The 70,848-nt window shown below is 44.0% G+C and overlaps 3 protein-coding genes and 1 pseudogene across 3 annotated transcripts in view; 2 read left to right on the top strand and 2 right to left on the bottom strand.

The window, feature by feature from the left end:
* Aldh7a1 (aldehyde dehydrogenase 7 family member A1) overlaps positions 1-24,126 on the bottom strand; it is a 34,495-nt gene extending 10,369 nt beyond the window's left edge. The window contains exons 1-11 of the mRNA XM_021658804.2: positions 23,859-24,126; positions 22,529-22,582; positions 20,757-20,822; positions 16,048-16,128; positions 14,875-14,998; positions 13,277-13,409; positions 12,041-12,085; positions 8,464-8,541; positions 5,917-6,014; positions 1,820-1,861; positions 47-141 (exon numbers count right to left, since the gene is read on the bottom strand). Coding sequence (XP_021514479.1) covers positions 47-141; positions 1,820-1,861; positions 5,917-6,014; positions 8,464-8,541; positions 12,041-12,085; positions 13,277-13,409; positions 14,875-14,998; positions 16,048-16,128; positions 20,757-20,822; positions 22,529-22,582; positions 23,859-24,050 — 1,008 coding nt within the window. The 5' untranslated portion in view covers positions 24,051-24,126. The remainder of the gene's footprint in view (positions 1-46; positions 142-1,819; positions 1,862-5,916; positions 6,015-8,463; positions 8,542-12,040; positions 12,086-13,276; positions 13,410-14,874; positions 14,999-16,047; positions 16,129-20,756; positions 20,823-22,528; positions 22,583-23,858) is intronic.
* Positions 24,127-29,657: 5,531 nt separating this feature from the next.
* On the top strand, positions 29,658-48,233 carry Phax (phosphorylated adaptor for RNA export). The gene is made up of 5 exons (XM_021658802.2): positions 29,658-29,947; positions 32,092-32,675; positions 35,975-36,095; positions 41,150-41,233; positions 47,592-48,233. Exons 1-5 carry the CDS (start codon positions 29,852-29,854, stop codon positions 47,859-47,861), a joined length of 1,155 nt encoding a protein of 384 aa, XP_021514477.1. The 5' UTR covers positions 29,658-29,851; the 3' UTR covers positions 47,862-48,233.
* A 144-nt stretch (positions 48,234-48,377) lies between these two features.
* Positions 48,378-56,712, top strand: Spmip10 (sperm microtubule inner protein 10). Its single transcript, XM_021658803.2, has 3 exons — positions 48,378-49,152; positions 53,645-53,753; positions 56,503-56,712. The coding sequence occupies exons 1-3, from the start codon at positions 49,067-49,069 to the stop codon at positions 56,710-56,712; spliced, it is 405 nt and encodes a 134-aa protein (XP_021514478.1). The 5' UTR covers positions 48,378-49,066.
* A 12,222-nt stretch (positions 56,713-68,934) lies between these two features.
* On the bottom strand, positions 68,935-69,302 carry LOC110562128 (small ribosomal subunit protein eS26-like; annotated as a pseudogene).
* Positions 69,303-70,848: the final 1,546 nt, after the last annotated feature.

Raw genomic sequence — 70,848 nt, 5'->3', positions numbered from 1 at the left:
AAGAAGGAAGGAAAACAATCTTAGGCATGTTTGTGGACACACTCACCAGCCGCCTCACGCTCGTACACCTTTGGCCAGCTGTTCCCACAGCAGCAAACAGAGCTGACGGAAGAACCAAGCTGAGGTCTGCATCCTCAAAAGCTTAAAGAAGCACAAATGGGTGTCGTCAGTGTGTGTTAGGCAGACAAAGCATTTCTAAGCAGTATAAAACAATGCCTTTAGAAAATCATCACAAAACTGAAGATTTGTGGAGCAGAGATACAGGTCTGAGGGGAAAGGCATGCTTTTCTTCTAGAGAAGAGTACGTGATGACAGAGCACAGGGGTCTATGACCTTTGCCCAGATACAAGGTAAACTGAGGCTCAACTGGACCTTTCATCTGTTTTGGAGACCCCTCACTACTGCCTCCATGGAAGCCCATGAGCTCTGCCACCATCTGGGAGCTTGCTTGTTCCAGTCCATTCCCCACTGCCACAGAACTTCCTGCTCCTATGTGAGACAGCTTGCCCTCTGCTACAGGAGGCAATCAAAGCCTGTTCCAACTTCCTCTGAAGGCATTCAGGTCCTGTCACCACTTTTTTTCTCCATTCCTCTTCCTCTGCCCTCAGAAGAAAAGGGCAATCTTCACATGGTTAACCTTTACCAGGTTAATTCATTACTTATAATCCCTGCTTCTGTGTGCCCTCCAGAATCTTACAGCTACTGTTCCCTCCTATGCTGTCACTGTCAACCTTCTAACCTAAGCATTCTCTGATCAGGATGATGGAAAGAAGACATTTCACACACTGAGTAGACTAGACTTCCTATCCATTTTCATGACTTTTTTTTTTTCCTTGAGTCAGGGTTTCTGTGTAGCCTTGGCTGTCTTGGACTCACTTTGTTGACCAGGCTGTCCTCAAACTCAGAGATCCGCCTGCCACTACCTCACTGAGTGCTGGGATTACAGGCGTGTGGCACCACATTTGGCTCACTATTTCACTTTTTCCCCTCTCAGTTCTGGGGACCGAATCAGGGTCTTGTACTTGTGAGGCTCTATATTCGCTGTGTCCTCGCCGTTAGATCTCAAACCTCAGTGTTTTCTTCAAGTCCTTCCTTCCACCCACTCAGACTGAAGGCATCATTATCCCATATTACAAACAAGAAAACTGTGGCTTTAAAAGCTACACAGCAGTTACAGAATTAGCTCATCAGTGTAAGAGCACGTACTGCTCTTGAAGAGGACCCAAATTTGCTTCCCAGCACCCATGTCAAGCAGCATACACAACCCACTAACTATCTCCAGGGAACCTGATGCCTTCTTCTGGCTACTCAGGTACCTGCACTCAGCCCAACCCCCCTACACATAGTACATACACACTTAAAAGTAAAACAAAATCTTAAAAAGCAAAAGAAGAAAGTATCCCTTCCTAACATGAAAGCCCCCCCATACTCTACTAAAGGTCAACTTTGTGTGTCTACAACCTAAAGAAATCTGCAAAGTCACTTAGGAAACAATCGAATATTCTAGAAATGCATGCAGTCAGTTTTTAGAAAACTAGAGAAAAAGCACGAAGAAATGATGTCGTGTTAGAGACAGAATCCTCATGCCCACATTCAAGAGCCCAGGCAACATTTTCCCAGCATGAGTCTGTTTCTTCTTAGCTCCATCTTCCTTTAAGCCAAGTTCATGTCCTGACTCCTAGGGAAAATTCCTAAAGATGTGAACCGGGTCCCAAGCAAAGAACATGGAAGGGATGAGTTTCTATGTAAGTTTCATATATTCTAGAAGACTGCAGGCAGCAAACTGAAAATGATGCAAAGTGAAACGGGGCAGCCTTACCAATAATGGCATTGTTGCCTCCAAGCTCCAACAGGCTTCTCCCTTTAAAAACAAACAAAAAACACAATTCCTACTTCACAACTATGAACTCCGAACTCCACAATTATTCTTACTCAATTACTCTTCAATTATTCCTGCCTGACAGCAGAGCCATCCATCTTTTCATTTGCTTTCTGATTAATAAAGCAGCTTAACGATGATATTTATGGCAATTATGACATTGTGCCATGAAAGCAGACATGAATTATACGCATACTGTGTGTGTGTGAGCCCACGCACACATGCTCGTTTCTAGAGAAAGTGAATGACAAAGCATTAGGCAAACAGCTGCTGCTGCTGTCGCCTGTGGTCCGAGAAGCTTCCCTCCATGATGGTCAGCAGTGACCGCAGAGATGCATAACTGGTCAAAGTGCTAAGAATCAGCCACTGAACGCCACCACGAATGGGATGGCACATCTCTATCAGGACCCCCAAGCACCGGAGAAATCACAGAAGGAGACAGAAGTGGAAACAGTGACTTCAGGGCAGGATATAGCTAGGGCAACTCAAAGTAGCTGTGACACCTGCGTAAGATGGGGCCTGTCAACACCCTGTCATGGAAAAGGCGGCCCTCATGGGGTTCCACCACTCCCTGAAGACTCAGATATAGCTAATGGTTGATGGAGGAGAGAGATTTTCTTCAGCCATATAGCAACTGGTAAGGGGCTGTACACAAACCCTCACCCTCAATCCTTTAAGCAATCCTAGTGAAACTCACTGCAGGCCGACAAGATGGCTCAGCAAATAAAGGTGCCTATAGCCAATTCCCAACACCCACATGGTTGGAAAGAACTGACTCCTGCAAATTGTCCTTTTGTCTCCACATGTGCATTATACAGGCATGTATGTACACACACACACACAAACACAATAAAATCTAATAAAAAAATTTAAAGGCCCCCCACTGGATCTCACACACAAAAGACATACATGAAAGTAGGAGTTAGAAAGTTAGGAGAGGAAAAAAGCAGATGTGGGAGGGCAAGAAGAGAAGATAACGGGGTGGATAACCACAGCTGTGGGAAGAATGAAATCACTGCATGTTATCCCATCATGACGACACCCCAAATTTCATTTATTTAATCACTCTGTGTTGAATATATTAGTTGTCAGTTTTTTCGTCATCTATTTGGGTCACTGTCAAAGTGTGTGACGAGGAGGACTCTTGACATGTAATGCCAACTCACTCACGTTCCAGGGATGCTCCACAGAACTCTCTAAATGTCAGGCTCGTCTCGCTCTCCCTGGCATAAAGAGCTGTGTCAATTTTATGGATATGTGTTTTGTTCTACTCTTTTGAATATGCTTCCTCTAAAATCACTCATCTGAAGTGGCGGGAGCCCGACACACAAGATTAAGTTCTCACCGCTTGGCTCTGAAGCAGGTGAGCCATCCAGGGGACAGGAAGCATGGAGGCTTTGGCTGCAAAGCCTGAGAATATACCAGCTCCAGCTTCGGGGCAAGAGCTGACCTAACGAGGCTCACTGCTGACTGCACGGCACTATGCTGGGTGCCAAGAAAGAAACAGAAGATCCTGCTGTGCAGACGACAACAGTTTCCCCTTCCGGGGCACAGGTGATATCTGGCAAAAGGGAACCTCCTGTTGCCTTCTGCTCACTCCCACTAACCGCTCTGTAACTTTCCTTCTAACTGCCCAGCGCCAATTCCCTCCCAAACAAAAGTGCCTATCACTTAAGACAGCCACTTGCATTCACAAGTTTGCAATCCTACTACGCTACTTCAGCAGGGAAAACAAACTGCTGCTTTGTGTAAGGCGGCGGTGAGAAGGTGGCGCTCTCCTCCCACAAAGATACGAATGAAGCTGAATGTCTTTTGCCGTTTATTGCACACATGAGGTGTTTGTTCAAATCTATTGCCCATTTTTCAGTTATTGTATTTATTTTGTGCATGCATGTATGTGTGTGTGCACAAGTATCACAGCCTCCATATGGATGTTTGATTAAATAAATAAATTTGGTGTGTCATCATCATGGAGCAACGTGCAGTGATTTCATTCTTCCCACTGCTGGGGTTATGCACCCCATTATCTTCTCTCCTTCCCTTCCCACATCTGCTCTTTTCCTCTCCTAACTTTGGCAGAATTGGCTCTTCCCTTCCCCCTCATTCTGAGACAGTGTCTCCGGTTATTTCAGTTACTAGGCTAAGTACTGCGCACTTCCAGATGACTCCTGCCTCCCTCTCCCCCATGGGAGTGCTGAGATGATAGATGCAAGCATCGGCTTTTTCACATGGGTTCCAGGGATTAAACTCAACACCACTGAACCATCTTGCAGCTCAGTGGTAGAGCACTCACCTCATACAGATAAGGCGCTGGGTCTAAACCTGGCACTACATTGCTGAGCCTTAACAGTTTCTTTTTTTAAGATTCATTTATTTATTATTTATATAATGTTTTGTCTGCATGTAAATCTGCACACCAGAAGAGGGCACCAGATCTCATTCTAGATGGTTCTGAGGCACCATCTCATTCTAGATGGTTGCTGGGAATTAAACTCAGGACCTCTGCAAGAGCAGACAGTGCTCTTAACCTCTGAGCCATCTCTCCAGCCCAAGGTTAAAGAGTTTCTATATTTAGGCACATCCTAGTATTCAGGAAGCAGAGACAGGCGCATCACTATGCATTCAAGGCCAGCCTGGTCTACAAAGCAAGTTCCATGCCAGCCCAGACATGTAGTGATATTCCCATCTAAAAACATATTTTCTATGTTCTAGACACATGTTCCTTATCAGAGAAATGACTTGAAAATATTCTGTGTCCTTCTGTGGGCTGTTCTTTTGATTTTATTGCTCTAGTATTCCGTAAAGCACAGGAAGTTCTTTCGCAAAGTCTAACTTAACTATTGTTACTACTACTATTCATTTCTTGGGTGTCATTTAAGAGACCAGTGCTCAACCCAAGGTCACAAAGACCTACTTCCTAGGTTTCTAAAAATTTAGTCTTGGCTGTTACATTTAGGTCTTTGATATATTTTTAATTAAGTTTGGGGTTTTGAGTAAGACAATGACAAATTTCATACAAATTCATATAGGTATCTAGTTGTCCAAGCACTACCTGTCAAAAGAGACAGCTCTTACCCACTGAAAATGCCAAGGAATTTCACTACGAGGAAAAAAACAAACCAACAAACAAAAACACTGGCAATAAATGTACAGACTCGATCGATCTATAACCTCATGCGATAATTCTGTAGTAAGTTATATGTGAGCTCTTCATCATTGATCTTTTTCAAAATTGTTTCAGATATCTGGGGTCCTTTGCACCATAGGACTTGTAGCATCAATCTGTCGCTTGCCACAAAACAGGCAGCTAATGTTGATAGCAATTACACTGAGCCCATAGATCACCTGGAAAGAATTGGTATATTAACAAGCCTAAACAGTATGAAGGACGGGAGGGATGGCTCAGAGGTTAAGAGCGCTGGCTGTTCTTCCAGAGGTCCTGAGTTCAATTCCCAACAACTACATGGTGGCTCACACCCATCTATAATGTGATCTGATGTTCTCTTCTGGCATGCAGCTGTACATGTAGATAGAGCACTCATAAAAATAAATAAATCTCTTAGGAAAGTGAAAATGGGATGTCTTTCCATTTAAATCTTAATGTCTTCCAATGGTACTTTGCACAAAAGAGTAACATTCATGTGTCCATGTTTTATTCTTTCGTTATCACCATAGGTGAAATTTTTTTCAAGTCATTTGGAATTCATTTTCAAGTCATTCACTGTAATTACACAGAAATACAATTTTTAAAAGTTAACCTTACATCCTACAACCTTATTGACCTTATTGTTTATTTTGTTGAGTTTTTTTGTTGTTGCTGTTTGGTTTGTGGTTTGTTAGGGTTTTTTTGGGGGGGGGCGAGGGGAAACACAGGGTCACAATGTAGTCTTGGCTGGCCTGGAACTCACTACATAGACCAGGCTGGCCTTGAATTCAGAGGTCCACCTGCCTCTGCCTCTCGAGAACTGGAACTAAAGGAGCGTACCTGTCAGATATCACATACTGCTTCAAATACTCGGCACAGAGCCAGCACTTACCGAACCTCTCCTGCACCATCAGGGCCACCTGCTTTCCCACCTGCGTGCTCCCCGTGAAGGACAGCAGGTTCACACGCTCATCTTTGGCCATTGCTGTACTGCAGGGAAAAAAAGGGTCACTCAGGCAAAAGCACCTAGAAATCATGGCAGTACCAGCAAGAAGCATGCGACAGGCCCTCAGCAAGACAGTCAAGGTTAAAAGAAAGTCTGTCCCAAGAACATGAGGTAATGAAACACAATTTTCCCCAGCAGAACCATTGGGAAAGCAGGCTGGCCTGTTCTGGGAGCTCTGTGACAGCCCTTTAGTTCCCTCCTTAGTTCATAAAGAAAGTTCTTCCTGTACTAAGAAGGAACAAGACAGTACGTTCCTAGTGAGTGCTTAATGAATACCAGGTGCTTTCAGGCTCATAATCTACAATACAATTCTGTTAAGAACAGCCAGACCTGAGGCTAGAGAGCTGGCTCAGCAGTTCCAAGACCAGCTGCTTTTCCAGAGGACCCAGGTTCAATTCCCAGAACCCACATGGTAGCTCACAACCATCTGGAACTGTACTTCCAGAGGATCCAACACTCTTCCGGCTTCTACAAGCACCAGGCACACATGTGGTATATACAGATGCACGCAAAACACTGATACACATAAAAATAGATGAAGATTTTACTTAGAGGAAAAGAACAACCAGACCTGACGGCACAAGCCTGTAACACCAGCTGGAAGATCACACATTCAAGATCTGCCTGGGCTTCAGAGTGAGTTCAAAGCCATCCTGGGCAACTTAGTAAACACTGCCTCAAAATAAAAATCCTCCCAATCACAGTTCAGATCTCTCCAGGAACCCAGATAAAATGCATTGCTCTCGAGAGAAAGGACGTAGCTTGCTTCACAGCATCCAGGAGGCACCACACAGAACTGGATGTGGTGGTCTAGACCTATCTATAATCTCAGGACCTGAGAGGTGAAGGCAGGAGGATCAAAAGTCCAAATCATTAGCAGCGATCCTGAATTTTCCAGAATCGGTCTTGCCCTTGAGCCATCTTTTCTTCCCCAGAGAAAACTCCCCTGGCCAAAACATACACTTAAAAATAAATAAATAAATAAATAGATAAATAAATAAAAGCCGTGTAGGGTTTCCAGTTGGTTCTAAGAAACACAGCTCAAAACCTGCTGAAGTGAATGTCTGTATTCACAGTTGTTTGGGCTTCCATTCAGTGTGAGCAATGCAGGGCAGCCACTGCATCGGGCAGCAGACTGGACAGCTTGGTCTAATTACTCAGGTAAAACTCCCCAGGTTCAAGCCGCAAGCACGAGGGTCTGCATGCCAGGCAGCTGTGCTCAGCAAGGTCCTGTGTATGCCACTGAGCCGTGCCAAGGCAGACAGAAGGATGCCCAGAGTGCAAGAACAGAGGAGGCCCAAGAATACAACACTCGTGCTTCTGAGACATTTCAAAACACTTCCCTAGGTACACTACGGGGTTGGGGGTCAGGGAGATGGGAAGACAGGTTTTCTCATATTCTCATCTATATGAACACAGAAGTTAGACCAGCGTGGTGACAGACTGGACAACGAGGGAACCTCCCTGGTCAAAGTCTAAGCTGGTAACAAAAAGCGACCCCAGCTTTCATGATGATTCCATACAATGTTAGCCAGACCCAAGAGGCTGTGACCTCATAAAAGAAGAGAGTCACAGAAGGGCTCATCTTATAAGATTTCATACAAAATGACACCAAAAGAAAATCATAGAAACAAAAAGTACGTTAGTGACTTGAGGAAGACAATGGGAAGTGCGTATGGGCGGTGTAAAGGTTTGGTTTTTGGTTTTGCCCAAGGGCTGCACAACACTTAATGCTGTAAAAGCCACCTGCAGCAGCGAAGGGTACAACTCAGTGGGAGAGCCTTTGCCTAGGCTGTACACACAGTGCCAGGGCTCCCATCCCAACACCAAAACAAAACTAACAAAAACCCGAGGAAGTGGTACAGTTTCAATGGGAGGGTTTTACCCTATACGAATCCTGTAGCAATTAAAACAAACAAAACCCAAAAAGTCCTTTTTCTAGATAGGGTCTCAAACTTGCTCCATAGCTGCAGATGACCTTGAACTCTTGATCTTCCTGCCTCCACCTCCAGAGTCCTGACATTATAGGCATGTGACATCACAGCTGGTATATGCAACGCTAGGAACTGAACCCATAATGTCATGTATGCTGGACAAACACTGCAGCCCGGGCCACATCCCCACCCCCTATTATGTTCAGCTAAGGAACTGACTCTAGGCCAAGTCTTCAGGCACAGAGTTCAATGTCCCAGCCTTGCTTTATAGGTCCCTGGACAAATCAAATATCAGGAAATTATAATCTGCCCAAAATATAAACACTGAAATTCAGTAGGTCAGTAACTAAAAAAACAAGCATTCCTCCAGGAAGGCTGCGCACTAACTAACAAGAGCACAGCAGGTCTCTAGTACTGACGGCCTCCTTCACCGCATTGGGTTGTTATTGTAGAAATTCCCACCAGTCAACCCAGGATTGATCTTCATCCAATCACCTACCCGATATCTGCTCCACCACAAGTCAGGGAACAAATGGCACCAGGCAGCAGGCTGTCCTCCAAAACCTTGGCTATGATCCTAGGAAGGAAATGGTAGACATTACTCAGCCGATCACTCCACTCAGCATTTCTATAAACAAGAGAGAAATCCCTAGCCCATGACCCCCCTTTTCAGCTGAGTCTTCAAACACTCAGTCCTGTGTTTTTCCTCACAGATTACAAATAAGGTTGCAAACACAAGTCAAAGTTTGGGTTTAAAGTAGAGTGTTAAAGGAAAAAATAGAGAGAGCATGAATAGGAGATCAAAAGCATTGCTTGGGTGGTTACAAAAGCATTTTCATGAAATCTTCCCTGCTCGACTCTGAAGACACAGATGAGCTGATACGGCAGACTGGAGGCTGGGTGTGTTCAGCAGTCAAGTGTATGGATGAAACCTTGCTTTTTCTTTTGTCCCTAATCACACATCCACCAAAACAACAGGAAATTAAAAAGGAATAAGGTGTGGTAAGATGAAGGAATTTAGAGACTCCATAAGCAAATAAGATGTTTGACTATAACCCACATCTGCTCACATACAGAAGCAGCAAGGGGAAGCAGGGATGCTTAGCTCAGTTGAGAGTATTTGCCTAGCTTGCATGAAGCCCTGGGCTCAGGCTCCGTCTCCATCATTGCATAAACCAAACATAGTGGTGCATGCCTGAAATCCTAGCACTCTGGAGGTAGAAGCGGGAGGAGCAGATCCTCAAGGGAGTTCAAGGCTAGCCTGGGCTACAAGGAGCCCCGTTTTCCCACCTTTCCTCCCCCAGAAAGCAAAGCAATAAAGGATGAAAGGAGAGCCAGACATGGCGGTTCATGTTGGTGCTCCCAGCACTTGGGAGGTGGAGGCAGGAAGATGCAAAGTTCAAGGTCATATTCAGCTGCGTAAGAAATATAAGGCCAGCCTGACTACATGAGAAGGTCTAAACAAAAAAGCACGGAATGAGGAGGGGAAGTCTCTCAAGCCTAGGAAGTTACCGTGAAGATACACTGGAGGAGTGGCCTGACTCTGTAACCTGAAGTAGCACAGGGTTTGTGTCTGCTGGCTTCAGTCAGAAAACAGCAGTAGCCTACACGCCCAAAATGGCCTGTGAACACAAAAATATGTTCTCCTTCAATTTAACGGCTGCAGTTAAATGAGGCCATGGTGACACGCTGCCTAACTCTGGCTGCGAGTTGTGAAAAAATGACTGCTTGAATCCAAGCACTTGAGAAGAAAAGGCAGCCAGATCTCTGAGTTCGAGGACAGCCTGCTCTTCAGAGACTGTTCCAGGAAAGCCAGGGCTACACAGAGAAACTCTGTTTCAAAAGAAGGAAAGAAGGAAAAGAAGGAAGGAAGGGAGGGAGGGAGGGAGGGAGGGAGGGAGGGAGGGAGGGAGGGAGGGAGGGAGATGGCTGAACTCATTCTTCGTTTTCTGAAGCATGATTCTTCCTTTCATGTTGCATTTCCAGTGGAGTGTGATGGCTTATCCAATATTCAAAAAGCTGAGGCAGGAGGCTCACCATGAGTTAGAAACCAGCCCAGGCTACAGAATGAGATGCTATTTCAAAACAAATAATTCTGAGTTTTTAGAAGACAACCCAAACAAAGTTCCTTTACCATCAATCCTAACTTGCAGCTCCTTTCCAAGTGGAGAAACTTAAATCTGGGCCAGGATGGCTATCTGTGGGCTCTACGTGAGAGAATGGCATGCTGCTGGCCTTCCCCAAGCTTAGTGGCTCCTGAGCCCCATGCCACCTGAACACTGTGCTTCCAGATTTGCTACAGGAGGCTCCTGTGGGCATCGGGCTAACCTTGATGCCAACTTGATTGCATTAAGAAGTGCCTGAGAGATCAGAAGTGGGACCCCTCCCTTTGTGTGTGCGGAGGAGCTTCAGCCAAATCATGGCGTAATATCCTGGGAGATTTGTGTGGTAAGTTACCGGGAGGCAGGGAAAAGCAAGAAATGGGGCTAAACTGGAGGAAGGGGTCCAGAATACACCATACTCCCACGGAAGCACCCAAACTCTGCAAAACTGTCTGAAGAAACGGACATGGCTGGAACCAAAACTAGTACCTTAACCAAGCTTATTTCAAGGAGGAACTCGTTAAAAACCAGCAAGCTTGTTTAAAACAGCTTACATTTTAAAAACTGCCCGAATCTCATCATTTTTATATTTCCATTTAACACTTTATTTGAGCAACCCTTAGGAGACAACAATATCACATTATTCCTCTTAATCAAGAGTATCATCCATATTCCTTTTAATTAAGGCATAATAATCTACCTCTTTGTTTTCTTTAATGTTTTGCAGTTTAGAGTGTTTCTTTTTCTTTTTTTTTTTTTAATTACTTTTTTGTTGATGTTTTTATTTTTGAGACAGGGTCTTACTATATAGTCCTGATTGGCCCAGAACTTGCTACATACACCAGGCTGGCTGCAAAGTTAGAGATCCAGCTATCTCGGCCTCCCAAGTACTGTCATTAAAGGCGTGAGCCAGCTTTTGTGTGTGTGTGTGTGTGTGTGTGTGTGTGTGTGTATGTTCAACACGTGTATGGAGGCCAGAGTGTGTGCAATATGCACATGTGAGTGTGGGCGCACACATACCACGGTGCATGCGAGGCGGCTGACGACAACCTGGTGCAACAAGTTCTCTATCAAAAATTCTCCAGTCAGAAAGACCACGCAACCACTGGAAATAAGCATCAAGACTGAATAGACCAGGAAAAGCCAATGAACCTAAATTCCAGATAGTATCAATTTTATGACCTCAGAGCTGTAAAGGTCTCAAATATAAGTAAATAAGGTACTTATAATTTTTAATAAAAAATGCAATTCCTTTTTAATTCCTTTTAAATAGTAATCAGTTCTCTGTTTCGTTAATGGCCTAGTCACTGACTGATAATATATCTCATAGGTATATTGCATACACTAGGGCACTTGCCTAGCATATGTAAGGTCCCAAATTCAATTCCCAGCACAAAGGGCAAAGGGCTTCTCAGCCATGAACCTGTTAGATAGTTGTCAAATAAATACAGTCCCTAAAGTGCAGAGTATTTTTTTTATTTTTTATTTTTTATTTTTTGCTGCTGCAAATGTTTTTATTTTTCAAGTGATAGAATGTCTAGAAAAGTTCAACATGCATGTCAGTAACTGGCCTCCTTCCAAAGGGGTAAATTAAGTGACCTAGTTCAGAAAGAGCCCCATGAACTGCAAAGTGATATGGAAGTGTTACTACCAAAGGACAAAGTTATTTGATGTCTATGCTAAAACAAACTTGACACTTCCCCACTATTAAAGACCCAGTGCCTGCTGGGCAGTGGTGGTGTGCACCTTTAATCCCAGCACTCAGGAGGCAGAGGCAGGTGGATCTCTGTGAGTTCAAAGCCAGGCTGGTCTACAAAGAGTGCCAGGACAGCCAGGGCTATACAGACAAACCCTGCTTTGAAAAAATTTTTTAATTAATTAATTAATTAAAAAGTAAAAAAGTATTTGCCAATCATCCTTGCAAATACATCATGCCCAGGAAAAAGAAAGCCACACATACATACACATACTTACTTTGTGACAGCTACACTAACAAGGGAAGTTGTTGGTGCTCCTTTCCTAGAGACATGGGAGGGAAAGAGAGAAAATTAACTTGAGAACGAGAAATAAATACCTTTCTTTTCAAAGAAAAAAAAGTCACAGCAACTCTGTAACTGAAATGGAAGCCTATCCTTCAGGTGGCTGTCAGGGACACAATGGAAGAGGAAATTGCTGAGGCCACCTGCTGCAGGACCACAGGAACTGTTACAGCACTGTCAGCTGCTAACTAACTGGATTTCAACACTGTTTGACCCTTAATTAGGATTGTCAATTTGACCGGACTAAGCACTGCCTAGACCTGTACTGAGATGCAAAGGACCGAACCTTCAGAGGTAACTGACGGGGAAAACCCACCCTGAACACAGGTAGCACCATGGCATGACTGGGCTACTGGACTGAATAAAGTGGGGAAGGAAAAAGCCAGAGGAACGCTGGCATTCTCCTTTCTGTTTCCTGACTGAGCAGACATAAGCAAGCTGGTCCCACCATCATGCCGCCTCTGCCGTGATGAACTGTGCACCTCCATCAGTGACCCCAAATAAACCCTCCTCAATTAAGTTGCTTCGTACCAGGCAGCTGATCACAGCAATGAGAATGCTTAAACTTTGTATTATAGCGACTGAGGCATTATTTAACACTGACAAATTTGGCTGCGCACACTGCTGCGCACCTGTGATCCCTGCACTCGAGGGGCTGAGGCGGAAAAGCTTCTGGGCTAGAGTGAGATCCTGTCTCAAAAACAAATATACAAGTAAGTAAAATAAATCCTGGAGATGGTAGCCCATGCCTTAATCCCAGCACCTAAAACATAGAGGCAAGATTTCAGAGTCTTCCTCTCATGAAAAAAAAAAAACAGAACAAACAAAAAAGGCATTAATCAGTCAATACATCTCAACTGGGATGAGTTCTCTGAAGAACTGAGCCAATAGCCTATGAGTCTAACTCTGGGTATTTAGTATCAGAACCGAGGTATGATCTCCACTTGTAGTGGAAACAGCTTGGATGGCACATGTTTGGTGACATCCAAACGTGTCACCATGGTAAAACGCATATTCAATCAAGCACTATTAGCACGCGTGGCTTAATGTACTAGCCGAGAAAGCTTAGAAAGCACTTTAATACATCTGAAGCCATTTGGCAGCGCACAGCAACAGCTACTGCTACTCATCTCTCGCCTTCCCGCTGTGAGGCAGGAAAATGGCAGCTTACCAAAGACACACGTTCCCAGTGATCAGCGCTATGGCATTGTTCCAGCCAAACACGGCCACGGGGAAGTTGAAGGCAGTGATGATTCCCACCAGGCCCAACGGATTCCACTGTTCAATGAGAGCGTGGCCAGGCCCTGAGGTATGTAGACATTCACTTAGTGAACATGGATGTATTAAGAATAAAACCCTAAACTATTCCTCTTTGGATCAAAAGTACACGCACCAGACCAGAGAGGATTCCTGATGCTTCCACGCATTGTCTCACAGAGCCAATGGGTAAGAACAAACCACTGAACGTAAAACACAACCATTTATTACTATATTACTTTATCACTACACCTCACACCTCAGGAGCTGCAGGGGGACGGGCATTATGGATGCCATTTGGAAGACAGAGACATGGTAGTGAGGTCATAGGAGGTTCCCCCAAAGGAGGTGGACACGAAGGGTAACACAGAGCTCAGAACAAGTGGTTCTCAGGTCTGTGTTTTTTATGTTGTCTCCTGACCTCTCCAACTTCAGGACAAGAAAGCTCATGTCACAGGCTCATGTTAGATGGATTGCAAAAACTTTCCCTTCACTGTAAGAAAATTAAAAGTATAAACAGATATGGCAGATGTGGTTCATTTGGTAGACTGCTTGCCTAGCATGTATAAAGTCCTGATTTGGATCCATAGCACAGCAAAAACTGGGGGGGAGGGGGAGCTCATGAAGGGGAGACAGAACGATCAATTCAAGGTTTTTATCAGCTACATGGTAAGTGTCATCCCGGCTTGGAATACATGAGACACTATATTTAAAAAACAACAATGCTCACACTTCAAGTGCAAACTCTAAAGCTAATCCCACAAAAGCTTACTTTAGTCAAGAGCTGGTGGGTTTGTGACACAGCGGCAAACGTTCCCAGACCTGTGAACTCAGACACCACTACACGGCAGGGAAGTGGCGCTTCTTGCCATCACTCACATGGAGGCCGGCCCAGGACCTCCTAGCATTCCTCCTCAGATCCAGGTCCTCCTGTGGGCCAGCGTCCTAACACCTGCTGGGCAGGACCGGCCTGCTCTCATACTCTACCTTCTTTGCCTCTAGTCCCATCAGTCCCTTGCTTAGCACCTCTAGGTATAGAGATGCTGAAGCTACTCAGGATAAAGTCCACACTTCTGATGCCAGGGAGAAGCTGAAGCAAGGCAGTCTGCATGGACCATATTCCTCCATCCACAACTTTAGACAGCCTCTTCCGTACCCTAACACCAGTTCTACCTCCTTCGAGGCCCTGGGGTACCCTCCCTGGACATTTTGGATAGCATGCCCAGGCTGGGGTGGGAGGTCCCCTGTGTGCTTATGGTCCTGTCCTCTACCTAGCGTGCTCTATTATAGCTACCAACTCCCTGACCAGCCTTAACTCGACAACAAAGATTTGGTGTGTGCACACATAGGGAGGCCAGAGGACAATAAAAATCAGTTCTCCTACTACGAGGGTCCTGGGAATGAAACCTAAGTTTCCGGGGTCCTGCTAAGCCATGTCACCAGGCCCACAGAAGAGTTTTTGAAGCTCTGTATCTCGGCACCAAGCACTTCGCTTAACTGACTCCAGCTTACTTTCAGAAGGCAGGATGGGTCCCCCGATCATCCTGGACAAGCCAGCAGCGTAATCACAAATGTCCACGTACTCCTGAACTTCTCCTACTCCTTCCACTAAGATTTTGCCCATCTCCAAAGACACCTACAAATACAAAAATCCAAACAGAATTTCTCTGGCAGAAATTGCATTGTGAACAGTAAGCTAAGGACAAAATAAGACAGTATTTTATGTAGGTAATAAATTGAGGAAATCTGTTCTTTTCTGATGAATTTTTTTCTTATCTTTTTTACCTTTTGTTTTTTTCTTTTTTTTCTTTTTTTTTTTTTAGATTTATTTATTATTTATATAGCATTCTGCCTGCAAACCAGAAGAGGATACCAGATCTCATTATAGATGGTTGTGAGCCACCATGTGGTTGCTGGGAATTGAACTCAGAACAGCCAGTGTTCTTAACCTCTGAGCCACCTCTCCAGCCCTTGTTGGTTTTTGTTGTTTTTTCTTGTTTGTTTGTTTTGTTTTTTGTATTTTTTTTTTTAAAAAAAAAAACAGGGTTTCTCTGCATAGCTTTGACTGTCCTGTACTCACTTTGTAGACCAAGATGGCCTCGAGAACTCAGAGATCCACCTGCCTCTGCCTCCCCAAGTACTTCTTTACTTGCTTTTCTGTCTTTTTTTTTCTGAACACAATATTGTTAATTCCTTAAGAATTTATTCACGCATATAATCCATTTTGCTTTGATTTTTAAAGCACATAATTTTTTTCACTTTCCTCTTTAAAAAAAATAGATTTAAAAATTTGTTTTTCAGGGGCTGGAGAGATGGCTCAGAGGTTAAGAGCACTGACTGCTCTTCCGAAGGTTCTGAGTTCAATTCCCAGCCACCACATGGTGGCTCAAAGCCATCTATAATGAGTTCTGGTACATAATGAGATCTGGCGTATACATAATAATTTGTTTTTCTTAAAAATCACAATCCTAAAACACACATGTAATGTTAAGCTTTTTAAAATCTGATTCAATCTAGTGGGGCAAGACTCCAGCAGTTAGGAATCTGAGGCACAGGGCATACTTGAGCCAAGGCTAGACCACACAGCAAAAACTTCAGTCTCAGAAACAAAACATCTGTATGGGAAACTCATGGCAGCCCATTCTCTACTCATGAGATCACTGAAAGATTTCAAAAATACTTTACCAGCTTTCCCAGTTCTCGGATCTTCTCCCGCAAGGCAAAGCCAATCTTTCTGACTACTTCTCCTCGCTTTGGGGCAGGAATCTACGAAAAGAGTGGACATTTTGGTGTCAAAATCTGTGTGTCTACCCGTGTCAGATGTGGACATCACAAAAGGCTTTTGGGGTCCTGTCAGCACTGTGATATGGCTACGCATCCCTGGAGTGAATCTCTGCTGGGAGGCGCAAATGAAGAGGCAACAAACAATTATGATTTGCCAATGGTCTAAAGACAAATACCAAAAGAGAGAAAGGGGAAAGACTAGATGCAGGGGAAATGGAAGCTCAGGCCCATGCTGAATCCTGAAGGATAGAAAGCGTGGTCCATGAACTACAGAAACAATCACAGAGAAAAAAGGGTGTGTTGGGATGGGAAGGCCAGTGCCTGTACAGCTAGAGTAAAGAGAGGGAGTCTCAACTGGGCATGGTGGGGCAAGCCTTTGATCCCAGTACTTGAAGGCTGATGCAGGCTGATTTCTGGGAGTTCAAGGCCAGCCTGGTATATACTGCAAACTCCAGCCTGTGCCTTGAAGCAGTACCACAGCTGGAGGGTGGGGAGGAATCTCACCCAGGGGCAGCGTGAAACCTTCTATGTTCTGAAAGCACAGGACAAAGCACTTTGCTGTATCTTTCAACATCATTGTTTGCTGGAGAAGAGTAGGAGCAAGGAGGTCAACTTAAAGCTGAGTAGCCTGTGGAAATAGTTCACTGAGTAAAATGGTTGCCTAGCATTCACAAAGCCCTTAGTTCCAACCCTCTAAAGCACTACACAACCAGCTGTGATGGGTACTACTGTCATCCCAGCACTCAGGAAACAAAAGCAGGAAGACTACAAGTTCAAAGTCACCCTTAGCCACATAGCCAGTTCCAGGCCAGCCTAGGATACATGAGATGCTATCCAAAAAATAAAAAATAAAAATTTACAGGGGACTAGAGAGATGGCTCAGAGGTTAAAAGCACTGCTTGCTCTTTCAGAGGTGCTGAGTTCAATTCCCAGAGACTACATGGTGGCTCATAACCTTCAAAAATGAGATCTGGCATCTTCTTCTGGTGTGCTGGTGTACATGTAGGCAGAACACTGTATTACAGAGTCTGAAAGCTTAGTCTTAACAGTGCAATAGGGACAGGGAAACAGAAAGCAGATGTTGATCTATTTTAGACATAGAATTGACAGGACACACCAACAGAACCAAAGAAGGAAATAGGGAAAATGGACAAACTAAGGATGACTCTCTGGTCTCTACCTTGAAGGCTAGTATGGCAGGGCATGTTAGCACACGCCTTTAATCCCAACAGAAGCAAAGGCAGGTGGATCTCTGAATTTGAGGCCAGCCTGGTTTACAGAGTGAGTTCCACAACAGCCAGGGCTACACAGAGAAGCATCATACATACAACACACATAAGAGAGAGAGAAAGAAAAGCTAGGTATGGGGCTGTCATAGGCTCAGCAGGTAAGAGTACCTGTTGCCAATTCTGACAACCTAAGTTCAATCCCCAGGATCCACTTAGTAGGACAAAAAATTGTCCTCCACATGCACGCAATGGTACAAATATGCACACATACAAATTAATTAATTTAAAAATAAATAATTTTTTTTTTAAAAAAAGAGAGAGACAAAGGAAAAACTAAGCACACAAACAACTGAGGAAAAAGGCAGGGTTTGGAGATAAAGGATATAGGCCGCAAGGAGAATATTGAGCTGTGACAAAAAGTGACACAACTCCCCCAATAGTGACCACAACCCCTTTAGCTATTCCTCGGCCTCTCTTCCAAAGGCAGCTAAAAGAAATCACATGCCTGTAATCTCAGCATTTGGTAAGGGAATGAGGGGAGTCAGGAATTTAAGGCCACTCACTGCTGTGTAGTAAATTCCACGTTAAGCTCAAGGCCAGTCTGGGCTGAAACCTTGCCTCAAAAGAAAAGACGGGGGAAGACACTTCCTGCAGATCATAGGTTGGAGCCCCACTCCCCAACACCCCCCTTATAACATGTCTCCCACTCCATCCTGTAGAGCCCTACTGAGCTGCAAGCTGAAGGCTCCACTTTGCTCTCGTCTACCCCAGAGCACCCCCACATCTTAAAATGGCTTTCATGGAGGGCAACGTGGCAAAGTATCATGTTGACAACACTCGCAGCTGAGCTCATAAGTGTGTTGAAACACAGCGAGAAAAGATCATTGCACACTTTTTGTAACAGAGGCAGCCACCAGAACATGATGTGTTAACTATCTGTAAGTCATAAGAATGGTCTCTAAACTGAATGGGCAAGGAAAAGCACAGAAGAACTTCGACACGATAACAGAAAAGTACAAAACAGTACGCCTGCAGTAATGCTTTGCTTCACCAAGAGTCTACACCAAGATGTCAACAGTGGCAGTTTCTTAGAATTACACTTGATGTTCACTCACATTTTTTTTTAATTTATTTTACATGTATGGCTGTTTTGACTACATGTCTGTGCAGCACCTGTGTGCCTGGCACCCTCAGAAGCCAGAAGAGGGTGTCTGATTTTTACAGTTAGGAGACACTATGTACAGCTGGGAGCCTAACCCAGTTCCCCTCCAAGAGCAGTCAGTTCTTAACCACTGGGCCTCCCCTAGACTCCTATTCTCCAGAATTTATACAATTGCACAGTTTACCTTTCTAGAAAATGTTTTTTTTAATCTTATGTTTATGTGTATATCTCTATGTGTGCAAACTTGTGCATGTAGGTACCAAAGAAAGCCAGAAGATGGCATCAGATCCCTTGTAGGAGTTGCAGGACTGTGAGAGCTGCCTAAGATGGGTGCTTGGGAACCAAACTCTAGTCTGCTAAAAAAAAAAAAAAAAAAAAACAGCAAGCACTCAACGACTGAGCCAACCCTCTAGTACCTGAAGTATTGATTTATTTAAATTTAGTGTGTGTTGGGCAGGAAGGAGGGTATCATTAGAGGACAACTTGTAAGCTTGCAGTACTTGGCTCTCTTCTACCATGTTGGTCTTGGGGGTATAGCTTGGGTTGTCAGGCTGGCAGCAACTGCCTATAGCCAGTGGGTCATCTTGGCAGGTCAACTTAGTCATCTTTACGATACATGTCCTCCTTGTACTGAATTAGCACAGATCCCACCCTTGGCATTTCTTAGCAAGCGGCACAGGTGTCATGCTGTTTCTACAGAATTTGGCTGACATGTTATAAGTCAAGATGTGTAAGTTGTAAGTTCAACCAAGTTGATGAATATCAGCTGAGAACAAATATATCTGGCCTCTACTGCCCATGCTTTACACATTTTTAAAAAGCTAATTGACTTATGTGTAGGTATGCACGCCTCTGTATATGTGTGCATTATATGTGTGCAGGAGCCCAGAGAAGTGAGCAGAGGGCACCTGAGCTCCCAGAACTGGACTTAGAGGCAGTTGTGGGCTGCCATGGGGGTGCTAGGAAGGATCCTTGAGAGAGGCTACAGCCCAGAACAGCCTGCTCTGATGTTTTTGTAGGAGACCTATCTAACCCATCTCTAAGTCACTGCTCCTTTGACCGGAGCCCAAGAGCACTGTTAGAAAAAGCTGTCTCTGCACTAATCTTTGAACTCAGTTGCTTAACTCAGATTCCAACAAGTCGCTCCCCCACTGGCCCATTTTACTCTCGCCCAAGAGTGATCTGCCTGATTTATCCAGCAACTCCATCTGGACCTCAAAATGCACAAGCTGCTGAAGGAATGCTGAATGTGATCTATCACTGTGGGGCAAGACGTGGGAGTCCCAACAGAGATCCTAAGTTCAAAAACAGCAACAAAAACCATCAAGATAAGCAACCACTGCAGCAAGGGAGATAGACTTAAAAGTCAGCTAAGAAGATGAGATAACACAGGGGGTAAAGGTGCTTGCTCCTCAATCCTGGTGACCTGGGTTCACATCCCAGAACCCAATTAAGAAGGAAGGAGGAAACCAACTCCACAAAGCTGACCTGTGACCTCCATATACACATCACGGCATGCACGCACACACACACATATCATCATAATAAAGTTTTTAAAATCAGTTTAGAAAGACAAACCCTAAAATCACATAAACTGTTCTCAAATATGTTTGTATTTTCTCTAGATAAACACACATAAACATAAATGTTTCTCATTAAAAGACATGTGAATGATTCTAGCCATAGAAAGAAGGAAAGAAAGAAAGAAAGAAAGAAAGAAAGGAAGGAAGGAAGGAAGGAAGGAAGGAAGGAAGGAAGGAAAGAAAAAAGAGAGAGAGAAAGGAAAGAAGGAAGGAAGGAAGGAAGGAAGGAAGGAAGGAAGGAAGGAAGGAAGACGGATGGATAGTAAGTAGGCCTTGGTGGTTAAGAGCACTTGTTGCTCTTGCAGAGGAACCAGATTCAGTCCCCAGCACCCATGTGGCAGCTCACATTTCTAACTCCAGGGGCTCCAATGATCTCTTCTGACTTCCAAAAGCCCTAGGCATGCATGTGGTATATAGACATATATTCAAGTAAAACCCTCATATACATAAAATAAAATAAATCTCTTTCAGAATATTTTGGCCAGGTGTGAAGAGGCATGCCTTTAGCCAGGTGTGAGGTGGCATGCCTTTAATCAATCCCAGTAGCCAGGAGACAGAGGCACTGTCCCATAAGTGTCTTTTAGAATTGCAGCAGGGGACCTGTTCTGCAATAGAGACCATAAACACCATACTTACATCTGCCCAAATTTTCCAAGCTTCCTTGGCTTCCTTTATGGTTTCATGATAGTCGTCCATACTGGCCTAAGTTAAGAATTGGAGTGAGAGAAAAGGAATAAAAAAAGTATAAGTGAGGGGGGGAAAAAAAAACAAAAAACAAACAAAAAAACGAAGTTGTGTCTGCAGATATACTGATTGACTGATTAGTACTACAAAGAGGGCCAGTCAGTGGTGGCACACACCTTTAATCCTAGCACTCAGGAGGCAGAGGCACTCTCTAAGTTCGAGGCCAGCCTGGTCTACAGAGTAAGTCCCAGGACAGCCAGGGATACACAGAGAAACCCTGTCTCAAAAAGCCAAAAAATAGACAAAGAAATAAATAGCTGCAGAGAGGTTGGAATGTTGCAAGTACAGAGCCTAATGACCTTATTGTGGGCTAGTTTTCAATCCCTGAAAGCCATTGCTTGCTCACCTCGGTGTCTGTAGGAACTAGCATCCTGTGACTTTGGAACAAACATCCTATGCCTAAACAATAAAAACCTTTTGGAATCTATCAGCTTAGCAGATCACTACTTTTCACCAACCCAAAAGCTAAAGAATACCATCAGATAGCATACAGAGGCCACACCTTGCTGTAACTCCACTGTGAGGTGCCACCAATATATTTTTAAATTGCCTTGAATGTATGACTTTCATTTTTCTGCAACTACAAAATTGGATGAAACAGCTTCCAGGGAAACAACCTGGGTTAACCTAGCTATGTTTCCTGGGGCATGGCGGTTATTCAGAATAAGCTATCTCCTATTCTCTTTGAGGTGAGAGCCGTGGTTTTTGCACTAACCACAAAATACTTGCCCTCTAAAAGATATAAATATCTTTGCAAAAGAAGTGGGAGTTTTCTTAGTGTCCCCTAAGACTCACAGATGATAACGATTTCAACAGTCTACAATCCTAAATTCTGTTTATAAGGCTAGAGTAGTAGCTCGGAGACAAAGCTCATAACTAGTATGGTTGAAGCCCTAGTTTCGATTCCCAGCATGGAGGGCGGGGAATATATATTAAATTAAAACTAAAGCATAAATAGAAGAAAAAAAACCAACTACAAGAAAGGATAACTCAGCTGTGTTATAAAGCCTTGTTTTTTTAAATTGAGGTATAGCTTCATCTGGACACAACACATAACTCTGCATTAGAAAGTTCAAGCCAGGTGCAATGGCACAGGCTATAATCCCCAGCACTTGGGGAGGCAGAGGCAGGTGGATCTCTGAGTTCTAGGCCAGCCTGGTCTACAAACTGAGTCCAGGATAGTGAAGGCTACACAGAGAAACCCTGTCTCAAAAAAACAAAAAGAAAAAAAAAAAAAGAAATTTCAACCTTGGGCTCCAATTCAGATTTGAAGAAACAGAACCTTCATTCAGAAACAGCAGCCAAGAGAGAGACTAGGACTGTAGTGCAACTTGCCTAGCATGCATGAAGCTCTGGTTTCAAGACCCAGCATAAACCTTGAACAGTCGTGCATGCCTATGGGTAAATTCAAGTCATCACCAGCTACACAGCAAGCTCAAATGCTAGCCTGGGCTACATGTGGACTTGTAGCCAAACAACAATACAAAGACCCCCTGCCTAATCCTGAGTCGCCTTTTATACTAAGGCCATTGAGCAGGAATGAACAGTCTCTCCAGATGAAGAAGTGCATGATTCTGGACATTTGTGCTCTTCTTAACCCTTGCCTCTGAAGAACGCTCAGCCCAGCACCATTCCCTGTAACAGTTTGGATTTTAGTAACTTACCTGCCGGACTCTTGCTATTGGTTCATTGTTAGCAGGACAATAAGTCGTAATTACCTGGAAACAAACAAACAAACAAACAATAATCATACATAGACATTGTAATTATTTCCAAATGGAGGAGAAACCAAATAGAAGAATAACAACAACATAGGAGAGCCTTCAGGCTAACTTCAGAGCTTCTCACATACGCATCTGGAACTTCCTCTAAGACCCTTTTGCTGGTCATGCTTCAGAGGCACAGAGACAACACTCACTCAACTGAAGAGTTTAACATAGGGCTTTTCCACCTAACTCTGCCCACCCTCTGGTCTGAAAACAAACTACAAAACTGCCTGTGTTAAGGAAACTGGAGAGGCTCCAAATAGAAAGACAAAACTAAAAGAGCAGCTAAAAGGTTAGATTTTGATCAAAAGACATTAATGACTGGATGCCACAAGAAAAGCAGGCTGGAAATATATAAAGAAAGAAAAGAAGGGCTGGAGATATGGCTCAGAGGTTAAGAGCACTGGCTGCTCTTCCAGAGGTCCTGAGTTCAATTCCCAGCACCCATATGGTGGCTCACAACCATCTATAATGTGATCTGATGTTCTCTTCTGGCATGCAGGCACACATGCAGATAAACTCATATACGTAAATAAGTAAATTAAGTAAAAAAGAAAAGCAGGCCGAGGGCTCGGGAGAGGGGTAAAGTGGTTGCCTAGGGTTCACACAGCCCTGGGTTCAAGTCAAAACACAAAAGAGAGACAATCGGGTGAAACTCCTAATTGCATGGTAACAATTAAAAGCACCTGTATCTCCTACAGCCCAGGGTAGCCAAAATGAAGTCGGCGTTTCTTGTAACAAAGCAGGTTCTAGTACAGCTGTTTCTAGTACTGTTTCTGGGAGTGGGGGGTGAAACGTTGCCTTGAAAGTATGCGACGCTCTCCTAAGTTTTGAGAGACTATATCCTTACCTGTCCACAGCAGTCTAGAAAACGTCTTATTACGGTGCCAAATCTGGGCAATACATACTGAAAAGCAAATCTTCAGGAAAGCTGACAAGACTTCAGCCGGGGCAAGGATCCCAAGCAACATCCCAACCACCATATGGTTTAAGCATGCACTGGGGCTTTGGCATTCCTAACAGCTCCAAAAACGCCACCGATTCCTCGCAGCACTAAAATCTAAGTTCGAATTCTGGTCTTTCTCCATGAGAAAACCTCTACTGTACTTTAGAACTTCCCATCCCGGTCTATCCTCCCCCAGCTCCAGTCAGGAGGTGGGGGGACGGGCTACGCCCGGAGGCCTCGCAGGCAAACCTTGGCTGCCAACTTTTCGGAGCGCCCGCATACCTCTCCGCGGCCACCCCATCTTCCGTTGTACACGCCGTCGTTTTCCTCGCGGAGCCCCAGGTCCTGCAGCCAAGCGTACTGGGGATTATTGATCAGCAGGGTGGACATGAGGGCGGCGGGCCTGTTCCGAGGACGGAAAAGCCTGCTGGTCTTCACAGCCTGCACGTAGAGAGTGCAAGCCTGCTGCCACATAGCAAGCTCTGCCCGCTTAGAAGCCCCTACCGCAGGAGAATCCGGGAAACGCCGCCCCGCCCCCTGCCCGGGAGAGCCCACTGGACAGGCCCCGCCCCCTGCTCGGCCCGCTGGAGGCCGCCCCCAGACCCCTTACGCGAGCGCCCATTGGGCAGACCCCTCCCCCGGGGCTCCCATTGGACAGCCTCGCTCCACCCCTCCGGACACGCCCCCTGCCCGCTAACCGTTTTCTCCTGCTGGGGTCCTCCGGACCTTACACCTCCGGACGGGGAGACTTCTTCAGGGCCTGGGGGGCGGGGCTGGGGGTGGGAACCGCGCCACCCACTGGTTCCGAAGCCCAGTAAGTTGGAGTCGAGCTTTCTGGAACCACTATGTGCTTCTAGGCTGGGGCGCTCAGGGTGTTTTGGGCATGCTCATTCCGTGGGTCTGGGCTGGGAACTGGAAAATCTCAGCATTTCTAAGCTAATCCTTTTGAAAAATAAGCATCGTTTTGATGAATGTCCTTCACTTCATTTCTTCTATGTTCCTGCAATATTCTTGCCCCTCATCCTCTTAGGATAACTGTCATTTCCCCAACAACCAGACCTCTCTATATGAAGGAAATCCTAATATCTCTTTAGTACTAGCCACATGCGTTCAAATTAAACAGGTGCCTCAGTGATTTCCAGCCTGTTATTAGCCTTTATGATTCCCAGGCCCTGTTGGGTTTCTCAGGGACTCCCCACCTGTTTTCAATATGCTTCCATTGCTTTCTAACCTGCACCCAAAGTAAAAAAAAAAAAAAGCAAATAGGGAAGGAAAAAACAAAATCAAACTATACTTGATATAATCATATATACCTTTATTTGAAAATCTCTAAAGTGGAGCGCTGGTGGTGTTTCACGCCTTAATGCCAGCACTCAGGAGACAGAGGCAGGCAGATCCCTGAGTCTGAGGCCGGCCTGGCCTACAAAGTGAGTTCCAGGACAGCCAAGACAATGCACAGAGAAACTCATCTCGAAAAACCAAAAAATAAACAAGTTATTTTGAAATAAATACATGATTTTTTTTTTTTTGAATGAACAGAATTAACCTGGAAGCATGAAGATTTTTAAAGGTATGTTTTCAGAAAGGATGGCTTGGAGGGAGCAGTGGGGGGGGGTGATACAAACAAAACACATTACATATCAAAGAATATATGAAATATTTTAAGAATATATGAAAAATTTTTAAAGGGGATGGCAAACATTTAACACCTCTGGGCAGAGAATTTGCCATTACAGTGAGCAAAATTTTCAGATCACCTCAAAAGAATGCATCCTGGTGATGGGGAATGGTTTTGTCACAAGGAGCTGTGGAGTCAGAACATGGCCCCAGACAGTCCTACCAAGACAGGTTCAAACTGTTCTCAGGGGAGCCTGCCCCCTAAAAGTGCCTGCTGTGCCTAGTGGCTGACACTCTTAATCACCATCATATGCAACTAATTGGAAAACACTGCAGACTTAAAACTCTAAAACTCTGAGAGAAAAACATGATAAATATCTCTGTGTGACAAATTGCTTAGTCCCACCTGGCCACAGTTAGACATATCATAGTGACTCCCGGGCTGCTATTCCCAAAAGCCTGGAATCTTTACTTGGGCCTGCAGCTATCTTCAGTGGCACTGAAAACAGGATGGAAAGGCTTTGCGTCTCTGCCTTCCTTTTGTATCTGTCTCCTTTACTGCTTTGGCATTTTAGATCAGACTCCTGCTCAACTTGACACTTCAACATAGTAATCTAAACTTAAGGAGTGATTATTTGAAGTGGTGACCTTCCTCCTTCAGGGCTGAGGACACCAAGAGTAACCAAAGTATTTTCAACGTTTTCAAAGGCCATCACAATCAACAGTTTATCTACCTCCAGCTTTTAGAGAGTTCTCTGCAGACCTCAGGAAGGCACCCAAAAGTCTCTAGCTGTTGCCCTAAATACTACAGCTAACTACTAGGAGGATAGAATCTATAGTCTCGTATCTGCCTCTCTAACCACTTGGTAGCAGAACATAAAGGAAGGAGAGGGGAGAGTGTTGATTGGACATTTGCTCAGTCACTTTTTCACAGCAATACCACACCAGAGAAAATCAACTTAGAAGAAAGATTTCTTTGGTTCACAATTTTAGAGTTTTGGCCCATGGCTGGCTTGATGACTCAGCTTGTCTAGCTAGTCAGTGTCCTCTGGGAGTCCCCTGTCTCTCCTGTTAGGATTACAGTTGAGCTGCCAAGCCCACTTGGAATTTAAGTGGGTGTGGGGATCTGAACTCAGATATTCATTTCTGCACAGCAAGCACTTTACCCAATAAGCCATCTAACAAACACAACATTTCTGAAGTATTCTAGAAACAAACCCCCAAAATATGAATCCTGCCTGACATATGCCTTTACTTTCAGCACTCAGGAGGCATAGGCAAGTAGATATCTGTTTCAGTCCAGCCTGGTCTGCATATCAGCAAAGAGAGTGAGAGGGAGTGTGTGTAAAAGAGAGGAAGAGGAAGAAAGAATCACACCCAGGACCTTCTCCATGATAAACTTGTGTGATGCCACTAAACTATACACCTAATCCTCAAAGATTGATTTAACAAATAGCTGTTCGGTAGGATGAGAAAAATATTTTAAATTATGTTGGAATAATAGATCCATAAGGGGAAAAAATGAACAAATATCTCAGTGAGTCCAGAAGTCCGAGTGCATGAAAGAACTGGCTGTGACGTGCTCTAACAGCAAAGAGGCAGACAGATGGAGGATTGCACAGAGCACAATATGTTGGGGACTTACTTAAAGAAAGCATGGTTCTGAGTATCAGAAAACTTGGCCCTGAAGATACAGTACAGTTCAGTAGTGCTTTCTGACTATGCCTTGTTCTTAGTATTGTCCAAAATAAAACAAAAACCAAAAAGGTAACTTTCTTTTTTCCTTTAAAAAAAGTATTCTTTGAAATTTTATACATGTATACAATTGTTTATTTGTTTTTTTTCCCTCACTCTCCTTCCCCCAGCCTCTCCTCCTCACCTCCACTTTCCCCAGGATCCACACCCCCTTTACCTCCCCTCAGAAAAGAGCAGGACTCCAAATATTGCATCAACCAAATATTGCATAACAATCTACAATAAGACATATTCTCACATCAAGGCTGAATGGAGCAACCCAGTAGGAGGAAAAGGGTTCCAAAGGCAGGTAAAAGAGTCAGAGGCAGTCTCCACTCCCACTGTTAGGAATCTCAAAAGAACACCAAGCTACACAACAATAACATATATGCAGAGGACCTGTCAGCCTCATGCAGGCTCCCTGATTTCTGAGCCCACTTGAATCCTTGTCAGTTAATTTTGTGGGCCATGTTCTTAGGGTGCCCCTTATCCCTCTGGCTCCTCTACTCCTTCCTCTCCCTCATCTGCAGGACTCCCAGAGCTCTGCCTATTTGACTGTGGGACTCTGCATCTGCTGGATGAAGTCAACTATGTTCATAGCAGCTTTATTCATAATAGCCAGAAACTGGGCTCAGAGGTGTACCTCCTGGGTGATTCCAAATCCTGGCTACTTGAAAACCAGAATTAACCTGAAACCAGAGACATAGGTTTTTAGGTACTCTAGATGGAAGCTTGGTGCTTTGGGTTCTACCAGTGGTCCTGGAAGTTTGTGTTGTAAGTCTTGGCTTCGAAGAGCAGTGAGTGGTCGGAGTGGTTGGCAGTAGCAGACAGAACCTGGTTAATTTAACAGCTCCTGAACTCTCAGGTCCTGCCATTTTTAGTATCAAAGCTCTTGGGCTTAAGGGGTCTGGGACTCTTGACCCTTGGGCTTGGCAGCTCCTATTAACTTTAGAAATTGACCTCCGCAAGAACCAGCAGATATATTTAACTGCTGAGCCACCTCTCCAGCCCCTGGAGAAACCTTAATTGGATGCAATGTTGTAATACCAGGTATCTCCTGGCTGACTTGAAAACTAAGTCCAACAACCTAGTTATATAGCCAGAAGCAACGTAAAAGGGATGCTTATGCCAATCATGGAATACTCCTTCACATAAATGAAGGACCATGTTTACATTAGTCACAGGTATAGTGCTCACCTTCCAGCCTAAATGAAAATAGTCACTGTGGTTCATCTAGACCAGACTCTGCTCAGGTTATGCCCATCTGTGGCAGTGTCTCTCCTCCCTCATAGCTGATTCTGTATACAGACCCCAGGCTAACAGACTCCAAGGTAACAGCTGCTATTGGTGATACAGCCTGTATGATGGATAGTCGATAACTAAATGGGCTCATCCTCTTCCTCAATGGAGGCCACACATGCCTTACTCATGCTGCAAGACCCACTCACGGACCACCAGCCCTTGCAGCTGAGGACTCAGGGACTGACTGATTACAAGTGTGCAGTCTCTTTCCCTTCTGAAACCTGAGAGAAAGGATTCAGTCTGCAACACGGGCTTAAACACTCCCGAGTGCACCCCACCATGCTGCTGTGTGTTTATGGAATGTTCTAAGCCGCTGGGCTGGCATGAGGGCAGTCTGTTCAGTTGCTTAGCTGACAGTCCTTTGCTTAGGTCACCAGGGAAGGAACTAAAACCTTTCAATTATGTGCGAAACAAGACCCTCACTTTGTAATTACAAATTCAAGAGACTGGGGAAAGTTAAAGTTTTTTATTTTACAATTCTATAACATGGATGTCAGCCTACTAAAATGACTGTGGCATGAAACAGCAATTTTTTAAAGGCCCTAATTGCAGAAAAAAAAAAGTCCTGCCATCTTCCTATAGGCTGATACTACAGAGAGCACACAACCTTTGCTCTCACCTAGGGTAGCCCCCTCCCCAAACTCCCCATCCTATTGGTTCAGAACACAAAGCCTTATCTATTCTATATTCTGGGTCTTGGGATTCTCTCCTGTTCAGGTCATGGGCTCAGTCACGTGTCAGAGTGCCTGTAACTTTTCAACCCTAGGATAAATTGAGAGAGCCTAGACAAGCAGGCGCCAGCTGCCAGCTAAGGGAAGATAGGGGTGTGTTTGGGGAGGGTAGTGGTAGGGGGTGGGCTAGCACCTCCTGCTTGCTTACCTGTAATGGAGCGCTAAACCATCTCATACTGAAAACGGAACTATCTATCTATCTATCTATCTATCTATCTATCTATCTATATCTTTGATAGACGAGGGCTTATTTTGCCTTAAGGCTCCAGAGAGCCAAAGTGCAGAGGGCATGGCAGTAGTAACATGATTTTATTCCTTGCAAAAAATAAAGGGTCAAATTGCCCTTGCTTCCACGAGCTTAGGTTAAAGGGAAAAAAATAAACATTAAAAGGAATGCTTACAATAAAGGCCCATTATTAACAACATTAACAACACCTTAATAATAAATGTAGCTGTGATTAACCAAATACCCTGGGGCGACATGTGCCATTTCTGTCATCTCTGGAAGAAGAGCTTAGTTACTTTAGCCCAAGGGGGACTGCGGAAAAGCAGCCTCACCAAGAGGCTGCCCAGGAACAGAAGTGCGACAGCGACCATATAAGCACAGCTACGCGTGCCCCCAGCTAGCGCAGGGTGAGGCGGTGAGCTGAGGGGAAAGCGCAGAGCAGCCGCCGGAAGGCCTGTTCCAGGGCATCCGGGTGAGAGGCGGGAGGTCAGAGCGGAACCCGGGAGCGCCTCCTCACCCCGCAGCGGCGAGTTTGGCTATGGTGACGCTCGCCCGGGCCTGCGGAGACGCCGCGGGCCCGCCCGCACGGGGGCGCCGGAGCACGGCCATTAGGCCTTCCCTCCGTCCGCCGGAAGCGCTCTCCTGAACCTGCGCGCCGCGGGAAGATGGCGCTGGAGGCTGGCGATATGGAAGAGGGGCAGCTTTCCGACTCGGATTCCGACATGACGGTCGTCCCCAGCGACAGGCCGCTGCAAATGGCGGTGAGCAAGAGGGCGCGCGGGAGACCCGGCGGGACGCCGGGGAGCGCGGCGGGGCGGGAGGGGCGCGGGAGGCCTTGGGACGTGGGGGGCCGGAGGCCGCGGGGCCCAGCCGAGCCTCACGGCATCCCGGAACGGGCGAGCATCCATCCCTCTCTGGCGGCTCCCACTTCTCCAAACTGACCCGCTCCTGCACAGATGCCCCGGGAGACGGACTTTTGCCCAAACGTGCGATGTGGTGGCCGGAGACCAGAAACTGCTTCTGGTGCTCGTTTTGCCCCTGGCTCATTGCCCCGGCTCGGGGCCGGGTCTTAGTGTTCCCCCACGAGCATAATCAGGCTTCACGTGCAGCATGGAGGCACCAGGCTTTGTTTGAGCTGCCCGTGGTTGTGGATGGCATCTGGGTATGTAACCCAAGCTGACCTGGCACTTGAGCCGTCGTCCTGCCTTTCATCCTCCAGAAGGGAGATCACAGGCGTGCGCCACCGTGACTCGAGGCTGCTTCCAAATGTTCTGAGACTTTTGTTGAGATTCCTGTTGCTCCCTTAGAAGGCTTTCCTGCCAGGCTACCTGCCCTTAAGCCTTGGCACCGGCACTATCTGAAAAACCATTTAACTGCCCTGTTTTGGTGTTCTGGTGGAACTGGCATGACACACGGCTGAGGGCTGTACTGTATGATGCAGACAAAATACTTAATGTACACTGTAAGGCCTGGCCAGTTAGCAGCAGTTATTGCTGGAGGAATTCAATAAATGCTTGATTTTGTGTTTTGTATAAAAAAACAAAGATTGAGGACAAGGTTACAGTTAGAAATAAATTCAGGTGCTCTGTTGCATAACATGATTAGTTAACGAGAGCATATATTTGCAAATAGTCGGCAAGAGGGATCGGAGTGTAGCTCGATTGGTAGAGTGCTTGCCTAGCATGCAGGAGGACCTGAGTTCAATCCCCAGTACCTATAAGCCAAGCGTAATGCACTCCCGTATCCCCTCCCCCAAGTAAAAGGATTTTGAATCTTCTTACCATAAAGAAATGTGTTTAAAGTGATGGACATGCTAACAGCCCCGTTTGAGCTTTATGAAATATGTACATAAGTTGAAACAGCATATTATACCGCATAAATTTGTATAGTTACTATGTTGCAATTATTTTTAAGTGGTTTTCTTCACATGTAGATGTCTTAGAGAATTAATACTAAGATCTTAGTTTTTCAGCCCCTTTAATTTTTTTTATTGCAATTTAATTGGTTGACAGGCTGTGAAATCTGAATTTTGAGGGTTTTGTTGTTGTTTGTTGGTTATTTTTGAGACAGGGTCTGTTTTTGTAGCCCAGGATCCTCCTGCCTCAGCCTCCTGAGCGCCAGTCACAGGTGTGTGTTACTGCACCTGCTGACACCCGCAGTTAAAAGTAAAATGTCTGGGAGTCTTTCCCCATAGGAGCTTATCATCAGATCTTCTCTTTTCTTTCTTTCTTTCTTTCCTTTGTTCTTCCTTCCTTTCTTCTTTCTTCTCTTTTTTTGCTGGGATAGGGTCTCACTGTGTATCCCTGGCAGAATCAAGAACTATGTAATTCTGAACTCAAATAGATCTGCCTGCCTCTGTTTCCCAGGAGTGCTGGCATTTAAAGCATGAATCATAAAGCCCTGCTACACCATCAGATCTTAAAGGAGTAGCCACAGAACCATATAAAGAAAGTTGATATGTCCAACTAGAAAATACATATTTTTGGAAAGAAAGGTAACTGTCTTAACTGCCAGTGACAGTTACTGTGTATGTCATTCTCATGCATGCTGATCTTTAAAGATGAGAAGTAAAGCCTTTGGTAAATTTTTAGAAGGAGATCTTTCAGAACCTTGTTAATTTAACAGGGACTAGATTGGTTTCAGCTGTCTTTGGAGCAGGATCATTTTGGATGCTCCAGCTGGATATCTACTACATTCGTTCTCCTGCCTCTTCTTACTGAGGTCTTGCTGTGGCAGCTCAGAGGGGCCTGACTCCACTGTGTGACCTGAGTTGTCCTGATGCTCCTGCCTCAGCCTCTTGATCACTAGTGCCACAGGCAATCACAGCACCTACATCGTTGCAAAAAATAGTCCATGGTAGGTGGAATTAATGTTTGGTGGAGCTGACTGTAATTTCTTCTTGCAGAAAGTACTGGGCGGGGGCAGCGTTGCATATGCACCGTCGACAAATTATCGGACTGTTAAACATGTGGATTCAAGTGAGGAGAGTCAGGATTCCGATGACGATGGCTCTCCTTGGAAACGGAAGCGACAGAAATGTCTTAATCCCCCTCCCAAACCCGAGCCCATCCCGTTTGGCCAGAGCGGTCAGAAAACAGCTCTCAATGGAGGAAAGAAGGTGAACAACATCTGGGGTGCTGTGCTACAGGAGCAGAATCAAGACGCAGTGGCCACTGAACTTGGCATCTTGGGAATGGATGGCACCATCGACAAAAGCAGGCAGTCTGAGACCTATAATTATTTGCTTGCTAAGAAACTCAGGAGGGAATCTCAAGAATATACAAAAGAATTAGACAAAGATCTAGATGAATATATGCACGGTGACAAAAAAACAGGGTCCAAGGAAGAGGAGAATGGGCAGGGTCATCTCAAGCGGAAACGGCCTGTCAAAGAGAGACTTGGTAACAGACTAGAAATGAACTATAAAGGCCGCTACGAGATCACAGAAGATGATTCTCAGGAGAAAGTAGCTGATGAAATTGCTTTCAGGTAAGCACTTGGTCACATCTCTGGTATGTACAGGAAATGAAATAGATGCTAAATATCTTCCTTGCTGAAGTTTTGGTTTGGTTTTTGAGACAGTGTTTCTCTGCAGTCCCAGCTGTCCTGGAGTTTCCTAGGCAAGGCTGGCCTGAAACTCTCAGAGAGTCACCTGCCTCCCTTCCAGAGCTGGGATTAAAGTGTGGACCACACCTGGCTGTGGGGTTTTGGTTTTGCCTTTTGTTTTGTTTTGTTTTTTTCAAGACAGGGTTTCTCTGTGTAGTCTTGGCTGTCCTGTACTTGCTTTGTAGACCAGGCTAGCCTTGAACTTACAAAGATCTGCCTGCCCCTGCCTCACTGAGTGCTGGGATTATAGGCTTGTGCCACTGTGCCCAGCTGGTTTTGCCTTTTTTTATTTTTCCTTTTCCTCAAAGGAATTAACCCAGTGTGTATTTGACTATATGAATGCATTTGTGTCTTTTCAAAAATAACTTTGAGCTGGAGGTGTAGCTCAATTGGTATAGTGCTTGCCTGACATGTACGACACCCTGAGTTCAATCCTTAACACCTCATAAACTGGGCACAGTGTTACATGCCTGTGATCCCAGCACTAAGGAGATGGAAGATCCGAAGTTCAAGATCATTCTCAGCTACATGGGGGTTCGATACCAGCCTGAGTTAGATGAGGTATTGCCTTAAAAGGAAAAAAAGATGGGGCTGGCAAGCTGGTTCAGTGGTAAAGTCACTTGTTGCCCGGCCTGGTATCAGTTAATCCTTGGTCTCACATGGTGGAAGTAGAGAACCGACTCCTGCAAGTTGTCTTCTGACCTCTACGTTTGTGCCATGACATAGCCACCCCCCACCCCCAAAAAAATGGATGTAACTTTTAAATGTTATATTCTAAGGTGAAAAATAAAATAGCTGATATGTTAATATGATAATCATTTATATTAACATGATAGTCATTCATTTTGTGGGGTGTTTTTTTCCCCACTGAGTCAAATTTATCTAGCTTTACAACCATTGCTTTTTCTTTTTTTCATCTGTTGCATTTAAAACCCTCTTTCCATCACCCAGCAAAATCTTTGTGTCTATGTACATATGTCAATTTACTGTTTGTATCCCTACTGTCCTTCCCAGACAAATATATTTTACTTGTTGTCCTTGAAAATTTGCCGTACAGATCAGCAATGCAGTATATGTTTTTTGTGCAAGTTCTTTTCTTTTTTCTAAGATTAGGGTTTCTCTGTGTGGCTCTGTAGACCAGGCTAGCTTTGAACTCAGTGATAGATTGACCTGCCTCTGCTTCCCGAGGGGATTGAAGGCATGCACCACTATGCCTGGCTAGTTTCTTCATTTTTAATATCAACATATTGTAGCAGGAACTAATTAGTACTTTTTTTTTCCTTTTTTATTTTGAGATGGTCTCACTTTGTACCTGGAGCTCACTGTGTAAATTGTTGTATTGTTGAAGGAACCACTGAGCTAAAACCAGTCTGAGGAAGTTACTGTGTAGATCAGACTGGCCTCATACTCAAAAGAGATCTGCTTAGTTCTGCTTCCCAAGCGCTGGAATTAAAGGTGTGAACCACTGACGCCTAGCTGCTTGTTTTCTTAAATTACTTAAGGAGTGTTGCTTTTTGTGTATTTGAGTATTTTGTTTTGAGAATGGTTTTCCATAGCCCATGCTGGCCTCAAATGTGCTGTGTAACCGTGGGTCTTGAACTCTCATCTTCCTGCCTCTGCCTCCTAAGGGCTGGGTTCACAGCCGTGCACCACCATACATGGAATATTTTATTGTATGTATATAGATTTGTGTATCTCCAGACAGGATGGATAGCCTACGTTTATTTATTATGAATAATGCTGTTAATTAATTTTTACTTGCAAATCCTTCATCTTACATTTTCATTTCTTTTGGGTAAAGAGAATTTTTTTGGTGGGTGCTAAATTGGCAATTCATATATTTTTCACAGGTTCAGATCTAATTAACTTTTCTTAGCTCCAAGTCACTATTCATATTTGGAAATGGGTATTGCTGTTAGGGAAACAAGTGTTTACTTTTCAGTTGACACCAGTACCAGTTTGTTTTGTTTATGGTTTTTCTCTCTAATAGTCAAGATGTTTGGGGCTAGAGAGATGATGAGAGCAATGGCTGTTCTTCCAGAGGATCCAGGTTTGATCCCAGTACTCACGTGGCACTCACGGTCATCTAAACTCCAATCATCCCAGACCATCCAACACCCTCTTTTGGGCTCTGTGGGCACTGCTTGCACCTGGTGCACACAAATATATGCAGGCAGAACACTTGTACACATAAAACAAAGAGAAAACCTTTTTCTGTTGTTTTTGTTTTAAAGTGAATTTCTGGCCAGGTGTGGTCGTACACTTTTTGTTGCTCTGTTATTTTATTTTTCGAGACAGGGTTTCTCTGTGTAGCCTTGGCTGTCCTGGTCTTGATTTGTACACCAGGTGGGCCTTGAACTCAGAGAACAACCAGCCTCTGCTGGCATTGAAGATGTGTGCCACCAATGACTGGCAATAAAATGTAAAAAGTGTCAAAATCAGGTGTGGGCTTCAGGTACAGTTACAGGTGACCTGTCCTTCTGGACATCAAACATGAGGCATACGTGCAGGCAGTGCACTTACACATATAAAAACCGTTAAATAGAAATTTGTATTTTAAAAAAAGTAGCACTACAAACCAAAGACTTCTTGGAGATCGGGAACTTAATCCCAGTATTTCGTGCCCTCTGCAAGGCTGCTGACTTGTGAGTGTTGGACCTGAAGCTAAGCCCTTGGTCGCTCTCTCCCAGTCCAATGCTTTCCTGCAGTACTGCTTTGCCTCCTGTGAGGAGAGTCCAAGGTAACTAGGTTTCATTGGAAACCAAAAGCCTTCTGCACTGTGTACCTTCCTGTCTGGGGACCGTGGCTCTCTCTGATCTAGTTAGAAGAGTTAAGCTTATTTAAAGCACAACTGAAGGCACACTGTATTTGCTGTTTGTGGAGAAGTGCACTAGTTTATCATCTTTACATTAGAGGTGGATTCATTCACCTTGGCTTTGAGTGCTCATTTATTTTGAGAGTTGCCATAGTCCAGCAAGGCAAATGAAAAGCTTTCGTGTAAGAGCTAACGTGAAACTTGAGGTTAATGTCCTTTTCTGTGACTAAAGGTGAGGTGGTCTCCATGTCACAGCTCGTGGATGAGGATTTAGGGGAGCAGATGTTATCAGTAAAATTTGGGTTCTAGTTGAGAACTACAGTGGTGATTAAAGTAGATTTCAACAAGTAGTGCTTTGTGTTCTCAGGTTACAGGAACCTAAGAAAGACCTGATAGCCCGAGTGGTGAGGATAATTGGGAACAAAAAGGCCATTGAACTTCTGATGGAAACTGCTGAAGTTGAACAAAATGGTGGACTTTTTATAATGGTAAGGCCACTTTACTGTTTCTGCTTTTATGTTATCATCAGACTCTTTTTTCTAAGCATAATGAACTTGCCTCTTTGTTGCACACACACACACACACACACACACTCACTCACACTCCCTTTTTGATGGCAGGATTCACAATGTATGCAGTGCCAGTTACCAGATATGGAATACCTCAGCCTCATCAGTGCTGATATTACAGTCATGTTGTCATGCCTCTTACAGGGACAGTTTTAAGACAGCTGTCTGGAAGAAATTGAAAGAGTTTGAAGGGTTTGGTTTTGGAATACAACTTCCTGTGATTTGGCTAAATTATTTGATTCCTTGTGTTCAGTCTCCTCGGATGGGGATGAAGTTGAATCCTGTGCTGTAAGGATTAGATGAGAGGATCCACATAAGGTATCAGCTTAATGCCTGGCATGGGCGCAAGGCCAGCTTGGCTTACAGAGTAAAACTCTGTCTGGAAAAGAAAACAGAACACTTGTGAAGTTCTAAAACCCAAATAGAGCTGGGTGGGATGGGATATGCCTGTAATCTCAGCATGTAGGAAGCGAAGACAAAAGATTGCTTGGAGTGGGGGTGATTCAGTGGCAGGGAATACTGGTTGATCGTCCCAGCCCCGACATGGCAGCTCACAACTATCTATAATCCAGCTCTAAGTGATCTGACACCCTCATACACATACATGCAGCCAAAAATGAATAGTAAAAAAAAAAAAAAAATTCTGGGGTTTCCACAACAGCCTCAAAAGTAAGTCAGCAAATCACCAATCGATGTGTAGTATACCCATGTGTATTAAAAGTTCAGGGATGGTAGATATGGGGGTGGGGGGAGCCCCTAGAGTAGGATGGCAGTAATGGGAGAAAAACTGTTCACTGTTTCCTTTCTGGCGAGACCAAAGGCAATAGCACTTAGAGAGTGGCTTTACAGATTTCACTGTGAAATAAGGGTGTACATGTAATTATCTTCCTTCTGACTTGCTGCTCTTAGTTTGTGTTGTGTTACTAGGTACAACACGGATAACATAGATAACATGCTATGGGAATAGACAGAAAATAAACCTACAGGATCGATAGTATTGGGGGCTACAGAGAGCCCAGTGGTTAAGGGCTCATAGTGTTCTTGAAAGGGCCTAAGTTTAATTCCCAGGACCCATGTTGGGTGGTGTCTTAATTAGGGATTCTAGTGCTGTGATGAAATACCATGACCAAGTTATGGGGAAGGAGTTTATTTGGCTTACACCTTCCATATTTCTGTTCATCACGGTAGGCGGTCAGGACAGGAACTCAGAACAGGGCAGGAATCTGGAGGCAGAAGCTGATGCAGAGGCCATGGAGGGTTGCTGCTTGTTTGTCTAGTTTGTTCCTCTTGGCTTTCTCAGCCTGGTTTTTGCTTTGTTTGTTTGTTTTGTTTGGGGTTTTGGTTTTCGACACAAAGTTTCTCTGTTTTAGCCCTGGCTGCTCTGTAATTCACTCTGTAGACCAGGCTGGCCTCGAACTCACGGAGATCCATTTACCTCTGCCTCCTCAGTGCTGGGATTAAAGGCATGCACCACCACCACTAGGGTTGAGCCTACTTTCTTATAGAAACCAGCCCAGGGATGGCACCACCTACAGTGGGCTCGGCCCTCTCTCCATTAGTGATCAGTGCCATAGAGCTGGATCTTGTAGGTGGTGCCCAGGGATGGCACCACCTATAGTGGGCTTGGCCCTCTCTCCATTAGTGATCAGTGCCATAGAGCTGGATCTTGTGGAGGCATTTCCTCAACTGAGACTCCTTCTCTGACTCCCAACTTTGTCCAGTTGGCATAAAACCAGCCAGTTCAGATGGCTCAGAGCCTCTCTTAACTCCAGTTCCACCAGGATTCTATGCCCCTGGCTTTGAGTACTAGCATTCAACGCTATCACAGATAAAACTTAAAATTATGAAAAAGAATTGATAACAGTGGCTGAAGAAACAGCCTGTAATCTTAAATTTTAGAAATCAGCAAAACAAGATAAAATTAGTCACATAAGATATATTTTCATTTACTCGACCATGAAGCTAAAGGTTTAGTAGCAATGGGATTTTTAAAAAAAGAAAACTGTATATTATAGTGAGTTAATACTGGTCTACTAAATACTTTTGATATGTCCCCTTTGAATAATTATTGAGTGCCTGCTTTGTACTGAAAACTGTTAAAGTTGGAAAACAAGAAAAATTCAAGTTTGTTTCAGTAATTATATGGCCAGGCATGGTGACACATGCCTGTGATCCCAGCACTTGAGACAGGAGGATCACTGAGCTGGCCTACCTAGTAAGTTTCGGACTCAGCAGCCTACATAGCGAGGCCCTGACTCAAAGAAAACAAGCACAAAGAATATATAATGGCCTCTGAGGTGGCCTAGTGGGTAAAGGCACTTGCTGCCAAGCCTGGTCATCTGAGTTCCAATCATAGATCCATTCTCCACTCGAGGTAGAGTCATGAATCAGCCAACCAACTTCTACAGGCTGTCCACTGACCTTCATATCCATGTGGCGTGCACTCCTCTCTTGAAAAGCAATATTTTGTTGGTTAAAAAAAATAAATATAATTCCAGGTATATTAGAAAGTTATACATTTTAAGAAAAGAAATAGATCAAATTAAGATATAAAGAAGAGGGCAAAAAGCTGGGCACAGTGGCACAAACCTGTAGTCCCAGCACTTAGGGAGGCAGAGGCAAGTGGATCTCAGAGTTTAAAACTAGCCTGGTCTACAGAGTGAGTCCAGGACAGCTAGGGATACACAGAGAAACCCTGTCTCCGGAAAAAAGAAAGAAAGAAAGAGAACAGAAACTATAAATATGTGGTCTGGGCAAAGATCTTAACATGCTTAAAAGGCAAAGCATGTATCTGTGTGTGTGTGTTTGTGGAAGAAGTGACAGGTACATGTTAGGGCCAGAAATTCTTAAAGTGAGCAGGAATTTGCCTTGGGTATAATTTGTTTTTTTGAGATAAGCCTCACTATGTATCCTTGGCTGCCCTGGAACTCACTGTGTAAATCAGGTGACCTCAAACTCACAGAGATCCATTCACCTGCCTGTTGCCTCTGCCTCTGAGTATTGGGATCAAAGGTGTGCATCACACCTGGCTCAAAACTAAAACTTAATGCAAGAAAATGGACTAAGTAGAAAATGGACTTGAAAATTGGCATGTTCAGTTAATCTCTTCCTGGTGTACGATAGGAACAAGGGGGTCTTTGTGGCTGGAATAGAATTAATGAGAGAATAGGATTTAAGATGTGTTAGTTACTTCTCTATTGCTGTGCTAAAACATCATAACCAAGGCAACCTGTAAAAGAAAGTATTTACAGAAGGTTGGGGGCTGTGAGTATTGGACAGGCAGGATGGCACTGGAGCAGTAGCTAAGAGCTTACACCTGAAGACACAGCCGTAAGGCAGAGAGAGAAACACTGGGAGTGACTGAGTCTTTGAAACCTCAAAGCCTGCCCCCAGTGACACAGCTCCTCCAACAGGGCCATGCCTCCTGATCCTTCCCAAACAGTTCCACTAACTGGCACCAGGTATTCAAACATGAGCCTATGGGGTCATTCTCATTCAATCACTACATAAGATTTGAGAAGAGATGTGGGCAGCCTCTAATGAGGAATAATTTGTTTCTCTGATTTGACTTTTTTTTTTTTTTAATTTTTATTTTATGTACATTGGTGTTTTGACTACATGTGTCATCTGTTGGGTGTTCGATCCCTGGAACAGGAGTTGCAGACAATTGTGAGCTGCCATGTGGGTGCTGGGAATTGAACCCAGGTCCTCTGGAAGGGCAGACAGTTCTTTTGCCCATGAGCCATCTCTCCAGCCCCAGATTTGACTTTTTACTTTAAATGAAATAGTTCTTGGTGGGCTTTATTTAGGTCCATTCTAGCTGCAGGAGTTAAGAATACCCTGAATCAGAGTTTCAACTCTTGTTCTGTGAACTAGCATCCTTTACAAGATCTTTTTTACATAGTACCATCTGTCTTACATTTTTGTTCTTTATTTTCTGGTGGTTAGCTGCCCCCCCCCCATGGGTAGTATGAGGGTAAATTCAAGAGGACTGTGGCATGCCTTAAGAAAAGAAATATGTTCAGTAAGCTTCGTTTAACAATAATTATAGTGCTTTTGGCCATTAGTCCAGAATCTGTGTATGTGCATGCATTTTGTGTGTGTGGTTAGTTGGTTCTTTGTTGTCACTGTGATGCTGGTGACTAAACTCACTTTTACACTAAATATCCCCTCTTCCATTGAGCCTGAAGTATAGCTCTCATTTTAACATTTTCCTAGATGACTTTTTAATAGCTGCAGGACAGTTACTAAATATCCCATTTTATCTTTTTGGATTGAGATAGTATTAATGTTGATTATGTTTTTTGTGTGCATTTTACCTTGTTTGTTTTACTTTATTTATTTTTTCGAGGCAGGATTTCTTTGTGTAACCCTGGCTGTCCTGGAACTCACTCTGTAGACCGGGCTAGCCTCAAACTCAGAGATTTGCCTGCTTCTGCCTCCTAAATGCTGGAATTAAAGGCCTGTGCTACCATACCTGCCTCACTTTAACAGTCAGAATCACGGGGTACAGAGAGAACTCAGCAGTCCTCTTTCACAGGACCTGAATTTGGGTCCCAGCACCCACATGGCAGCTCATAACTGAGTCCCAGAGAAGTTGACACCTTTGTTTTCTGTAGGCACTGCATGCACATGGTACCAATACTTACAGGTAGACAGAGCACTCATACACATAAAATAACATCTTAAAGAGAGTCAGAATCAGATCTGGGTTGCAAATTTCACACTGGCTGTCTCTATAAGGGCACCTCTGTTCAAATATGCCTAGTTCGTTCATGGAGCCTGTGGTATGGCATTGTTGCTCAGTGACTGAGAGCTTTCCTAGCATGGCGAAGGCCCTGCTTCTGTCTCAGCACTGTTAAGTAAGTAGTCAGTCTTCACATGTGAAGTTGTCAAAGAATAAGTTTGAAATATTCTCAAAAAATTACCTATGTAGTGTCTATGTAGTTTAATTTTTTCATTCCTTTTTGTAGAACGGTAGTAGAAGAAGAACACCCGGCGGGGTTTTTCTGAATCTCCTGAAAAACACTCCCAGCATCAGTGAAGAACAAATTAAGGTAATGACAACGACTGTGTCCTTGGCTGTATGGTGCATCAGAAAGCCAGACTTAGGGCCCACACTTGTAATCCCACCTCTCAGAAGATGGCTACATGTTCCAGGAAAAATTCCATTTCAGAGATAAGGAGAGCCCAGCATTGTAGTGCAGACTACAATCCTAGCGGGGCAGGTGGATCTCTGTGATTTTGAGGCCAGCAGAGTATGTGAGATCCTGTCTCAAACAGGAGAAAAAGATGCATAGTACTTTTTGGTTTTCTACCCAGGCTCATTTTCTATCTCTGTAACCATAGGTGCTTTATTAAATGGATTGATACTGCCTTTCATCAGTAAGTAAAACCTATGTATTTTGTTAAGTTTTTATCTCTATGAGACCCAAGATCAGCACTTTTTACATTTTGTAATAGTTTCTCTTGATTAATGAGCATTTTAAACACAGTAAATGGAAATATAAATGAGTATATATTTTCCCCTTAGATTCATCATTGGTTAATACTACGACACCCTTAGTTTACCTTTGTTTCTGTTTTATTTGGAAATAAGTAGCACACAGCGTGATGTTCAGCTCTACTTATCTCAACAAACAACTTTTTTGTTGCACTTACTTATATTTTCTAATACATTTTTTATTTGAGAATTCTATATATGTATACAATGTATTTTGGCCATATTTCTCATGCATCTCCTCCCAGATCACTCATAACATGTCCTAGCCCTGTGCCCTCTTCTGTTTTTTAGTAACCCACTTGGTCTAGTTAGCACTGCCTGTGGGCTGTCTACTGTGGCATGGGCAACCTACCAGAGCCACAATCCAAGGAGAAAAATCACTCCACCAGAAGTCACCCATTGCCAGTATCTCTTGAGCTAGGGGTTTTTGCTTTAGATTTTCTTTTATATGTCTGAGTGTTTTGCCTGCGTCAACATGTGTCTGTGGAAGCCAGAAGAGGACATCAGAAACCCTGAAGCCACCATGTGGGTGCTGGGAACCAAATTCAGGTCTTCTACAAGAGCCACTGAGCCGTCTCCCCAACTAGTTTGTTTTGTTTTCGAGAAGAGGTCTTACTATATAGCCCTGGTTAGCCTAGATCTCACAGAGATCCGTCTACCTCTGCTTTCTGAGTGCTGGGATTAAAGACCAGGCAAAACCATGTCCATCCTCAGCCAGGGGTTTGAGTGAGGCCTTTTCCCTGTCCATGCTGCAGTTTTGACTGGCTCAAGTCTGTTAATGTTCTTCAACAAGCATCTTATAGAGAAAACTGGACAGTGTTGATTTTTCACAACTCAAACTTGAGATTTTTTTTTCCTTTTTTATTACACTTGTGTCTGTTTGGACATTTGTGCATGGTGCCAGGGTTCAATTGCAGTATAGAGATCAGAGGCGTTAATTACCTTCTTCTACCATGTGAGCTGCAGGGATAGACTTGGGTCATTGGACTTGGCAGCAAGTATCTTTACCTGCTGAGCTTCTCTGTTCCTGTTTTTTCTCTTTCGAGGCAACAGTCTCACTATGCAGTCCAGGTTGGTAATTACAGTCCTGACTTAGCCACCTGAGTGCTGGGATTAAAAAAGGGCTGTAATTACAGATACCTGCTGCTACACACAGCTTATGGTGCTCTTTCATTTGATAAATAGAGAACGTGATTTACTGTTAGCATTTGTGGGCACATTTTAAAATTAGCTTCTCCCATGGGAACCACAGCTGTTGTCCTGGAGCAGCTCTGCATTTTCTTTATCATGTCAGTGAGCAATATGGATTAGGACTGAGGATGCAGCCTGCTTGGTAGCCTTCTTGACTGTCGTGCACAGAAGCCTTGGGTTCAAACCTCAGCACCACATAAACTGAGTGTGATGGCATACAACCATAATGCCAGCCCTTGGGAATAGGTAGAGACAGGAAGATCAGAAATTCATGGTCATCTTTGGCTCTATAGCAAGCACCAGGCCAGCCTAGATACCCTCCCAAAGTGGGGTGGGGCTTGTGTGTAACTGTGCTACCTAGTTAAAACTATTAGCAGTGCTACAGAGATGGCTCAGCAGTTAAGGGCACTGGCTGTTCTTGCAGAGGCCCTGGGTTCAATTCCCAGCATCCACATGGTGACTCAGAACTGTCTGTAACTAATTTCAGGCGCTCTAATGCCCTTTTCTGATCTCTGTAGTCACCAGTTGTACATGTGTACATGTACACAGATGCAGCATTTACTCATAAACCTAATATTTTAAAATCTTAAGTAGTTGTACAAAGGCTATTAATATTTACTATTAATAGCATATAATTATTACACTGGTTATTACCTAACCTGCTATAATAGAAATAAAAGACATAGACATCTGATAGATTTTAATAGCCTTAGGCCACTGGGGCTGGACAGATACGAACTCCCTAAGCTACCTTGTCTCCCAGCCTGATATCCCATGCCACATGCTTTTATTATTCCTGTCTGGGCTACTTCCCACCCAAAATTTCCATAAATACTCCCACCTGTTTTCCATCTGGGCCAGTCCTCAGAGCAAGCTCCTCCTGGCTTTGAATGAACGTACCATTAATTCTGTTTTTAAATACTGATACCGGATAGATGCCATTTACCTTGAACTGGTGCCTCCTATGAACATAGTTTGCATGTGCTTGATGATGGACTTCCTCTCCCCACTTAAAAATTCTGACTTGGGCTAGAGAGTTGGCTCAGTGGTTAAGAGCACATGTTATTGTCGTAAAAGGACCCAAGTTCATTTCCCAGGACACACATGGAGGCTTACCACCTCCTCAAGCACCAGGGAGTGTGGTCCACAGACACACATGAAGGCAGAACACATACACATAAAATAATGAAAATAAATCTAAATAAATAATAAAAATCCTGGCTCTTCAGTTGTAGCAGTGTAAGGTATTTTTGGTGGTGTGTGTGTGTGTGTGTGTGTGTGTGTGTGTTGAAACTGTTACTGAGATTTCCACAGGAATCATCCTTTTATTACATATCTGAGTCTAGTTTCCTCTTGCTTTTTTCCTCATGGGAATAGACAGATATTTTGAAGAACACAATTTGTAAGGATGTGTGTTTCCTTGGTGGCTCAGCTGTTGAGCAGTGTTTTTCCCCCTACAGTGTAATTCTTCTCAAAAGCCTGTAGGTAAAAGATCCATCTTCCTGAGTGCACAACAGATAGCAGGATATTTTCAGAAACTAGATTGATGTGGTGAAAATGATTATCTGATTTAGCAGTTAATAGTGACCATGGGTATGTGACTTGATCTCATGCAGGCACAGTTTTCTCATCTCTAAAGCAGGGACTGTAGAGCTGGAGAGGTACCTCAGTTGGTAAAGTGTCTGCCACAAAAGCATGAGGGCCTCAGTTCATATCCCCAGCATCCACTTAAAAAGGCTTGCTGTTGGGTTTGGTGCTGCACAGCTTAATCCCAGTACTTGGGAGAGGCAGACATGTCTTTGGAGTTTGAGGCCAGCCAGGACCACATAAAGACACTCTGGCTCGGTGCTGGAGAGATGGCTCAATGGTTACGAGCACTGGTGGTTCTTCCAAAGGATGGAGGTTCATATTCCAGCACCACAAGGCAGCTCACAACTGTCTGGGATTCCAGTTACAGGGGATCTGACACCCTCACCCAGACATACGTGCAGGCAGACCGTTAGTGTACATAAAATAACTAATAAATTACTTAAGGGGGAGGTGATTTTTAAAAAAAAGAGACGGTCAAAGAAAGAAAGAAAGAGAGAGAGAAAGAAAGAGAGAGAGAGAGAAAGGAAAGAAAGAAAGAAAGAAAGAAAGAAAGAAAGAAAGAAAGAAAGAACACCCGAAAACAAAAAATGCCAGTTGCAGCGGGGCACACCTGTAACACCTGTAAACTCAATGCTGGAGGCTCAGGTGAGAAAAAGACACAGGTTAATCCCTTGGAGCTCATTAGCTGGCCACCAGCCCAGTCACAGCCTTCTGAATGAGAGTTTAATGAGAGACCCTGTCTCCAAAAAATAGAGGGATCAGGAAATACATCTAATGTCCATTATCTGACCTCCAGACTTGTGCACACATCCACAGGCACATGACCTTGTTTGTACATGGTAAGGTGGGGACTTGCACAGTTCTGGCTGTTTAGTGGTGGAATGGGAAACTGTTGTGAGGGGTTAATTAGCACAATATGGGGCGGAGAAGCACTTGCTGTCTGTTCTCTTTTCTCTGCAGTTAAGTCTAGTCTTAAACTAAGAACCCTCTTATCTCCACCTCCTGAATGCTGGGGTTACAGGTGTGAATAGCATCATGTCTGGCCTAAGAGCTAGTTTAAGTAGCCTTGCACAAGTGATTTCTAAATGACCAGCATTTAGATACTGCTGTGTGAACTCCACAGAGTGTGAGGGGTGGTTTTTCCTGTACACACATAAAAAGTAGAGGAACTGAGTTGCCTGAAGCCACTCAGAACCCTCCGACTCTAAAACTGGTGATTTCACCATACCCCATCTTTGAATTTTCAGAAACTTTTAATACTAGAAAAACATACCGGCAGGGCCGCTAGAGAGAGAGCAGTGAGCACCTGCTGGTTCCCAGCATCCACGTGTAGCTTCCTGTCATGTGTTATTCTGGATCCAGGGAATTCGACCTCCTCTGTGTGGAGATCACATGACAGGTAACAGGAAGAGTTTCTTTCCATCCTGGAAAGAATGGTCCTTGGAGCCGGTGGTTGACCGTGGGTCATCAGGATTGGTGCGCACACCCCCTTGCCCGCTGAGCTAGCTCACCAGCCTGGTGGCTTTCTGTCTACTTCCCTTCTTTCATCCCTTTCTTTTTCTTTCTCTTTCTCTTTTTTTTTTTTTTCAGGGGAGGGGATTGATTATTGATTGTTCTTCTTTGGGAGACCTTATAGTTGTAGAAAATATAAAGGAGACAGCAGCAGGCAGATTTGAGGCCACTAGGACTGCAGAGTAATAACCTGTCTCAGAGAGGAATGAGTGTGCACGTGTGTGTTTGGGGAAAATGAAAGGGTAATAGTTTGGTGAGTTTTGTTTTTGAGATAGGGTCTCACCGTGCAACCCTGGCTTGCCTCAGACGAACAGAGATGTACCTACCTCTGTTCCTGAGCGCTGGAATCAAAGGTGTGCACCGCCATGCCCCACCTCCAGTTCCCTTTTAAATAAGACTTACAGTGCCTGGTGGGAAAGGAACTTCATAACCGTTAGCACATTTCCAAACATCATTAGTAAGAGTGTTTTAAGATCAAGATACTTAATAAAGTGTGTCTACATAAAGGAAAAATGCAGCTTTCCTCTTGAAACCAGGATGTGGTGGCACACACCTGTAATCCCAGCACTTGGGAGGCAGAGGCAGGAGGATCTTCACAGTGTGAGGCTCCTGTGGTCTACATAGTTCAGGCTAGTCCTGGCAGTAGAATGAGACTGTCTCATAACAGTATATACTGATTCATACTGGTTTTGCTACCCACAGTACATTTTTGGTTGTCACTGTTTGGGATGAGGTAGCTATAAACTACAAGTCGCGGGTCTGGAATTTCAGTAGTACCAGTAGTAAGCACTGTGTTCCTCAATATCTATTTTTATTTTGTGTGTGTGTGTGTGTGTGTGTGTGTGTGTGTGTGTGTGTTTGCCTACATGTCTGTTCAGAGCATGTGTGTGCAGAGCTCTTAGGAGCCAGAGGAGAGTGTTGGATTCCCTGAAACTGGAGTTAACAGTGTTACATTACATGTTGGTGCTGGAAACTGAACCCAAGTCCTCTAGAAAAGTAGCAAGTGCTCTTAACTGCCATCTTTCCAGCCCCTACAATAATATTTTTAAGAGATGGATTGTTGTTGCATTCCACAAGTGCCATGTTCTTACGCACACAGGTCACTTTGTTTAATTTCTTAGCACAGGCAGCCAGCCATATATAGTTACAACATTTCAAAGTTAGTACATCTTTACTCTCTTATTGTTGTGGGTTTTGTGTGATCGATTATAGTTAATTTAAAGTAAAGATTTCCTTGTAGCAAACGGATATGTGGTATGAGTTGCAGTTTTGAATATAGCAGTGTCGTGAGCTCACTAGTTGTTTCGTGTGTGTGTGTGTGTGTGTGTGTGTGTGTGTGTGTGTGAAATAGATAACTATAAAGGGCCTGCCATATATATAATATATATTATATATATGTATATTATATATATAATTTTTTTTTTCCGAGACAGGATTTCTCTGTATAGCCCTGGCTGTCCTAGACTCACTTTGTAGACCAGGCTGGCCTCAAATTCAGAGATTCGCCTGCCTCTGCCTCCCAAAGTGCTGGGATCATAGGCGTCCGCCACAGTGTGTGGCATGGGGTGTTTTTTTGTTTGTTTGTTTGTTATTTTTAACCAAAGTTCTTTTTATTTCAGGACATTTTCTACATTGAAAATCAAAAGGAATATGAAAATAAAAAAGCTGCTAGAAAAAGAAGAACACAACTATTGGGGAAAAAAATGAAACAAGCTATTAAAAGTCTAAATTTCCAAGAGGAGGATGATACATCACGAGAAACTTTTGCAAGTGACACTAATGAGGCCCTGGCCTCCCTTGATGAAGCCCAGGAAGGACCAGGCGAAACCAAACTGGATGCTGAGGAAGCCATTGAGGTTGACCATCCTCAGGATTTAGACCTCTTTTAAGCACCTTTTGGACCTTTTGAAGAATAAACTTTTGTTTAAAAAAAGAAAAAGTTAACATTTCTACTGAGATTGCTTTACTGTGCACTGAATCTGGAGAAGGAAAGCTGTTTTTGTTTCTTCTTTGAAGTAAAAAAATACATGTTGGCAGTCATGCCATGGACGGCAGTGTTTAAAGATGTCTGTGCCTGAGGGGTGTATAGCACGGGTTTAATTTCTCATTCTGCATGTGCTGTTAGCCTAGTTCTAGCTGTGATCACTGTCCAGCTCACTGTTTCATGCCATTAAGATGCTTTTGTTTTCTGATTCATCTTTGTGGTGAACTATGCTTTGGTTTTAACACATTCCATTAAAGTGTCCTGCAATATGTATAAATTGTCCAGCTGGTACTTTGAGTGGTCCCTGTAGGGTGGGCAGGGTGTTGGCGTGCTCAGTCCTAAGCAGTGCTGAGATACGGCTTTGTGATACCGTGCTCTAGTAGTTTTGGGCATTTTTAGAAGTTAATTTACTATTGTATGCATAGGAGAAGGGAGGCAGGGGAGCCATGCATGAGGTGTCAGCTCTCTCTTCCCCTCTAAGTGGGTTCTAGGTTGTAGGGTCTTGCACCTTAAACACCTTTCTGCTGAGCCATCTCATCGGCCCGTTCAAACAGTCTTAAAGATAGAAACTTAAGTCTATGCTGAAGCTTCTTACCATGTGTTTGTCAAAAGCAAATATCAGAAGCTTTTTTTCTTTCTGAGACGGGGTTTCCATATGTGGCTCTTGCTGTCCTAGAACTCACCTTGCAGACCAGGCTGGCCTCAAGTTTCCTATGTGGTCAGCGATGGCCTTGAACATCTGGTCGTCATGCCTCTTCCTCCCAAGAGCTAAGATTGCAGGCCTTTACACTTGATTTATACAGACTTAAAGATCGAAACTATGGTTCAGTCACTCTAAGCAAGTTCCACCAATTGAACTACATCCTCAGGCTCTAGTCAATGGATTTTTCCCGTTTGTCAAACTTGCAATGTGTCTATGTATTCCTCTTTTTTATTCATACTGTTTTCTATAGAGACTTACAGACTTGCTGCGAACAGCTCTGACCTCCATACTCTTAGCTAGTAAGGGTTGCTCTGGCAGCAAGATGATTGTTACCTCAACAGCAACAGTCTCATCGGAATTAGATTGTGGAAGGTTCTAGGTGAGAATTCTGTCATTTGCTGCCAGTGATGGCTTTAGAAGAAGACACCCATCCAACCCTACCCAAACTGGAGAAGAGCCCCGAAGAAGAGAGTACGCCCAAGCATGCCAATAAGTAAGGACCTTGGCGTTCTGGGCTGGTGGTTTGTTGTGCTGAAATGGAGACAGAACAGGGCCTCTCACATGCTAGGCCAGTGCTCTGCCATTGAGCTTCATCAGCCTCCCTCCACTTCACCCCTAGGTCAGGGCCTCAAGTAGTCCAAACTGGATTTGACCTCCCTCTATAACTGAGAATGACTTTGGACTTGATCTCTTCCAGAATGCGAGGGATACAGGTGTGCAGCACCAAACAGTGCTAGAGATGGGACTCGGGCTTTGAATGTATTAGGCAAGCTCTCTACCATCGAAACTGCATCTCCTTCCCTTGTGCCCCTTAAAATTTCCATTTTTTTTATTACAAAATATATGTATGTGTTTGCATGAGTTTATGGGGGCTGTGTGTGTGTGTCTGGGTGTCGTTGGAGGCCAGGAAAGGCTGTCACATTTGGGGGGAATTGGGGCCACAGGCAGCCCAGTGTGAGTGCTGGAAACAACTACTGTTCTCATAAGGATGAACATTCAAGCGCTCGTAACTGCTCAGCTCTCTGTGCTGCAACCTCTCCTTTTTTTTTTTTTTTTTAAATTTTTTTCCTGAGATTCACAGCCAAACTTTGGCCAGAGTGCAGGGAAACTTACGAAAGAAGGGAGCGAAAGAAAGACATGGAAACAGCAGCTCCACAAGGACAGCAACAAAACCAAAAAATCTGGGCATGGGGGATACTGAGACTGATACTCCAAGGACCATGCATGGAGATAACCTAGAACCCATGCACAGATGTAGCCCATGGCAGCTCAGTGTCCAAGAGGGTTCCCTAGTAATGGGAACAGGGACTGTCTCTGACATGAACTCAGGGGCTGGCTCTTTGATCACCTCCACCTGAGAGGGGAGCAGCCTTATCAGTCCACAGAGGAAGACAAAGAAGCCAGTCCTGATGAGACCTGATAGACCAGGGTTAGATGGAAGGGGAGGAGGACCTCCCCTATCATTGGAGTGGGGGAGGGGCATAGAGGAAGAAGAGGGAGGGAGGGAGGAGGGGATGGAGAGCGGGCTACAGCTGGGATACAAAGTGAATAAACTGTAATTAATAAAATTAAAAATTAAAAAAATAGATTTTTTTTTCTCTAATATAATACATCCCAACCAGAGTTTCCACTCCTGTCAGTACCCCTTCCCTCTTGCCCAGACTCACTCCCACTCTATTTCCTCCTCAGAAAAGAGGAGGCATACGCCTACTCCCATGGTTAGGAGTCCCACAAAAACACCTAGTTAACACCCATAACATATATGTGGAGGACCTGGTGCAGACCCATGCAGGCCCTGTGTTTGCCACTTAGTCTCTGTGAGCAAATTATGGTGTACTACATTCAGTCTTAAAATAAAATGGTAGTGGCTGGTGGGATGGCTCAGAGGAGCAGACCTAACATGAATATGGAGCAGATGACAACTGCCTCTAATTCTAGCCCCAGGGGCTCTAATGCCTATTTCCCTCTGAAAGGCATCTGCCCATACATATAAATAAAAGCAAAAATGGGTTGTGTGTACATTTGTAGTTGGGGTACACAGGCCCAGTCCTGCCTCGATACCATTGATAGTTGGGTTGGTTGCTATGGTGGTTTGAATAGGTTCGGCCCCCGTAGATTCATGTGTTTGAGTGGTTGGCCCATAAGGAGTATCACTATTAGTAAATAGGCCATGTTGGAGGTGTTGCCTTGTTGGAAGAAGTATGTCCCTGAAGGCAGGCTACATATATTTATATCCTCAAGTTCTACCCAGTGTAAGACAGACTCCTCTGGGATATAGAACTCTCAGCTCCTCCAGCACCATGTCTGTCTGGATGCTGCCATGCTTCCCATCATGATGACAATGAACTAAACCTCTGAGGCAGCCCCAATTAAATGTTTTTCCTCACAAGAGTGCCATGGTCATGGTGTCTCTTCACAACAAAAGAAACCCAAACTAAGGCAAAAGTTGGTACCAGGGACTGGGGTATTGCTGTGAGGCCTGACCATGCTTTTGTTTGGAGGACTGTGATTTGAGGGACTGGATTAGCAAAGCAGTAGAATGCTTTAAGTGAGACTTAATGGGCCATCCTAGTAGAAGCATGGAAAACAGACGGTGATTTGAACTTTTCAGGCCTGGCTCAAGAAGTTTCAGAGAAGAACTTTAGTAAGTTGCCTAGAGATTGTTTGTGTAGTATTTTGGTGAAGAATTTGCTTTTGTTCATGTTTGAAGAGTCTGGCTGAGGCCAAAGTGAAGAAATTTAGATTCATTGCATTGACAAAGGAAATCTCAGAACAACCTAGTATAATCTCTGTCCTGTGGTTCACTCTTATGAAGAGCATTTTGATCAAATATAGCAAGTTGGGAATGGAAAATACAAACTGTTGGGAGCCGTGACTCAGCGGCCTGCTTTGATATTTAAATCTCAACAGAGAGATGGCTTTTAGGAGGCCTTTACTAATGGCAGAGGAGAACTTGCAAGTCCATCTCCTTTTGTTTGTGACAACAGGTGGGATAGCTTATGAGGGTTACACCTCTTCCCCAGGCTCCTTGTGCAAATTAACCTATTGTTCTGAGATGTTTTACTGGCAAAAAGTAACTACTCAAAAAATAAAGTAGTCAGAAGGCTGGAGGCAGAGGAGGCAGGCAGAGACTTGAGACTTGCTGCTGGCACTGCTTGCTGCAGCAGTCTGCCTTTTGCTGTGGCTGTCGAGTCTGGACCTTTAAAAAGTTTCCTGTGTGCTGTGTGTTTATTTTATTAATTTTAATCCTCACACCCAACTCAAGAACCGTTCGACTCTGCCCGGCTGGCTCCGGCAAAAAACTACGATTCAAGGGTTAAGGGGTCACCAGAAAGTGGAATGAAACTAAATCCTGTGTTCAGGAATTAAAAGCTTAGGTCCAGGCATGGTGGTACATGCCTTTAATGCTAGGCCTCAGGGGACAAAGGCAAGCTGATATCTGAGCTCAAGGCCAGCCTGGTTTACAGAGCTAGTTCTAGAACAACCAAAGTTAGGCAGTGAAGAAACCATGAAAACAGAAAGCTGGTGAAAGTGTAATTGAACAAAGGGACCATGTTCCAGTCCCTAGGAAGCAGCAGAATTTGGCAGCTTTGGCCACATGATTCTGGCTTTAGAGTGAAGAAATCTCCCTCAGAGACTAGGGCAAGTTGCTGAGGCAAGGAATGTGGCATCGGTGTCCTTGCTGGAGGTCCAGAGAGTCCATTGTGTGAAACCCTGAAGGTGAAGCCTGGATTGCCTTGGAGACCCCAAGATGTTAGAGACGCCAGAACTGTGGGATACTCCAAGGAGACCTGCTAGCAGGGTGGAGCCAGCGCAAGAGAAAGAAGTGTTCAGAGTGGAAGTTTGCCCATCTGACTTTCAGTTTGCCTTCTTCACTGTGCTCCCTTCCCTACATTTTGGAACATCATGTGCCATGATATGTTGAAAGTTTATGATCTAGCTGGGCATGGTGGCCTACACCTGTATCCCCAGCACTCTGGAAGGGAGAGGCAGGTGGATCTTTGAGTTTGAGGCCAGCTTGGCCTACAAAGAGAGTACAGGACAGCCAAGGCTACATGAAGAAACCCTGTCTCGAAAAAAAAAAAAAAAAAGTATATGATCCACTTTCTGATTTTGATTTTATAGGGGATTACAGTAGTTAAGAGACTGCGTGAATCTCAGAAGAGACTTTGATTTTTGGACTTTTAAACATTGATGAGACTGTGATAGACCGTGAGACTGTGAGGACTTTTGAAGTTGGGCTAAATGCGTTTTGCATTATGTTATGGCTACAAGTCTATAGGGGCCAGGGAGTGGAATATGGTGGTTTGAATAGCTTCCTTTCCATAGCTTCATGTGTTTGAGTGCTTGTCCCATTGGGAGTGGCACTGTTAGGAGGTGTGGCCTTGTTGGAGGAAGTGTGTCACTGTGGAGGCAGGCTTTGAGGTTTCATATATATGCTCATGCTCTGCCCAGCATAAGGCAGTCTCCTCCTGGCTGCCCTCAGCACCACATCTGCCTAGATATTGCCATGTTTCCCACCATGATCATGATGGAGTTTTTAAGCCTCTGAAACTGTAAGCTAGCCCCAATCAAATGTTTTTCCTTATAAGACTTGCCTTCATCATGGTGTTTCTTCCCAGCAATGGAAACCCAAATTAAAGACAAAACACACAAACAAACAAATAAACCCCAAAGACAGTTGCTTTGTTTTGTGGAAGAGTCTCACTCTAGCCCGAGCTGGCTCAGTACTCAGTGTGTAACTAGGAGGGTCTCCGTGGCAATTCTCTTGCTTCCTGACTGTTGGGATTACAGGCCTGAGCCAAGACACCCAGATGGCTGGTTGCTGAGAGGTTTAAAGGGCCGGTTCACTGTTAGATGAACCTCAGCAACACAACTCTCTGTCCCGCAGCTGTAGGATGAGATGAGCACAACTGCATCCATTTCTTAGAACGGCATGGACTCCGGTTAACTCGAGATTTCCTTTCTCCTTTTGTAATGTTCAGGCATGAGGATATTCACCTGCCCCGGTTCTCACTGAAGCAGGGGATGATCCCGACACGTTACGTTATGCCTTGGAAAGAAAACATGAAATTCAGGAGTGTGAATCTGAAGGTATTTCCTCATAAGTATTCAGGTTAATGCCTGCCTAAGGAATGGCAGAGACAAAGGTGTTTTCCCCCAAGCCTGACAGCTTGAGTCTGACCTGTTACTCACAGGATGGAAGGAGAAAGCTGAACTACACACACACACACACACACACACACACACACACACACATACACATGCTCACATATGAATGCACACAAACTCACTACATAAACTAAATGTGATGATAAAAATAAAACCGATTTAGTATAATCTCTAAGACACATATAGCTATGCAAAAGCTATTTTATGTATTTTTACTCATACTTGTAAACAAAAATAACCCACATACAAACTGAAAGTGGATACACTACACATCTGAGAAGGTCCCGTCAGACTTATTTGCACTGTTAGAGGCCCAGCAGGAGGAGGTGCTGTGAATGGTGTTGCTGCAGTACAGGAATGATGGTTTTAGATGGTACTGAATATTTAAGTAGAGAGCCATGGAAACAGTTGGGCTCGATTTACAGAGAAGATGTGCCCGCTCAGTGCTACTACTTAATTTGAAAACATTTTTCAGATTCAGATTGGCCATTATAGGTCTCTTCTTTTCCCTTCTCTGCTCCCTCTTCCTTCTCTTCCCCTTCCTTCCTTCTCTCTTCTTCTTTCTTCTTTGCCTTCTTTTTATTCTCCTTTTCCTCCTCCTTCCTCTCTCCTCTCTCTCAATTTGAGTCTCAACTCTGGAGCCCAGGTTGTCCTAGAACTCACTCTATAGCCCAGCCTGGCTCCGAACTCATGATTATCCTCCAGTGCTAGGTTTACAGGCATGAGCCACCATACCTGTCTAGTAAGTTGTTTCTTTAAAGAAGAGTTAGAAACTGGGTTCAGTGCCACACGCCTGTAATCCCAGCACTCAGGGAGGCAGAGGCAGGGCAGATCTCTGTGAGTTTGAGGCCAGCCCAGTCTACAGAGTGAGTCTAGGACAACCAAGGCTACACAGAGATACCCTGTCTCAAAAACAAAAACAAAAAAGACAGAAAAAGAAAATTTAGAATGTATTATAGTGTAAATAATTTTCAAATGTCACTAGAATAAATAATGTTGAATAAATATGTTTTGTCAAAACAGAAGTCTTACAAATTATATTTACATGGGATGATATAGATTATAAAAATGGCTCAATTATTCCTTGTAAAATGCTCATGTATAATGCTATAAAATAGGAGGGGTTATGTTTTCCCTGGGGAATATGTATTTTTACCCACTACTTTAAAAAACAAAAAGCTAAAGAAATTAAAATTCAGGTATCAAATGCCAGTCTATATATGCTTATTATTAAGACTTTCTTCAGTTTTATTTAGTGTGTGTGTGTGTGTGTGTGTGTGTGTGTGTGTGTGAGAGAGAGAGAGAGAGAGAGAGAGAGAGAGAGAGAGACAGGAGTTTCCTTTATATCCCCGGCTGTCCTGGAACTTGCATGTAGACAAGGCTGGCCTCAAATTCAGAGATCCACCTGACTCTGCCTCACAAATGCTGGGAATAGAGGCATGAACTACCATTCCTTTTTTTTTCTTCAGTCTTAGTATTGGGCTCTATTCATATAATTTTTGGCTTAGCAAATAGCATTCCATGGTGACACACTACTTATAGTTACCATTTTCTGGTATTAGAAATACAAGGTACAAACTTTATGAATGGAAATTGGAAAAACAGTTAATTTAAAAAAGCTCAAATGTTTTTATGAAAAGTGTGTTTCATTTATGTGTGTGTGTGTGTGTGTGTGTGTGTGGTCCCAGGGACTGAACTCAGGCCAGTGCCACTCACAACAGGAGCCTTTATCAACTCAGCCACCTCATCAGCCCCTCTTTCTTTTCCTTGTGTTTTGTTTTGTTTTTGCTTTGGTTGTGAGGGTTGACCCTCCAGGCTTTCCTACATTGCTCAGCACACTGTACCATTGAGCTGACATGTTCAGCTGGATCTTTACAGATTTTAGGATGTTTCACTCTTACAAGGAAGTTTAGCATAGTCCCAACAACGTTTACAATATTACCAGTGACTTTGTGTATATAGAGTTCTAACTTAAGGAGTTACCATGAAATGAAATAAAATGCTCACGCTGAGTAGCTGCTAACAAACTCTAGCTTATTCTTTCTTTTCCATTTTTCCCTAGGTGATGATGCACTTACATAAATGTAATTTAAAAATTAAAAAGAAAAGGAAAAGCCAGACATGGCAGCACACACATTTAATCCCAGCACAGGGAGGCAGAGGCAAGAGGATCTCTGTGAGTTCAAGGACAGCCTGGTCTACATAGGTACAAAAGCTAAGGTTACCTAGTGAGATCCTGAAAGACAGACAGACACAGAGAGATGGCTTAGCACAGTGGTTCTCAACCTGTGGGTCAATACACCTCTGGGAATGAACGACCCTTTTAAAGGGGTTACATATCCTATATTTACATTATGATTCGTCACAGCAGCAAAATTACAGTTATGAAGTAGCAACAAAATAATTTTATGGTTAGGGTCACCACAACATTATTGTATTAAAGGAATTGTATTAAAGGGTTGCAGCATTAGGAATGTTGAGAATCACTGGCTTGCAGAAAAGAGCACTTCCAGAAGACCTGTGTTCAATTATCAGCATCCACATTAGTCACAAATTCCAATATAGTCACGAGGTGGGTGTTGTAGAGGAGGCAAGAAAAAGACTTTAAACCTAACATGAAAAATGGCGTCTAGTTCTGGCATGCTGTTCAGCAGAGCGTTTTCTCTCTTAGCAAGCAGAAACCTGTGGGATCTATGCTGGCCCCTTGGAAGACTCTCTGTTCTGGGGTTACAGTGAGAGGCTCTGTCATGGGGAAGATCGGAAGATCGTCCTGAAGAAGGGCCCGCCGGAGATAAAGATTGCCGACATGCCTTTACATTCGCCTCTCTCCAAGTACCAGAGCACAGTGATCTCGCACGGCTTCAGGAGGCGGCTGATCTGATGTGCTTGTTGTTGTTCCATAGCGGTAGGCTTGCCTGATGTACCAGAGGCTCTGGGTTTGAAACCCGTTGCCACTGAAAAGGATAAAATGATAAAGATGTTCAACCTCTTGACCTCTCTCAGTTCTGGTATTTTAAGTTCTTTGCATTTTGCCTACAACTTAGATTTGTCTAACGATTACAAGATTACAAGATTACAAGTCAATTTACAGATCTTAAAAGAGTTAGAAAGGTCGTCAGTTCTGAGGTTATCTAAGGTGAAGTGGGAGAAGGAAGGAGACTGCTTTCATGGTGGATTTCATTCCAGGTAGATAAATAGAAACAGATGGGTGCAGCCCTACTGTCTTGTGCATGCAATCCCAGCCACTCCAAGTTCATGGATGGAACTGAGCTGCCTTGTCCTGCAAATACTGTTTTGCTCCAGACATTTTCTTGCTCTTAAAATCTTTCCACCCCCTCTTCTACTGTGGTATAGGAGTTATGATATGGATGTCCTGTTTAGATCTGAGCTATAGATTGTCTGTATTGACCAGTGGGTCCCTGCGTAGTCAAAGTTTTGGTTTCTTTAAAAACTCAGTTATGGGGGGCTGGAGAGATGCCTCAGCAGTTAAGAGCATGGTCTGCTCTTCTGGAGGTCCTGAGTTCAATTCCTGAAGCTACATGGTGGCTCACAATCATCTATTCTGGGATCCACTGCCCTCTTCTGGCATGCAGGTGTACATACAAATAGAGCATGCATATACATTAAACAAATAAGTAAATCTTTTTAAAAATTAAAAAAAAAACTCAGTTATGTAGGCAGGTTTTTGTTTTAATCACAAGTTGGAATATGGTGATGCTTTTAGTTGGTTCACAGCTGATAACAGCCTCATGCGGCTCAGAGAGGGACATGTAATTTGCAAGGTGCAATTAGTTTAATTGTGAGGACTCTGAGAGGGTATAAATACCAGAGCCCAGAAAGAGAGGAAGAATGCTTTGAGGAGACAGAGGAGGAAGAAGGCTGCTTGTTAGTTCTGCTGGATTGCTGTTTGCTGTTTCGGGACTGCTAGATATCCTGACAACTGAGATGGGTATTCATTCTCTGAAACTGAAGACCCAAGTGAGCTGCAACTAGGTCTAAAAGAGGCCTATGTCTCCTGTCCCTTCTAACCTTTCTTTCCTACCTTAAGGTCAAGGGGCTGGAAGGGAGGTAAAGGCATTAAGGAACTCCAAATAAACTAGAATTAAAAAGTAGTGCATATTATATAGACCTATAAGATATGATAAACATAATGAAATCTATACACCTAAAAAAAGATAATCAATTGAGCGGACATGGGGTAAGATGATCAATCCTCGTTTAGAAAGACAGATGGGATGTGCATTGAACGTATGACAGGAGTCTACTGAGCGTATCTGAAAGACTCTAACTAGCAGTGTTTTCAAAGCAAAAACTCATGACCAAACCTTTGGCAGAGTACAGGGAATCATAAGAAAGAAGGGGAGTTAGTCTGATGGGGAAAGGATAGGAGCTCCACAAGGACCAAATATATCTGGGCACAGGGTCTTTTCTGAGACTGACATTCAACCAAGGACCATGTATGGATATAACCTAGAACCTCCACTCAGATGTAGCCTGTGGTAGCTCAGTAATCAATTGGTTTCCCAAAGTGAGGGGAACAAGGACTATTTCTAACAGGAACTCAATGACTGGCTCTTTGGTCTCCCCACCCCCGAAGGGAGGAGCAGTCCTGTTAGGCCACAGAGGAGGGCTTTGCAGCCAGTCCTGAAGATACCTGATAAAACAGGATCAGATGAATGGGGAGGAGGTCCCCCCATCAGTGGATTTGGAAAGGGGCATGGTGGAGATGAGGGAGGGAGGGAGGGACTGGGAGGGAATGAGGGATCAGAACACGGCTGGGATACAGAGTTAATAAAATGTAACTGATAAAAAAAAATAATAATAATAAAAAGAAACGCAAAAAAAAAAGTCAAATGATTAGAATAAAAAAAAAAAGTAGTGCCTACATCTCTGTATTAAAGATAAGCTTCTCTGGTGAAGACTGTGAGATGCACTGATCTATGGACATAAAGATAAAAACTTAAAAGGGCAGTGGTTGGGGGCTCCCCTAGCATTCATCTCACGGTTGCAACCATGGGCATATCTTTGAGCGTTTGTAACTAGGTAAGACTGTTGCTTACTTTTCTTCTTTGGTGGCATGCATAGAACCTCCCAGCACTATGAAAAGCTAGCCAGCTGGGATGAAGCTTCAGCACAACCTCAGTTCCTCCGTGTCCTGTGATTCAAGTATGTGGTGTCTCCGGCGATAAGGTTTTACCATCAAGTTCTGGAGGGTATCAGAGAGCAAAGACAATAGCCTGTAATATTAGGAGGAGATGTCTATGGGACCTTGCTGGACAACAAAAGAGGTCTCCTATACTTAGAACTGGGTTTGTTATTCAAGAGCCTATGGTGTTTGGCAGAAGGGATTTCTGCATTATAGAGTACCTCCATTTAAATTCCTTTTCTGTGTGTATTTATATATGTTAGGAAGCTTCTATGGTGGGTTTCCATATAGCATTTTAAAAGGGTTTTAAAGGTCTTTCATGTTAGTTATTCCTCCCTATATACTCTCCCCTCTACTATGACCTCCCATCCCCCATCCCGTTTAAATCTTCCTCTCATTAGTCCACTTTCATCCCTTCATGTCACTTGAGTTTTATTACTTTTCCTAGAAATTCATCCCCACAATTGTCCTCTGTCCTCTTGTGTGCATGCTTGCTCACTCTTTCTCTTTCTCTCTCTCCCTACCCCCCTCCCTCTCTCTCCTTCTTGGTGTTTTGAGCTCTAGATGTCCTGGTACTCAATCCGTAAAGCAAGCTAACTTTTAACTCAGAGATCCACCTGCCTTTGCCTCCCAAATGCTGGGATTTAAAGGGTGCACAACCACCTCCTGCCTTTACCCCTTTTTAAAAAAGCATCTTAGTAGATATCCTGGTTAGAACTCATTATCAGTATTCTAATAGATTTACAACGAATTCTAGGAAGATGTTACCTGACAGAGCTCATGTCTGACCATTTCTATTACCATTTTTTTTCTAATGTATAAAGTGTTCTTTCCCATTTTTTTATGTTTCATAAGTTTTCTGAGAACAATTGTTTTAGAAAATATGCTGTAGCTGGACATGCTTATAAGGTGGAGTTTCTTAGAGCAAAGTGCCATGTGAAAAACCACAGTTTTCCACATTAGGAGTAACTCAGGGTGGGGGCCAGCTTTATCTCGACATAAACATTTGATGAGGGCTGGGCAAGGGAGGCCTTGGATCCTTACCTGCACCTGTCTAGAAGCTTCCATCACAATAAGCTGGGAAGGATGAAGAAAGGAGTGGGCTCTCGTTCAAATACCTTCTGAGCCTTGGAAGAGTTTATTTCTTTAAATAAAACTTTCTTCATTTGCTCTGTATCCCCCAAGGTCACATGGTTTCTCTTTTAAATTTTCCCTAGTAGTGAGGAAAGGTGTTAGTATTTATATAAAAATGATGCCATCCACACAGCAGATATTATATGAAACTCTACCTTACAAGCATTTTGAGGAGGGAGGGGTGGCTGTGCATTTGGGCAGACATGCGATCAACACCTTTTGTCTGGGACCATCCATGCCAGACCGTGAAGTGGACGTAGAAACACTACCCACACATTGAGGGTGAATTGAAACCGCAAGTGCACAAGGATGCACTAAAATCATATTAGGGAAACCATGCCCACGACTTAGCAAACACCAGGCCAAGGAAAGGCTCTGACTTCTTCTCATAGACCCCATATAAAGAGGCGGGTGCCCAGCCCTGAGATGGCGAGTGCCCTCCCACCAACCTATCATCTCGTTGGATGGAGGTGGAGAGAAAGAGAAAGAAAGAGACAGACATGGTTGGGAGCAGGAGAGAAACAGAGGCAGAGAGAGTGCAAGAGAAGAGAGAGAGAAGAGAGAGGTAAGAGGCAGGTGTCCCTTCATCCTGGGCCCCTGGGAGAGGCCACCAATGTTGACATCACAGGTGGCTAAGCAAGCTAGGAGTGGGCTAGTGCATCTGAGAGAAACAGGCCTGACCCTGCTCCCACCCCAAAAGTCACCAGTCCCAGGAACTAGGCCATAGGTCACCAATTCCAGGAAGAAGACAATGGAATTCCCTACCCAAAGAATAGCCTGGAGAAAACCCAGTATTATTTAACCATCATCCCTAGCAATGGCTAATCAGTGAAGACCTGGAATTTATCCTGGTGTTCTTTACAATAGGATGAGTAAAACAATTAGGGTTTGGCTTGGTCCTCCGGGAAAACAATTTCTGCCCGATATTTGCTAAATGTCAATCAATCATAAAACTGCCTATCTGGAATTTCCTAACCTTGCTGTAGCCCTAAATAAAAACCCTCCTCCCCTGAGGTTGGGGCTTTACACTCCAGAACCGCTCAGTGACTGTGGGCCTGAGCTCGAGCTTGTAATAAAAAGACCCTACTGTGTTTGCATCGGAATCGGCTCCTTAGTGGTCTTTGTGGTCCGCCAAACTTGGGCATAATACATTGACCTGTGAACTAACAAAAGGCTTACGTCATCCCCACAGAAGCAGAATTCTAGCCCTATGCTCTTCTCAACTTAAAAAACTTTATTGTTACTCTTTAACACTTTCTTTTTTTTCTAGAACAGGAGCACAAATCTGCTTATATTTATTTACTTTTTATTAGCTTAAATCTGCGAGGCATACAATGTCACACCTATTCCATGTCCAGTAGCCATCAAAGAAAGGTTGCTTTGGAATTTGACACTACCTATGCCACTGTTTCCATGGGCCTGAGTTGCCTTTCCCCACATTATTCTGGATTTGTTTGGTTTGCTACCAGGAGACACCGTGTGGGTTTTTTGTTTGTTTGTTTTGTTTTTGTTTTTTTTTTTTTGCTTTACAAACATAAGCACATCCCTTACCTAACTATAACTAACTCATTTTTATCTCAGCCATAAATGCCTTCCACTTTAAGAAAAGCCCTGAGATCTCTTTGGTTCCAGAGACCTCACTTGTAGTCAGCAATGAGGCCTAGCTACATTCCTTCCAGACATATTTGCTTTCTAGAAGTGTGTTCCCAGCAGACTTCCACAGGCAACAAGATAGAAGAAAGCTTCTTTGATGGCTCCACACGTGATACTTTCTGATACACTTATCCCCACCCCCAATTCCTGTCTCTTCTTTCCATTACACCAATACTCTTTCCCTTTCTCTTTCCAAGTCCCATACCGCTTTCATGATTTCTTGCTTCAGTTTTGTTTCACCTTGTGACTCATGGGGTTTAACCGGGGACATTTTCACGGGCATAGTTGTGAAGCTACCCATGGAACATGAGTAACTTCCCGAGGCTACCGCACTGAAGACAATGACTTCCTCTCCCCCAGCAGCATTCCACTGCAAATAGCTCTTTGGGCTAGAGCTGGGCCCCCTGAGTTCTTCCCTATTTGTGACCCAGTGTTCACTGGCTCAGGCTTGTGCTGGCCTACACATGCAGCTGTTTTGAGTTCATGAGCACCATATAACCTTATGTGTTTAAAGATTTATATTTATTATGTTTAAATTTTGTGTATGTGTGTGTGTACTTACATATGAGTGCAGGTGTCCTTGGAGTTTAGAGGTATTGGATTTCCCTGGCACTGGAGCTTAGGGGCACCTGACAAGAGCTGAGAGCCTCCGCAAGATAAGTAGGTGCTCTTAACCTCTGGGCCATCTTGACAGTCTGCTTTTAAAAAGGTAATTTGTGGAATAGTAAAGCCTTTTAAACCCATCTTCTCTGCAAAACATAAAACTCAGTCAGAAGGATTAGAAGGAATGCCAGAAATGTCTTATTCATCATTTTATAAGTACCAAAATCTGAATAAAGGTGAGGGAGAACTCAACTGAAGAATAAATAAGGAAAATAAAGTATGTACACTCAATGGAACTTTTTTCAGCTGCATAGAAAACTGAAACTGGGATGAAGAAAGGACTCAGTGATCAAGGGTGTTCGCTACTGTCCCATCAGGCTCACACCCAGTTCCATATACATCTCCTACATGCCAGAAGAGAATATTGAATCCCGTTGAACTCAGGACCACTGGAAAAACAGCCAGTGCTCTTAACCACTGAGACATTTCTCCAGCCCCCTCCCCCAATACCCTTGTCAAGTGGTCCACAAGTGCCTGTCACTTTAGTTCCAAGGGATTGTAAGACCATGGTGTTAGCACCTGGCCTCTGCTCAGGTCATAGTGTCTGTCTGTCCATCTGTCCAGCCCCCCCGCCTTTTTTTGGATACTGAGAGGCAATTACCAAGACACTGTGAGCCCTTTAGCTCACAGTGCCATGATCCCACCTGGAAAGGGAATTTACATCAAAGCCACACATCCTGTTCCCTACCCACTTACCTGACTATTGCCTTTGAGAGAGCCACTTTCTATAAGACTTTCCCCATCCACAGAGAGCTGTAAGAGACTCCTTCCTCTGACCAGTAGGCTCTGATATCTCTACATACCTCCACATGCCATCTTTCTCTAGGGTTGAGGTGCCCACCACTCAGTTGCCTCTCTTCTGTCTGCAGTGGCTTAATGACTCTAACTAACCAATTCCTCACTCCCTAGTAATCCATCTCAGTGAGTACTGCACTCATGGCATAAACACACATACAGGTACATGTAATTAAAAAATTGAAAATGAAAAACAAAAAACAAAACAGCCAGGCATGGTAGCACACACCTTTAATCTCAGCACTGAGAAGGCAGAGGCCACCTTGGTCTACACAAGACATTCCAGGCTACCCAGAGCTGCACAGTGAGACTGTCCAAAACTAAACCAAACCAAACCATATTTTTTTTTCTTTTAGTTAGAAATCTAAAAAGAGCAGGGTGGCGGTAGCCCATGTCTTTAAATCCCAGGGCTCAGGAGGCAGAGGTAAGTGCCTCTGAGTTTGAGGCCAGCCTGGTCTACAGAGCAAATTCCAGGACAGCCAAGGCTACACAGAGAAAACTTGTCTCAGAAAAGGGAAGAAAAGAAAAAAAGGAAAGAAAGAAAGAAAGAAAGAAAGAAAGAAAGAAAGAAAGAGGAAGAAGCAAGAAAGAAAGGGAAAAAAAAGATTGAGTATTTTCAGGTAAATTCGTGAAACTTGAAAGAAAAATTATACTGAGTTGAATAACCCAGACCCAAGAAAGATAAATACTTGTGTTCTCTCTTATCTATGTCCTAGCTTTGAATCTTGACTTGGAGTATCTATAGAAGCTAGGAAGCAATAAAGAGAAAGTGTGTGTGTGTGTGGAGAGAGAGAGAGATCTTAAGGGAGAAAAGATTGTACAATTAGATCTTACAGGTGGGCAAATGAGGAATCATGAATAGAGGAAGCTTAAGAAGAAAGGGATATGAGAGAAGAGGGTGGAGGAAAGGGTGAGAGGGATAATTAACACTAAAGAAGGATGCTAGAAAAAGCCACATGGAAACCTACTCTGTAAGCTTTCTAAAAATATTAAAAAGTTTGAGTGGAGTTAGCTTACATGGGGGATAAGTGTCCTTCTCAAAAGACATAGGTTATCAGACGAAACTCTCAGTGCCTCCCTTACAGCTAAAAGTAAGAACACCACCTGAGGAAGTTAATTGGGACCATAGGGGCACATGGTTGTGTTTAAATTATAGGAAGAACACCAGGCTAAGGAAAGGGTACAACAGTCTCACCCGTGCTCCACAGGGAGGAGAACATCTAAGGACGTGACGCTAAAGGCCTGTTTTATGACCGCCTGGTGTGTGCATCGAGAGACAGGCAGGCTTGTTCCTCCCTACAGATGTGGCCTGCTTAGACTACTGGCCATTCCATTTGCCCATCCGGACCCGACATTGACCCCTTCATCCATCTCTCTGGTGCTGGTCCCGCCCTTCATCTCTACCACCTCCACAGCCCAGCATTCCACTTTTGTTAACTTGTCTCTCAGGCTCTGCTCACCTCTGACCCTGCCCCCTCAACTCTCCAGCTGTGCCTCCAGCTGACCTTCAGCGGTGCTGGTGATTCCCCACCCCCACCCCGGAGATCCCTTTGGCATCCTCAGCAGCTTTGTGCTTGCCCCAGTTAGGCCTCTTTGGCACTCTGCTGAGCCTCTCTAAGTCTTTGTAATCATTCCATAACACACATGTGCCCGAGAACATGAACTCACGTGTTCGTGTGCACATGCTTTTGAGTGCTGGGGCACACACACACACACACACACACACACACACACACACACACACACGTACCCATACACGGGGTTGGAGAATAAAGGGAGAGAGATTTGCGGAGTAGTTTCTACTGTGTGACCTAGAGTTAACCTTAGCTGTTAGGACAGGAGTAAAAGAACCTCTGTTTGCCACCAGTGCTATCAAGGGAAGCTGGGACTTTTTGACAGGCTACAGCTGATGAAACCAATGTGGCTCGTAAGTTTGTTATTTCCTAAAGTGACCTTGTGGGAGAGCACAGACATTTCTGTGTAACATCACAGTCGTCATAACTGTCATCCTGTCCCACAATCAATCCAAAACCTAAGAACTGCAGTTCCCCACCGAGGACTTATTTTCTATAGCTCCTGGATAGTCTACACATTTAGATAAATTACATATCTAAGGAACGAGGGGTTAGTAGCCCTGAGTGTCTAAAAGCTATTTAGGATAGGTAGATTTCCATGTACATTCACTTAATTCTACCTTGCCTCTAAAATAGATCCGAACCAAGGAACCCTTTTTTCAAGAGCAACACTTCCCGCCCTGCTGAGAACCAGTCCAGCACTTTCTCTGCCACTGACCATGTTCATCTGAAAACGGGGAAAGCGAGGTCTTTGTGTCAACTTCAGGGGATCATCTTTATATTTATGCTCTCAACTAGAGTTTAAAATCTGAGGAATAACGGAAGCCCAGGCGAGTTTACAGGAATGAGGAATGGGGCTACGCATCTTAAGGAGCCCAAGACCTCCATGAAAGGACACCTTGAGTCTGGGACCTGATCTGAGTTGGGCTCTTCCCATATTTCTGGGACTAGATAGAAAAAACATCTTGAGTCAAAATGAGGAGAGGACACGGGCAGAGCCCTCAGAATACACTGCTCACAGCTGGTGGCTCTAACCTACTGTGATTTGGGTCCTCTAATCTGCACAAGGGTTCATGTGTTTGTATAGAAGGTTGGTTTTCCAGTGTCAGTGTTACGTGATGAAGCATGATGGGAGCCTTGGGTAGTTGGGTGTGTATCCTCAGAAGAGATTAAGGCAGCATTTGGAGAACTAACCTGGGTTGGTTCTTATGAGGGTAAGGAACTTTGAATCACCCCAGTTTCCTGGTTTGTTGCTAACGCTCTTGCTTTCACTATCAGGGACCAGCTCCAGGGCCTTCCTCATGGTAGGCCTGTCTTTGGATGTGATCTCACTGTTGGCCATGCTCAGATCATAAAGCACTTACTATGAGCTGAACCAATGGGTCTACCCTTTCTTACTTTGAGCCTTCAAACTATGAGCTACAAAGAGCTTTCTTTCCCTTTCTTCCTCCATGTGGAGATCAAACTCAGTTTCACCCATGCTGAGCTCAAGCTCAACCACTGGCCTATGCCCTCAACCCCAACTTTTATTTTTCTGAGGCACGATTTCACTGTGTAGACCGGGCTGGCCTTGAACTCACAAAGATCTGCCTGCCTCTCCCTCTCGAGTACTGGGATTAAAGGCCTGCATCACCACACCTGGTTCAAACTTTTCTTTATCAGTTCTTCTAGCTGTACACATGTAGTAAACAGAACCCTCTGAGAGCTTCACCCTCTGTGAAGTCTGACTCTTAGACAGCGATTCTATGACATCAAGTTTTCTGTCTGTCACAGTTTGAATCTGAAATGCCCTCAACAGGGGAATGCTAGAACCCTGATCTCAGCTGATGGAGCTCTTTTGGGAAGTTCTGAAAACTTTAGGAGGAGGAACCTACTTGGAGGAAGCAAGTCACCTGGGGGTGTGACTTTGAAAGTTTTGTTTTTGCCCCACTCCTTTCTTCTTTTTCTGGTTCCTCCACACCTCTTTGCTGCCATGATGCTCTGCTGAAGGGCATGGGTAACTGTCATAAGCCAAAACAGATCTTTGTCCATTGAATTGTTTTCTCTGATATGTTAGACATAACTGTACAAGAGTGATTAAACCCCAGCCCACCTGATTTTCCTTAAACCTCTGTGACTATCGAGTGACTTTTCAGTGAGTGTTCTCTTGCAGGCTGCTCCTTGCCCAATTTCATTCTCGACTCCTTTCAGGGTTTCCCTCTTCCATTATGGGTTAGTTTGAAGTATCTCAGAATTCTCTCCCAATAGGGCCTAATGCACGCTCAACCTTAGCCTAGGTGGCTCCTTCCCATTCATTGTGCAATCCCTGGGACATCCGTGGTCCAAACAGGCAGTGGGCATAGCTCTCCTTTACAGAGATGGCTGGTGATTGTACTTAGCCAGTACTAATTTCTGTCTGTCTGAGGGGCCTTGTGGGCTGGCTACAGGCTACACAGGCATAGTCTACAGGGGTAGGGAGTGTGCAGAGATGGTGAGCAGTGGCTGGAATTAAAGTTGCTTTGCGTGCACCTCTCCCCACTGTTTGGCCTGCAGCAAGAGGGGATCAATCTGTGTAATCTGCAAAGGATGTAGGACATTGTATGTCCCAGAACACTGGAACACAGGTCAGTCTTCCTGTGGTTTTTGATTGTCTGGTTGGTTGGTTTTGGTGTGTGTGTTGAGGGGGTGGTGTGTGAATAATAATTATATGATTAAAAACAATGCTAGAAGCCAGAATACCAAAATGGTCCCAATGTTAGTACCTATGGTTGTGATAGAGATGTCACTGGTGATGATTATGATTTTGGTCTTTTGAGATACAGTCTCAATTCCTCTGAGACTGTTTCACTCTCAACCATACTTGTTCTGTTTTCTTTACCTGACGTTTGTCCTTGTGCTCATAGTTCCTCAGCTGGACCAGAAGGGGGCTCTGTTGCATCACTTACAATGCAATTTGATTTCTAAATGAGCAAACTCCAAGTGTGGTGTGGATCTAGGGAAGAAGGGAGGTTAGCAGTAGCCGGGAGGAGAGGAGGAAGGGTAAACTATGGTCAGGATGTATCTAGTGGATGAGAGAAGAATATTTTCCAAAAAAATTTTTCAAAATCATTATTTGAGAAAGAAAAATAAAGGAAAGGGAGAAGGAAGGAAAGACCTAGCCTAATGGAGGAAAGAGGGGTTTCCTATGCCCTATCCCTACTGAGACGCTAATGGCAGCTGATGGCTGCTGAGGGAGGGAGAGTCATTTTTCTTTGGGGGAGGAAGCCAACGGTAGTTGTTGTAAGAAAAAAATAAAAATCCCAACCGTTTTATTTTACCACTAAAGACTCAGGAGCCAGATGCTGGGGTGAAAATCTGCTAGCTCAGAAAGGCACAGAAAGCACTCAGCTGACCTTTCTACTCATGTCAGGTCCAGATGGAAAAAAACAAAAACCAAAACCAAAAGACTCACTAGCTCAGCTGACAGCCATGGAGGAAAAGGCCCAAAAGCCAAGGCCTAAGGCTTGCAAAAAAAAAAGAGCCAAGGAACTAAAGAGAACTAGAGAGCTAAAGCCCCAAAGAGTCAATGCTCAAAAAGCCCTTTCTTCTTCTCCACACTCTCTTAAATACTCCTCAACTCCAAGTGCCTCCTTCTCTTCAATCCCTGTCAGCTGGTTTCTTGCACCACTTCTTGACCCAGGGTTAACTTTATTAAATACTGTGTACAGAAAGCTCTTGGATTAAAGGTGTGTGCTAGGACTGGGTGAACCACACCAAAATTACCTGTTTACAACAAACAGAAAGTTTTTGGATTAAAGGTGTGTGACAGGGCTCAACCACACCAAACAAGAAACAGTGTTTTATAGCTCACAATTTTGGGGTTCACAATGGGACCAAATATCCTGCAGCAATATTTTCTCCACATCCCAGTGGATAATACTACATACTATGCATATATGGGCCAGTAGCTGGAGGATGATAGGGACTATGTTGGGAAGGTAAGGGGAGATGGGGGGTGAAGTGGGTAATGGGTATGACCAAGATACACCGTACACACATATGAAATTATCAAAGATTTTAAAATAAATGTACTTTTTTAAAAAAAAAAGTTATAACTTGCATTTTATTTGTCCAGAGTATTTTTTCCCCTCTGTCCTTCTGTCACCAAAGCCTTTTGTCTTTACATGGGCTTTGGTGGAGGTCGTGATGCAGTACCGGCTGGCCTAAATCATGGGGGAGGGGAGGTTCAGTCCTTCCGGACTTCACGAGATGGATTCCTGACCACCACAGCTCACGCCGTAATGCAGCTTGTCACAGCCCTTGGGAAGCACGTGAGCATCTAAGACACTTGCTTCAGATGTGTCCCTGACAGGAGCGGCCTCTACAGTGTTTTGGATGACAAACTTCTTAATGGTCCTTGGTCTTAATGGCCTTGTCACTGAGCACTTATGGGGCGAAGTTCCTGCGGCAAATTGGCTGCACATGGCCATGGCCTTTTTTGCGACTGTTGTTTCTTCTTCTTCTTCTTCTTCTTCTTCTTCTGGTCATCTTGGAACCAAGACCAGAAAGAGTGAAAATGTTCATTTTTAACAAACAAAAATAATGATGCAATTTGAAGAACGTTTTCTTTTTTTTTTTTTTTTAACATTTTGAGAAAATTATTCTTTGACAATCTTATACAGGCATATAATGTGTTTTGGTCCTATTCATCCCCCATTACCCTTTCTTGTCCCCTCCCCAATCTGAGCCCCTTCTACCCGACAAGTCCCCCTACTATTTTTTAAATGTTTATTTTTATTTTTTAAGGACCAACGAATCTAATTAAGGTAACTTGCATGAACGTTGTTGGGCATGGGCAATTTACCAGTGACTACACTACTAAAGAAACCGTCTCCCTTGGGGCTGGAGAGATGGCTTGGTGGTATGATCACTGGATGCTCTTCCAGAGGACACGGGTTCAATTCTTAGCACCTACATGGCAGCTCACAACTGTCTGCAATTCTAGTTTCAGGGAATCTGACACCCTCACGCAGACATACAGGCACGCAAAACATCAATCAACAATCTAAAAATAAATAAATTATTAAAAGGAAGAAAAGGCTACTTTGAAGAGAAACTGATTCAGTGTTTCCCAGCAACCATTGCATTGCCTCTAATAGTTCTTCAGTAGTGATAGGGTCTGATTTTCCAGTTTGTAACAAAAGGTTTTCTCTAGAGTCATTGCAATATTAAAAACAGAGATAAAAGTTCATCAAGATTTTCAAGTTTCAACTTTAAAGTTTGTTTTTTTTTTAATTTATGTGTAGTTGTGTGACTATGTATGTGGAGAACTCACTCTAGACCAGGTTGACCTTGAACTCACAGAGACTAAGACATTTGCCTCTCAAATGCTGGGATTAAAGGCAGTGCCAGCTCACTCGGACTATTTCACCTTTTTCTGAAGGTTTAGTATTGATTAGTGCCATCAGGTCGAGGCAGCCCTTTTATTTTCACTTATTTTCTCAGTGTAGCCTGGCTGTCCTGGACTCACTTTGCAGACCAGGCCTGGCCTCAGACTCACAGAGATCTGCCTGCCTCTGCCTCCCCGAGTGCTGGGATCACAGGCCTGTGCCACTGAGCCCTGCTTCTGTTGGTGTTTTTAATAGACACTTTTTGTTTGTTTGTTTGTTTGTTTTCATCTTTGTTCTTTTCAGACAGGGTTTTTCTGTGCATCCTTGGCAGTCATGGAACTTGCTTTGTAGACCTGGCTAACCTCCAACTCAGAGATCAACCTGCCTCTGCCTCCCCTCTGGGATTAAAAGTTTGTACCGCTACCCCTGGTCTTTAATACGCATGCTCGATCGTTCTCACCAAGGTACTACTTTATCCCTTTGCACCAAGTATAGAGCTTCTACTGCGTTCCCCAATTTTCATTCCTCTTTTCCACCTGTAGTGAATTGGATCCGCTCAGTCAATTCAGCATAAGCTGATACATTTACCTTGTTAAAGTCCCCGGCGAAGGTTTGGTGTGACGGTGCACCCCTGTGACATCAGAACTGGAGAGGTGCGGGCAGGAGGATTAAGAGTTCCAGATCATCCTTAGCTATGTGGTGAG

The sequence above is a fragment of the Meriones unguiculatus genome, chromosome 2 (genome assembly GCF_030254825.1).
Source record: "Meriones unguiculatus strain TT.TT164.6M chromosome 2, Bangor_MerUng_6.1, whole genome shotgun sequence".
In the NCBI taxonomy this organism is placed as follows: Eukaryota; Metazoa; Chordata; class Mammalia; order Rodentia; family Muridae; genus Meriones; species Meriones unguiculatus.
This window is presented reverse-complemented; position numbering and strand designations above follow the sequence as displayed.

Excerpts from the sequence above, each read along its gene's own strand:
- Phax (XM_021658802.2), top strand. The coding sequence starts at position 29,852 with ATGGCGCTGGAGGCTGGCGATATGGAAGAGGGGCAGCTTTCCGACTCG. Across the intron at positions 36,096-41,149 it reads ATGGTGGACTTTTTATAATG|AACGGTAGTAGAAGAAGAAC; the intron begins GTAAGGCCACTT and ends TCCTTTTTGTAG. Across the intron at positions 41,234-47,591 it reads TCAGTGAAGAACAAATTAAG|GACATTTTCTACATTGAAAA; the intron begins GTAATGACAACG and ends TTTTTATTTCAG.
- Spmip10 (XM_021658803.2), top strand. The coding sequence starts at position 49,067 with ATGGCTTTAGAAGAAGACACCCATCCAACCCTACCCAAACTGGAGAAG. Across the intron at positions 49,153-53,644 it reads ACGCCCAAGCATGCCAATAA|GCATGAGGATATTCACCTGC; the intron begins GTAAGGACCTTG and ends TGTAATGTTCAG. Across the intron at positions 53,754-56,502 it reads TCAGGAGTGTGAATCTGAAG|CAAGCAGAAACCTGTGGGAT; the intron begins GTATTTCCTCAT and ends TTTCTCTCTTAG.